This window comes from Miscanthus floridulus, chromosome 7, assembly GCF_019320115.1.
Source record: "Miscanthus floridulus cultivar M001 chromosome 7, ASM1932011v1, whole genome shotgun sequence".
NCBI classification, from domain to species: domain Eukaryota; kingdom Viridiplantae; phylum Streptophyta; class Magnoliopsida; order Poales; family Poaceae; genus Miscanthus; species Miscanthus floridulus.
This window is the reverse complement of record NC_089586.1, coordinates 39,688,264-39,760,352: the sequence shown is the minus strand read 5'-3', so window position 1 is coordinate 39,760,352 and position 72,089 is coordinate 39,688,264. Positions and strand designations below refer to the sequence as shown.

Genomic DNA, 72,089 nt, shown 5'->3' with positions numbered 1-72,089 from the left:
TCTGCATAAGTACTTGGGTACCACATTGATTCATAGCTCTGCTTATCACCCCCAGACCGTAGGTCAAACTGAACGTGTGAATCAGATCCTGGAAGATATGTTGAGAGCATGTGTGATTTCTTCCAAGGGTTCATGGGAGGACTGGTTACCTTTGGTTGAATTCTCCTACAATAATAGTTATCAAGAGAGTATTAAGATGGCTCCATTTGAAGCTTTATATGGTCGCAAGTGTAGGACCCCTCTAAATTGGATTGAGCCTGGTGAAAGAAGATATTATGGAATTGACTTTGTCAAAGAAGCTGAAGAACGAGTTCAAATCATTCAGCAACATATAGAAGCCGCTCAATCAAGACAAAAGAGTTATGCAGATAAGAGGAGAAGTCCTATTATATTCCAAGTCGGAGATTATGTGTATCTGAAGGTATCCCCAATGAGGAGAGTGCAAAGATTTGGAGTGAAATGAAAACTTGCTCCTAGGTATGTTGGACCATACAAGATCACTGCACAAAAAGGGCTGGTAGCCTACCAACTCCAGTTACCTCTAGAAATGAAAGCAATATTCAGTGTTTTTCATGTCTCCCAACTCAAGAAATGTCTTCGTGTGCCCGAAGAAGCTATTGAACCTACTAGTATCAAGGTTCAGTCGGATTTGACATATGAAGAGAGACCTATTAAAGTGCTTGAAGAAATAGAAAGAGTGACCCATAGCAAAGTCACCAAGTTCTACAAAGTGGTTTGGAATAATCATAGTGAGCAAGATGCTACGTGGGAGCGTGAGGACTATCTTCGTGAGGTTTATCCGAGTTTCTACATGGAATGGTAGGTCGTGCAATCTCGGGGTGAGATTTCTTTTAGGGGGGAAGGGCTGTAACACCCTCGGTGTTAAGCATGCATTTAACCTTGACATTGCATGATCATAAGCATCCATGAGCATGCATGTGCATGAGCATCTCAATTGCTATACCTTTGTTAGCTTATATTTCATGTGTGTTGCTTAATTACCTTACTTAAGTTAGGGTTTTCATGGAATCAAAGTATGGAATGTGTGTGGAACCTTGTGAATGCTTTAAACATGTTTAGAATAGCATAAGGAACAACTTTAGTATTCATGGCTAAGTCTAGTTTAGTCTCTAAGTCATTGATATGGTGTATGTCATCATTTTAAAGTACTATGTTTGACCTAGTTTGAACTATGTCATAGAGTCTTTGCATGGCAGTGAATCCTTAAACAAAGTTGTAGTTTTTGAGTAGAGCAACAACTTTTATGTTTGGGTCTTGAGCTAATTCAGTGCATAGCTTAGTCATTTCGAGCTCACAAAAATCAACAATTCACTGATTTCCAACACTTAGAATTTTTCTAAGTCGTATTCGGTTTACAGTTTCGTTGGCTCAACTTTGGGCCGATTTTACTCGGTATTGGTTGCGAATTGGAACTTGATCCTTTAATAGAAGTTGAAGATGGTATGTAGGGCTTCAACTTTCGTTAAGATAGTTTTCGTTTTTGAGCCACGGTTTAGGAGTTTGAACAATGTCAAGTTGCGCTGTCAGTCGGACTATCGAGCACTGATGACCTTACTGAACTGTGCTACAGTGACCGACTGGCTTTAGACAGTGAGCGCCGCGTGGAGGCCGCGCGTCACCATCGGCGTGCCCGGTCAGGCCACGTCAGGCCGCAGCTCACCAACTCAAGCACGCGCTCGCCCGTGACCTCTCTGCGCCCTCAGTTCCACTGCCTGTTTCTCCTTCGCCTTTCTGCAACGCCGCAGCAGCTCCACAGTAGCTCCGCCGATGCCATTGCCGGCCTTGGCTTGCGTCGTGTCGCTCCTCTGTGACCACAGCAGCCCCATCATTCTCCCACCGTCCCACCGCAACCGCCCTGCTAGCTAGAAGCGCTTGGTAAGGCCTCAGCGCCACGCACGGACTCACCGGAGTTCCACCGCCGAGCTCCGTCGCCGTGGCCGCACCACCTCTGTCCGTTGTTTGCCGCGATAGTGGTTGAGATAGCTTCGCCATAGTCGGTATAGTCTTGGCCGAGCCGTAGATCGAGCTTCCATGGCCAGCTCCGGCATCTCACCGTCGAGCCGCGCCGTCGCCCCGCCATGAATGCGGCCATCGTGCTTAGCTGCGTTAATCAGTCCAATTAGCTAGCTTGTTGTGTTCGCAAGGTCTTGGTGATCGTCGTAGTACCGGTGACGTCGCCGGAAAAGCTCGCCGCCGGCGAAGTCCGGCCAAGCGGCGTCGCGCATTCGCCGCGGATGCTCTGCTTCGTTGCTCTGTTTTCGGGTTGCTACAGTGACAGTTCATAAAGATAGCTCATTTGTTTTCTGATTGAATGCAACTTTGGAAAATCATAGGTGGAGTTCTAGAGGTCCAATTTTTGTGAACCAAATTGTGATATGTTCCTAATGAAGTGTAGTTTTTTTATAAAAATATGAAATATACAGTTTATTGTATTTTTCTTGGTGATTAAAATGTATTTGAATAAATGCTTTTTGAATGTTAATAAACTTGTAAATTAGATATCTTGTGCTAGAAAAGTGATAAAATTGTGATTCCAAGTTTGTTGGTCTTATGTTGATATGCTCTAGCTAGGAAAAAAATTTATAATCTGTTGTTTGACACTTTTCTATAGGGTTTATTATTTTCACTAAAATCGACCTTACTAGCTTGTCATTTTTGTAAAGAATATTTTACTTGGTAAAATGGCATGAAACTTTTACAGTAGTCTTGTGGTAGCACTTGGAGGTCACTGTAATTTTCTGAGAATTTATTATGCACATTTGGTATAGGTTTATTATTTAACCTAATTATCTAAATAAATTAATAAATACAGTTAAATAAATAGTTTGGGCTTTGCCATTATGTTTTCTTGAGTGTATTTGATGCCCCTGAACTGTTGGTGTACTTGGTGGTGTCAAATTTTGAATGCTTACATGTAGTAGAAATATTGTTGTTTTATAATTTGATTTAACATGTTTTCGGACAGATTCTGTTGCTTGTTATGTTGCATAGTCAAAATCATGTTTTCTGTAGAAATGATTAATAACAAAGTTGTAGGTAACTTCTTCATCTATCTTGTGTTAAAATTTCAGGTCTATAGGCCAAAGGGTTTAGGAGTTCTACCTGTTTAAAGTTAGTTTTCCGAATTGCTTGTTCTCTGGAATTTCTAGATAGCACTGCATAGATTGCCTATTTTGTCTAGGATAGATTGTGATTCAGCTTTTGGTTATTAAATAAGAGTTGTAGACAATTTTATAAGCTTTCCAGAAAGTCTAAGATCACAGCATTTGGATAAGTATAACTTCAGTTATGATATAAACTTGTAACTGTCATGTGTAACTTAGATATTGCTTTGTGTGAAATTTGTAAATAACTAGAGAAGAGATATGCACCTACTAGGCAAATAAGGAGTTAGCATTGTTATCATTTTGCTACTTAACATCATTGTTGCAGCATGTACATTCTTTATCACATCCTCCGTGATCCATCTTATGCATTCATGGTACTTACTTATGCATATGCATGCAATAGGTGCAACCGAAGGGATCACGCTTGTGGAGCTCGACGCCGAGCCGCAGGAGGAGAATCAGGAAGTTCAGCACCTAGAGGTTCCTGGAGAAGGAGAGCCTGAAGCCGATCACCTTCCTGAGTGCCCGGATCACCAGCCTTTAGCCCTGGATAACGAGCCGGCTCGGCTCGTTTGGGCTCGGCTCGTTCTGGCTCGTTAAGATAACGAGCTAGCTCGGCTCGGCTCGTTATCCTAACGAGCCAGAAAGCCAGCTCGGCTCGGCTCGTTAAAAGCTCGAGCTGGCTCGTTAAGCTCGCGAGCCAGGTATAAAAAATACACAAAATATAATATTTGCATTTATCTAAAGTTTGAGAATAATAATAATACAAAAGAAATGCATCTAGACCAGTTACCAGTCAATTTATAGGGTCTAGACCAGTTACCAGTCAATTGTAAAGTGCAAGACATGAAGTAATACAAAAACTAATACAAGTTTTGATACTTTTTTTCCTGGAAGCTTGGCTCGTTTAGCTCGCGAGCTGGCTCGAGTTGGCTCGTTATAGCTAACGAGCTAAAATCTTGGCTCGGCTTGGCTCGTTATCATAACGAGCCGAGCCGAGCCGAGTCGAGCCAGCCACGAGCCGAGCGAGCTAACGAGCTTCGAGTTTTTCGTCCAGCCTTACCAGCCTTCGACGTTTGTGAAAGGCAAGCCCCGGAGCATTATAAGTCTCCCTATTTTATTAATGTCACTTAAAGTTATTTGTATTGCTGCATTACGTGACAGGAGTTGTTTGTAAACACTTGCTGCATACTACCATTCCTTGACCAGATATATCTACCACCGATCCTATTTAAGTCCAGGAACGTTTATCATGCTTAGCTCTGCTTAGACCGGTAGAAGTCGGGTGATTCCCTGTCACCTGCGAGCTATAGGTGATAACTTAATCACGGTTGGCTATATTGTGCTATCGTGGAACATAACCTGGTATTGTTGAATAAATGGAGACCGGGTGGAATCTTATATGTGGTATTGTAGTGACTCCACCTGTGTCGTTTAAGGACCGGACGTTGGAGGTCATCTTGTCATGTTGAACGTAGCCTCTCACATAGTTGGTTGGATAAGTCGTTCCAACCGCGAAGCCGAGTAGCTCATCTCAGGCCGGGACCATGAGCAGTTCAAGTGCGCACTCTGGATGGTAGTATGGATGTGCGGAGAGCCATTGGCGTAAGCCCAAAGGCGGGTTAGAGTCCCAATCACCCTTCGGGGTATGCCTGGGTGTGTGTTAGGAATATTTCCCCAGCTGGGTAGGAATTGATTCGAATCGCCGTCTCTCCCGGATAGTGAGAACTTGACTTGAGTTCCTTTCATCGTAGTAAATTATGAAAATGATGGTTATGAGATTATGCAAGAACTCAACTGGATATGGTTACTATTGTGATGACTTAATGGTACCAACATGTTTGGCATAGGATAGTTGCTAATCTAGTATAAGATAGGATTAATAACTGGTGATTCACAATTAAAGAGATGTTGGATAACTTATGCTTTTTCTGCAAATAATGTCTACTAGCTCTACTTATAAAGCCTTGCATACTCCTTGGTGTCTTAGTATATTAGTTGGACAGGTAAGTCTCGCTGAGTACATTCTCGTACTTAGGGTTTTATTCCCATTGTTGCAGATAACGTTATGTTTCATGGCTACTACAAGAACTGTCTTGCTCCTGCTGTGGATGAGGACTAGGACCATGGGCAATGGTCATTCTGTATTTCATCTCACCTTTGTGCTTTTGGTTGGAGATGACTATGACACTGGCTTTGTATTAAACTACGTGTGACGTTGATGTTAAACTACTTTGCTTCCGCTACTTTCAAACTTGGTTTGTAATAATTATTCAAACTCTGATGTATGAGACCTATTTGTGAACTGTGATGTAACATGTGACTGGTTGTGTTGAATCTCTACGATCTTGGTTTGTATGTTGGTTGTTTGAGATCCTTCGCGATTTCGTTGGACTACCGGGTTTATATGGGCTCAAGTATGACGGTTTGATCGCTTCGGTGATTGCTATTGTACTTGTGCTCTTATAAATTGGACGGTTCTGTGACAATAGGCTAGATGCTCGCTTGTTACATACTTACTGCTTTACTCTTACTCGCATTATATCTATGATGTGATGCTGGTGAGGGAGAGACGTATGTGCATAGGGCACGGGTGCCGAAGGAATTGGTAAAAACTAGATAAAGAACATGGGGAGATCTTGGCGTGTGTTTTGGGTGTGTGGTGAGGGTTGAGTCGATCGGACAGGATCTTATGATGAGTCCTTGGGGGCAAGTCTTGCCGAAGGGATGCGACCTGGGCATCCCTTGCGAGAGTTACCTGTGGTGGGTATATGTGAAAGGTGGACCGGGGTGTTGGTTGTCCCTGGTGAGGTGCTGTCATGGCACGGGGAGTTGGTGATCCCCTTTTGAGAAGATATCGTATCTGGTCCCCCTAAGGACTGGTATGTCTTGAGAACCGGAACCACGGGACCATCATGCACACCACTCGCTCCCGATGGGTGGGGGATGATTACCCGACTGACTAGGGCGGTACCACTACTACTAGGTTGGAAGGTGATAGTGTAGGGAGGTACGGGCATGGAAACCCACACCCTCCTAAGACAATGTAGTGACCTTGGGGGCCTGGTACTACATTTCACAGTCTCAGCGTTTCGGTGGACTCTGGGGTGGCCCAGGGCTGAGTGGTAGGGTGGTACTGTACCAGTTGGGAGGCAGTCAAAATCAGCCTAGATGAGCCGGATCGTCGAGGATGGCGATCTTGTGGATTACCAGGTGTACACGCTCTGCAGAGTTGATCAAACTATATGTATAGCCACGTCCGCAGATATGGGCATCCCCATGACCTACGCTTCACTCGATTAGAGAGAGGAGTCCTTTTCTACCTTTCCCCCAGGTTTTGTGTTGATTCCAGCTTTGGCCGTTGAGGCGAGATCTGAGCGGGAGTCGATCTCGTCGCCTAGAGAGAGAGAGATGAGATGAGTTGTGTGTGATGGGTGGGGAGAATGTGTGAATATGATGGGTTAAGTAAAGAAAACCTGATGAACATATTATTATTAAAACATTAACTACTTGCATAGGAAACCCACAGCCTAAATAGGTCTCTTTCTACTTCCCCCAATGCATTCCACTCTCCACAAAGCAATCCAAGCATGGGGTGGGCGATGCATGGCCAGTACCAAGTGCACTGATAGATTTTTGGCAGGTTCCGAGCCCGAGTATGACTACGAGGGCGATGACTGGGAGGACTAGAGGGTCTGTCTGCGCTCGAGCTGGTTCCCAGAGATCATTTTCCGCTGCTAATCCTCATCTGAGGCTGTTCAGGATGCTATGTGTGAGTGTGTTCCGCCCTGCATGGCGAAGAGAATAATTTATGTAAAACTTTATATTGTACTCTGATAATCATGTATGGCTTGCTGTATCACTGAGATTTGGGTAAATTGACGGATCATTTCGTCATTTTACACTTCGTTTCTGTGGATTTCCCTTCGTGGAAATCAAGGACGTTTCAATTGGTAAAGCCAAAAGACATAACAAGATACTCATACAACCCATAGCTGGTGGAGAAAGCAGTCTTAGGCACATCCTCTGGTCTAATTTTTATCTGATGATAACTAGATCTCAAATCAATTTTGGAGAATACCTTTGCCTTAGACAACTGATCAAATAGAATATCAATGCGAGGCAATGGGTACTTATTCTTGATTGTCACAGCATTGAGTGGACGATAATCCACACACATGCGCAATGACTTGTCCTTCTTCTTCACAAATATAGCAGGACAACTCCAGGGAGAAGCACTAGGCCGGATAAGACCTTTCTCTAATAGATCTTGTAACTGAACTTTAAGCTCTGCTAACTCATTGGGTGGCATCCTATAAGGCCTTCTAGAAATAGGTGCAGTGCCTGGCACTAACTCGATCTTGAATTCTATATCTCGATCCGGCGGTAAACCAGGTAGATCATCAGGAAATTCACACACTACTAGAACATCCTCTATTCTCGGGGTCTGGAGGGCATTAGCAGTGTTGTGGAGTTCTAGGTCTCTGGGAAGTGGCACTAGGAAAGCCTCATTGCTGATAGGATCTCTCAACATAACGACCCTAGTGGAAGTATCAATGAGCACTCCATGACCGCTCATCCACTTCATCCCCAAGATTATATCTATACCTAGTCTTGGCAACACTACCAGCTTAGATGTAAACACTCGTCCCTCTATTTCGATACTGACATCTTGCACTATCTGATTCGTAGAAATATTACTTCTAGCTGCACTAATGCAATAACTACCCGTGGATAGTGTAACTACCTTCTGATTGTATTTTGATGCAAAAACTGGACTCATAAATGAATGCGAAGCATCGGAATCAAATAGTACAACTACCGGATGTTGATTCACAAGAAACTTACCCACAGTAACCACCTCTCTGGAGGGTATCTCTATCACATTGGTGTAGTTAACATGTCCTTGATGAGCACCAGAATTCCCTTGCTTCTGATTGTTCTTCTGAGGATATGGACAATTCTTGGACCAATGACCTATCCTGCCACAATTCTAGCAGGGCCTATTAGCTAGCGGAACAAAAGAATTCCCTAGTCCTGTGGTGCCCTTTGGAAGAGGTATAGTAAATGCATTCTTGAAACTAGTCTTTGCCTAATTCTTCTTCTGTGGTGGCCGGAACCTAACAGCTATAGCCGGTGGGTAAAACTGAGTCTTTGTCACTGGAGCTTTAGCCTGAGAGGCACTTGCTTCAAGGACCCTCTTGCGATTTTTGGAAGCAGCATAGACATTATTGTTATTCTCTTGAGTAAGAGCATTACTTACGAACTCATTAAAAGTGACACTCTTGTTGTTCCCCATGGACTTCATCAGTTTGGGACTAAGCCCTCTCTTAAAGCTAGCAATCCTCTTTGATTCTGAATCAACGAATTCTAGAGCATACCTTGCCAGATGATTGAAGGCATGAAGATATTCAGTGAGTGTTTTGGTGCCTTGCACCAGCTTCATAAACTCATTGTGCTTTATGGCCATCAACCTGGGAGGAATATAATGACTCTTGAAAGCCTCCTAGAATTGATTCCAAGTGATCTGGGCATTTTCTAGTAGGGTGGACCTATAATGTCGCCACCATATACCTACTGGACCTTGTAGCTGATGCGAAGCATACTCTGCCTTTGTCTGCTTTGTCAACCTAAGCAAACAAAACTTATGCTCAAGCGTGTTTAGCCACTCTTCTGCCTGAAGCGGCTCTTCAGCTTCTTTGAAGACTGGCGGCTTGGTATCTTGGAATTCTTTGAAATCACCAAACTGATTGGGTTCTGGTCTCTGTCGTTGATTTTGGCCCTGTGCTTGATGCTGGGCCAGGGTACACATGGCATCACTCAATGCATGCTGACCTTCCACGAGCATGGCCAACAGATCAGAGGGTGTGGGTGGTGGTGGCGGTGGAAGATCATCATCACCCTACCCCTAGCACGGCCTGAACGCAGATTGCGCGACATCTGCAGAAGTGCATTTGTGAGTAATGACAGACGATGTCAGATACATTACAGATGAATTGTAGAATTATGCCAAACTAAACTTATTGGAGAGATTAATTCCATGCAATAAATAGAGGCACAATAATTCATCCTCATAACATCGCCAATAACTTTACTCCGTACATTCTCGCGATGCATACGCTTACATGCCAAATTTTGCCAACATCAAAGTTGGACTTTTATTTAAAGCTCACATACATATGGAGCCAGCATGCAAGTTCCAGAGATTACATCCAAGTCTCTAGCTGAAATTAAGTTATGTGTTCTTTCAAAAGAAAACAAAAGATAGGCTCATCTAGCTTAGTGCTATAGCTAAACTACACATCTTCATTAGTGTCAGCATCGATCACTCCTTCACCGTCTTCATCCTCGATAGGGTCGAGTTCCTCCTCTTCTTCATCTTCTTCAGCTTCTGGTACTACAACGACATTGGCATCTAATTCCATGCCATCATCATCAGTGAAGATCACCTATGGTCCTCCCACCACAGGGTACATAGGAATAGGATGAGGAATTGGATTGAGCTAATTGTTGAGGCGGTGAACATCAATCTACAGTTCTTCAATTTGGCAGAGGAGTTCATTCTCTTAGATTTCCGCTCGAATTCCTATCATGATCCTAGCATTGTCCCTGGTTTGAGTCAGATGGAGTGCGTCATCTCGCTCATGAGTTAACTACATGATCCGTTCTTGGTTAACATCACTTTCCCTAATAGCACTTACGAACTGCTGCCTACGGTTTTCCAAAGCGCTCATAAGACCACCGATATCATTTTGGGCTATCCTGAGCTCCTTACCATTCTTGCACGCACACGTCTTCCACGTGAGCTATTCCTTCAATGCCTGCCAAAGGGCTATCAAGGCACCAACATAAGTGCCCTGGCAATCCTAAAATAGCTTTAGAACAACCATCATAGCACTCATGGTAGGTCCTGAGCTCTGTGCCCTTTCTGCCTCAGTCATGGCCAAGGGATCATCCTCAAAATTCAGCCACTCTACCTCAGACAGAACTACTCGAGGAATGGACTCAGCTGGTCCGACGATCAACTCGTCACCAAACTCCTGACAAATATCAAGTAGAACTTCCAAAGCTACCATCTATGCCCCTTCCCAAGGGGTTTGTCCATCAGCTTTGATGCTCCAGCCAAGCCACTGGGTTCTGTTTGTGTGAGGCGGAACAACCACCTCAATGTCATACCACAGCATCCCACCTTTAGCCTCCCCTTGTTTCCAAGTATAACGAGGCGGCTCCGCATATCCCGTAGAATGTAGCACTCGCCATAGCAGGGTTGGAGTGCCAAACACATGCAGGATTGTGTCGCTCCTGGGCGGTAGTGCTGGTGCGGCCATCTGTAGTAACATTGCAACTTGGGTGTGAGAGGATTATCTTATAGGATTAGAAATCTATAACGGAATAATTAAAGATAAGGGAGGGAGCGATGTAAAAATGTAATGGCATGAGTGAACATGATGCATGCACGTTCCGTACGTCCTCACGAATCTTAAGAAAAATTTAAAATTCTAGCGACATAGACGGTGGCATACATACGTTCTCTCATATACGTATCTAGTCGAGCTACACATTGCGTTGTTAGTATACCTGTAGACAAATTCATTGCAGCCCATCCCAACAAAAGAGAAATAAGCACACAATGGAAGCAGTAAATTAAGATACTCTCCATATATACATCCCTGGATATATATACTTCGGTATCCAAAGCTACTCGATAGATACACCCACAATTAAGTACCTTCATATGTACATGTGTGCAACATGTAAACATTCCGGTAACCACAACTAACTCTCCCCTAGACCGACAGTTGGACGGTCATGCTCTCACAACTCACTTTACCTAGGCGTAAGGCAATTGATCCATACATTACCACCCAAGTGGATGGCATCCATACAATAGCACGCCGTATGGATGATGAAATAAAATGAAAGCAATTACCACCCCCAAAAGTCATTACTTAAATAAGCCACCTGAAAGTCCTTATTTGGGCATGGAGGATATGACCACTGGCACACTTAGATAAAATTTCAGATTAGAACCCACCTATATATAAGTGGCTATAAGTTGTTAAAACTGATTTTCGCAAACAAAAACCTTTGTTTTAAATACACATATGACATGTTTAATGTTGAATCTAGCTCTGATGCCAGCTGTAACAGAACCGACCAATTTATAAGAGCACAAGTATGAAAGCAATCACCGGAGTGATCAACCCGTCATACTTGAACCCATATAAATCCGGTAATCAACTGAAACCACGAAGGATTTCAAAGCAACTTGCATACACCAAGATCACAGTAATTCAACATAACAAGCCACATGTTACATCCATTTCACAAGTAGTTCACAAGTACCTCATACATCAGAGTTCACATAGTTATTACAAAATGAGTTCACAAATAGCGGAAGCAAAGTAGTTTGAGACCATCACACACACTTAGTTCAAATACAAGCCAGTTCCATAGTGATATCCAGCAAAAGCAGTAAGGTAAGATAACATAGATGATCATGCCCATGATCTAGTCTTCATCCCCCATAGGGTGGAGACAATACTTGCAGTAGCCATTATAGAGCATGTCATCTGCAACAAGGGGGAAATAAACCCTGAGTACGAGAAGGTACTCAGCTAGACTTACCCGTCGTAAACTAGAAATAAATGACACCAAGGAGTATGCAAGGCTTTATCGGTGGATCTTGCTTGACAACCATTTTGCATAAAAGCTTTAGTGACATGAGAGCATAATTTAATTTATGAGTAAGTAGCAAGTTATCAATATTAACCTGTCAACTAGATTAGCACCTATACTAGAGCAAGCAATTGATTTAACTCCAAACATTAGTAACCATATCCGGTATAATGTTGTATCATCATCATCGATTTACCATCAAGTTCCATTAAGTGCATCTACGTTGCCGCTGCTCAGTCAAGTTCTCACTATCCGGGAGAGACGGCGATTCGAATAGATTCCTATCCAGCTGGAGGGGTATTCCTAACACAAACCCAATCAACCTGATCAGTGGTTTCCTCAGGTCACCTTTGGTACAACTCAGGAATCACGGGTCCACGCAGTGCCGCACTCTCAGGGAGTCCACTCTGCCAGGTGGTCAATCTCACCTTTTGGACTTACGCCAATGGCTCCCTGCACATCCTTACTACCACCAGAGTGCGCACTTTCACTTCTCGGCTTCTGGCCTGAGTTGAGCTACTCGGCTTCGCGGTCGGAACGAGTTATCCGGCCAACTAAGTGATAGGCATGCGTTCAACATGACATGAGGACATACAGCGAATCGGTCCTTAACCAACACAGACGGGGATAGATCCACACCCAAGACCTCCTTGCCTTGTTGCTTCTTTATCGACATCCTGCCCGGTCACAATTCATTATTAACACATGGTTATTTTCCACGATAGCAAATATAGCCAACCGTGACCAGACATCATCCTAACTTGCAGGTGATAGGAAATCACCTGACTTTTACCAGTCTAAGCAAGCCTAAGCTTTGATTCGTTCATGGACCTAAATAGGATTTAGGGTACGTTTACAGGACAAGGAATAGATATATATGCAACAAGTGTTTGCATCCAGTTCCTATCACTTAATGCATCACAAATAAAGATACTCAAAGTAACCATTTTCAAAACATAGGAGACTTAGAATGCTCCGGGGCTTGCCTTTCAGAAAAGATAAAGGTTGGTGATCGGGACACTTAAGAACTTCTTCGTTGGCTCCTTCTTCGGGGACCTACACCTCCTGCTCCTGAGCTTGCTGTGGCTCCTCCGAAAGGACTTGCTCGAATTCTAGAAGCATGACTCCCTCTGAAACACCTATTACATGCATATGCATAGTATAAGAATCATGCATGCACAAGAGATGAAAGATGATGATGAAATGTACAACCATGTATAGATGGACGCATGAACAACATGATGATATAAGCTTAACATCTATTTTACCGAGTAGGTGCATATCTCTATTAGAAAACAAGAACTGCACACTCACCAAGCTCTAACAACCTAAGATAAAGTTGTTCATCTTCAGTAAGAGGTCTAGCACCTGCAACTAACAATTTATCTTAATTAGCCTAGCATCTAAATCATCACGTCAACTCATATAAAGCAAACAATTCATTCACTGCACTCAACAGTTTTTAGGCTGCAAACAGTAGCTAAAAGTTTGATCCATAACTGGAGTTCTACAGATCCAAATACCATGATTTAAGACTTTCTGGAAAGCTTATACAATTGTCTACAACTTTAGTTTAATCACCAAAGTCTAATTCAAACTCCAACTAGGTCACATAGACTGATCTTGCAAAACTGTCTGTGGATTCCAGAGAGCAGGCAGTTGGGAGTGCTGTCTTCCAACTGACATAACTCTCAAACTACTAGGCCAAATGCCACCAAATTTTAACAGGAGATAGATATATAAGTTATCTACAACTTCTGTATTCACCACTTTCCCAGCAACCCAAATTATCATGGTGAACTTTATAAAGTTCCCAGAACTGTCCAGAAAGACACAATGCAAGAAAAATAATTATTAACTTACGTTGTAAACATACAAATGGACAAAACCAACTTTACTAACTCATCGTACATATTGAAAGAACACCAGAAAACATAGTGTCCATTCCAAAATAAATTATTTTCATGCCTTTAATAATTTATTTAGAGACTTAGGTTAAATAATAAACATATGTCCAAAGTGTACAGAAAATTCCACAAAAATTACAGTAGCTTATACATGTCTCCAATAGGCTACTACATAAATTTCACATCATTTGAACAAGTATCACATCCTACACAAAAATGACAAGGCATAAAGGCTTAAAATGATATAAATAGGAAACCCTAGTGAAAAGTGTCAAGCAATAGATTTTATATTTTTCTTAGGTTCATCATAACACCATAACACTGTACAAAAAGTTTCATGCTCACTGAATACATATTTTTACCATGAAAAATAGCAAAAGAAACTCCTAATTATAAAAGGAAATTTAATAACCCAAAAACTATCCATGCAATGACTCTCAAATTTTTACCAGAGCTTATACTCATCAAGAATAGCTCACCATACAAATTTCATAATTTTTGTAGCACTGCAACTCTAGATATGAGTTAAACAAGTTTGCATTTATTTAAAAATACATTTTAAGTTCTAATTTAATTCTCCCAGAAACTTCACTACAAGTGCTCATGTTATATTTTTCCTAAATACTACACTTCACCAAGATCCTAACAAAATTGGAACCACCCAATTTGGATCTACCAAACAGGAGATATAAGTTTTACAAAACATCATCAAAATCTGAAATATTGAACTAGCTTTCTGGATCTAGGCCACTGACATTCGGGACCCACGAAACTGAAGGTCCCACACGTCAGCAACCGAAAAATAGGGCACGGCGGAAATCGGCGCGGGATCGACTCCATCTCGCTGACGGCGACTTCTCCGGTGGACACGAGGGCACCAGCATGTTCCACGCGACGAGCCGTACCTAGCTATGCCCTTCCTGCAACCACTACCAAGCTCTAGCTACAACGGCGTCGACAATGGCAGACTGCGGCAAGGTTCCGACGGCGCTCCAGCGAAGTCTGGCTATGTAGGCGCGGCTAAGCTCGGTATGAGCTTATTGACTTCGTGGGGAAGCTAATGAAAAGAAGAACAGGGAGGGAGAGGGCTCCGATGGTGGTCGGCCATGGTGAGCACCACTCCAGCGAGCTTCGATCAAGGCGGTGAAGCAGCTTACCGCGCTCCAAGCTAGCAATTGCTGGTGCGGTGGTGATGCGGGGTCACGGTGATGCACAATGGAGCGGCTGTGGTGGCAATTGAATGACAAGGCGTGAGCTTGAGCCGTCAATGGCGATGGCGACTCACTCGGCGGCAATGGTGGAGGCACGGCGCTCGGCTCTGAGTGAACTGGCGAGGCGAGGAGGCGCGGGCGAAGCAAATAAGTGAGTTGTCGGGCGTGTGGCATCATCATGGCAGCCACAGCCTAACCAGCGGGGGCAGCACCGGCGTACTGCCGCCACTTGGCCACCGTGGCCTGACGGTGTCGGCCAGCTAGCCCACCTGAACCCGTCCATCAGAGAACGCCAAGACCGACTGACGACGAGTTTTCCAAGCTTCCAAATTCAAAAACGGTGGCGAGTTAGAAGAACTTCCTTGAATAAAAGTTGTAGAGCTACGATAGGGCTACAACATTGATTTAGAAACTATCAGCTAATTCGCAAAGGATCACGAGTTAAATCACTCCAAAGTCAGCCACAGCAAACTAGAAACGCAGTAAATACTTGGAAAATTTCCTAAGTGTAGAATCAACCCCCAAATCTGACTTGTGGGCCATGTTTGGGACTGTTCCACACATTTTCATGACTTGACCTGTAAACAAAATTTGTTCCATATAAAATTTGATACAACTTTACTTTAGGTTGCTCAGACATGCAAACATTCTAAGGCACTGTTCTAGTTCAGTCAAACACAAGCATTCAAGAGGAGCATCTAGTCAAACTAAACCCTAAAAGCATAATTAGGCAAAGTCATTAACATGAACAATGTTCCTAATGACATTCTAAGTGTAGCTAAGGTATTTTTGTTACCCACATTCATCACTTGCACTCAATCACACATGATCATAAAGCATGCATACAAGGAAACTTAAAAGAATCATAGCATGTTTCACATGTTTCATAGCAATGTTTCAGATAGAAATGTTTAAGCATGAACGAATGATGCTTATGAATGAGATGATGATGCACATGCTCATGTGATGCAAGTGTTTTAGTGCAACCATAACACTGAGGTGTTACATCCCACATGTACCTGACATTCTGTAGTGACATCAACAGTATTGCGGGCGCCCACCATTATCCCATCCCCATTGGCGTGGGCAACAAGGCTTAGAAACGTCCGTACTCACTCTCCCTCTCACTTGTAAAGCCATCCCCTTCTTCTATAAAAGGGGATGTGCTCCCTCCAAACATAGGCAGTTAACCCAAGTTGACCTCTTCAAGTTTAGGTTCATTAGATCGATAGCTGGAAACCCCTCAAGCACATGCTAGGACAATTCGTTCGTAGCATAGCTCCTGTCGATCTCGACCCTTCCAACTGGACCGATCAGACACCCCGTCTCTCTCCCTCTCATTTGTAACCCCACTATAGACTTCGAGCACCTAGGCTCAGAAATAAAGTCACCGACTGACCCACACTAGATGTAGGGCATGTTGCCTGAACCAGTATAAATCTCGTGTTATTGAGTGCTAGGCCACCTCCAATCATAATGTACAACAAAACTACAAATATTTACTAGTTGGTCACTTTCTGTACCAACAGTTGGTGCCATCCGTGGGGAAGACACTGTACATTCAACACTTTTTTGGTAATCGGATGGCCCATTTCTCCGCCACCCCCACCGTGGCGGGCTCAGGCGATACGATTCGCTTCGGCTCGATGGAATTTCCCGCACTCTCGCCCACCGCGATGCGGGTTCCACCCATCTTTGAGCCTTCCCAGGCCTTTCGCTTCGGAAGCCTGGACTTCGCCACCGACTGACTCGGCGTACTCCACCTCCGTGAGGAGACTCACGACCCGGCACCCATCGGAGGGACGTCCTCCATCGACTCCAGGACGCGCAACATCGACGGCATGGCATCTGCGCTTCTATCCGAGCAAACTCTCTGCTCAAACCCTGCTGTAAGTAATACCCGTACTGTTACTTACTCTTCATTCACTATTCCCAATCGAGCACCTAGAGAGACTGTGTCATCCACACCGTAAACACCGCACGATCAGTTCCCCTACGACCTCGCATCCTCTGCAAACACGTATGCTCGGGGACTCTGAAGGGTGCTGGCGCCTTTCCCCCTCACATCCAAATTTGTGGGAATGGCAGGCTGTGCTCCTACCACTTCTCATGAACCCTTGGGTGGTGAGGGCATGAGCGACGATTCCAGCGTCGGCGACGTGGCACCACGCCACCGTCCGTCCTAGGAGTGCGCCATGGTGGATGCTCCAGGACAGTCGCCGGTGGTTGTGGAATTTGCACAGACTCACACCCCTCCAGACCCGTGTGTAGAGACCCTCACGTCTACGCAAGCGCTGTCGCAGAACTGACCAATTTATAAGAGTACAAGTACAATGGCAGCCCGCAAGCGGTCGCACTATCATACTTGAAACCATATAAACCCGGTAGTCCATCGAGTACCACGATGGGTCTCGATAAACGATTTACAACAACCAAGATCGTACAGGATTCAACATACATGCCACATGTTACATAAAGTTCACAGATACATTTCATCATCAGAGTACGAATAAAAGTTATTACAAACTGAGTTTGATAGAATAAAGCGGAAGCAAATAAGTTTGAAAATAATGTTTCCAACATAGTTTGATATAGTGCCAAGTTGGATCACGGTCCACAAAAGCAAGGATAGGAATTAATAAAGAAGCCTACCCAAGGCTTACTCCTCATCCATAGCAGGATAGAAGCAACTCTTGCAATAACCATGATACACAGTGCCATCTGCAACAATGGGAAAATAAACCCTAAGTACAAGAAGGTACTCAGCAAGACTTACCCATCATGAACCAGAAATAAAATGACTCCAAGGATTATGCAAGGCTGTATAAGTGGGCATAACTTGACAACATTTTTGCGTAAAAGCAATTGAATCATGGTACAGTTACAAATTCTTTACCAGGTTAATTATAACTATCCATTTCTAGGTTAGCAACTATCCTGTGCCAAACATGTGGTATATCATTTAGAAGCATACAATAGTAACCATAGCAGGTATTGTAATTCCATATTCATCCGAACCATCATGTTTCATAACACAGTTACTATGATGTTGGAGCTAGTCAAGTTTCTCACTATCCGGGAGAGACGGCGATTCGAATTGATTTCAACCAGTTGGGAATTTATTCCTAACACAAACCCAGGTCTACCAGCCACGATAGCCTTAGGTCACCTTTGGTACAACTCAGGTACACATTTCGTGGGTCTGTACCGCGTCACACAATCTAGAACACCAGATGCCAGGATGCTCAGGCCAAGCCTACCCTTGGGCTCAGTCTGACCGTTCCCCCGGAAGGAGCGCACAATAGAACAGTTCCCGGCCTGAGTTGAATTACTTGGCTTCGTGGTCGGAACAAGTTATCCGGCCAGCTAAGTGAGAGGCATGCGTTCAATCTTGTCAGAAGTTCCAACAATGGTACGGTCCTTAACTGACACAGACAGGGATAGATCCACACCCAAGACCTCCATGTCTTGTTGCTTCTCTATCGACCTCCCGTCCAGTCTTTATTTACTTTTACCACATGGTTCTGTTCCACGATGGCAGATATAGCCAACCGTGCTCCGGTATCCCCATATATCTCGTAGGTGATAGGACATCACCTGACTTCTACTGGTCTAAGCATGGCTAAGCATATATTCAATCCTGGACCTATACCGGTTAAAGGGTTAATATCTGGACAAGGAATTTACATGCATCAAGTGGTTCCATTCAACTCTTATAACCTAATGCATCAATCATAAGTACGTAAGTAAACATTTGTAAATTACTGGGAGACTTATAATGCTCCAGGGCTTGCCTCGCAGAAAGGAAGTAGGGCGATGGTCAGGACACTCTAGAAGCTCTTCAGGGTTCTGCTCCACGCCTTCAGGAGCTGCGGCTTGTGGATCCTCCTGCTGATTCCCTTCCTCTACTTCCTCGAATTCTAGCAACGTGATCTCTTCCTCCGATCCTAGATGCATGAGTATGGCATAAGTATTATGAATGCATATATGTTAACAAGTGCATCATGTTTATTGAGTAGGTGCATATCTCTTCTCGATTATTTAATTAACTATTTCCACAATGCATCGATTATGCCACAAAATAGTAGCTACTTGTTTCACTAATAACTGGAGTTCTACTAATCCAAACATAGTGATCCTAGACTTTCTAGAAAGCTTATCGAATTCTCTACAACTTTGTTATTAACTATTTTTACAGTACCCATCATTTTCAACATGCAACTCATCAAACTACAGAATCTATTCGGAAAATAATCAATATGCAATACAAAGTAACAATACTTCTACTTCATGTAATCATTCAAAATTTGACAACATAAAATCTACCAACAGTTTAAGCATACCAAATACATTTAAGATAATATAATGGTGAAGCCCAAACTATTTATTTAAATGCCTTTATTATTTTATTTAGATATCTAGGTTAAATAATAAACACATATCAGATGTACTTCATAAATTCTCAAACATTTACAGTGCCTTACTAATCCTATCAAAGGACTACTATGAAAATTTCATGTCATTTTACCAAGTAGAACATCCTATACAAAAATGACAAGGAAGCAAGGCTTGAAATAGCATAAATGGAAAACCTTATTAAAAAGTGTCAAGAAACAGATTTCCTATTTTTCTTAGCATCCATATACTACTAGGATTACCTCCAAAAATTTTCATGAATTTTGGATTCATAAATAATTTATAAAAATTTACACAAGGATTAACTATTCATAAAAGAAAACTCTATAACTATAAATATACACATGCACTGGTCCTAAAATTTTTACCAGAGTTCATATATGCTAAGACTAGCTTACCACAAAAATTTCATAATTTTTGGAGCAAAAGAACTCTAGATATAAAATAAACAAATTTGAATGCATTCAAAAGCACATTTCAAATCCCTATTTAAATCTCCAAACATTTCTACTGTAAATGTTAAAAACATATTTTTCCTAAATACTACACTTCCTAAGGAGCACTACCAAATTTATTTCACAATTTTTGAAGCTACCAAACTGAAGATACAAAATCCACAAAAGAATTCAAAAACTGGATCAAATGAACTATCACACACTCTAACTGTCGCTGACCGGTGGGACCCGCTGGTCAGGGGACCCCATGAGTCAGTGACTCGAAACAGGGCAGCGATGCTGTGAGACGGTGGCATGGCCAAAGCTCGCCGATGGCGAGTTCGCCAGTGGTGAGGTCTTCATAGCACGACCTACTCGACCAGGTGCAACTAATGAACCACTTGGCCGGCCCTATCGTCGACGCCAGTGACGACGGCGGCGACCATGGCGGATTGGTGCGGCAGGACAACGGTGGTACGCTGGTGGTGACCTCGGTGGCTTGATCTAAAGCTTGGACGAGCACCAGTGTCCTACGGCGAACCTATCGCGCAAGGTTTCACGGTCTACGGTGGAGGGAGGTGCCCCAGCCACGGTGACAGGGCTAACGGCGGAGCTCTGGCGAGCTCGCACGCATTGTGGTGGCTTACCAAGCGCTATCAGCAGGCATGGGAGGAGGCAGTGGGTCACTGGGGAGCTAGTAGTGCTACTGCGGTGACGATTGGGCGGCTCATCGTGAGCTTGCGCATGGCTATGGCGACGGCGGTGCTGCGGGAGCTCGGTGGATCTGCTGTGGGCAAAGAAGGAGCGGGGAAACTGAAAATGGGGCGCGGGATGGCTCGGGCAGGCACTGGCGGGGTTAAGGCCATGTTCAGGCACGTCGTGGCCTACGCGATCAGGGCGTTGGTGACGCACGGCCACCGCGACCTCCACGAAGCGCTCGGTTGCTACCGGTGTCGGCCACTAAACATTTTGATTCAGTCGATTCAGTCAAGGAATGCCAAGCCTGATGACGTGTTTTGACGTTCATCTAACTGCTAATCCATAGCTCTATTGCGTAAACCATCTAAATGGAACTTGTCGACTGATGTACCATCTACAACTTTCGTTCAAGAATCTAGCTCTAATTCACAACCGAGACAGGGTAAAATCATGCTCAAGGTTAGCTTGTCAGGTTGTTAGTGATCCAGGACTTAGAAAAATTCGTTAAGTGTTGAAAGCTTGATTTTGCTGATTTTTGTGGGACCCATTCAAGCATGTTAGAAGCTAAATCAGTCCATGACCTAAAAATAAAAGTTGTTCCTTATGTCAAACACTACAACTTTGCTTTAGTGATCTCCTCCATGCAAGGTCTCTAACACCTAGTTCACTTTAGTCAAACATGTCACTTTTAAATGATGATACACATCAAAGCATGGCTTAATGACCTTTTTACCCCTAACCATGAATATCAAAGTTGTTCATAATGATACTCTAAACATGTTTAGGCAATTTGCAAGGTTATCCAATCATTTCATGTAGTAGTCACTCATTGAGCTAGTTAGTGTAATCACAAGAAAGCTTAAGTGTTGGTTCACGAAATGTAACCCTGAACAAGGTTCTATTTGCTACCCTAGGTGTGGCTACATGTTTGTGTGACTCACATTAACCAAGTACATGTTTCCACTCATGATCATATGCATATACACAGGGAGACATGAAATAACGAGAAAGGTTGCATATGCTAATGAAACATGCGATAACAAGCAAATATTGCAGATGTTTCAATCAAATGTTTCCATTGTAAATGTTTGTTTATGAATGCGTGATGATCATGCTCATGTTATGCAAGTCAAGTTATGCAAGGCTAACACCTGAGGTGTTATAGCCCCTCCCCCTTATAAAAATCTCATCCCGAGATTTGCAAGACCTACCATTCTTGGAAAAAGGCGGGATAAACTTCTCGTAAATAATCTTCTCTTTCCCACGTAGCATCTTGTTCACTATGATTGTTCCACACCACCTTATAGAACTTAATAATCTTACTCCTTGTCACTCTCTCCATCTCCTCTAATACTTGAATTGGCTTTTCTTCATAGGTCAAATCCGATTGAAGCTGCACGTTGGTGGGTGCAATAGCTTCTTCAGGTACTCGAAGACATTTCTTTAACTGAGAAACATGGAACACATCAAAGATTGCACTCATCTCTGGTGGAAGTTGTAACTTATACGCAACATTTCCTTTTCGTTCCAAAATTTTGTATGGCCCTACATATCTTGGTGAAAGCTTCTTTTTTCATCCCAATCTTTTCACACCTTTCATGGGTGATACTCTCAAGTATACATAGTCACCCAATTCAAAAGTCAGTGGTCTTCTTCTTTTATCGGCATAACTCTTTTGTCTTGATTGAGCTGCCTTCATATGTTGTTGGATGATACGTACTTGCTCTTTGGTTTCATTAACAAAATCAATACCAAAGTATCTCCTTTCACCTGGCTCAATCCAATTCAAGGGAGTTCTACATTTTCTGCCATACAAGGCTTCAAATGGAGCCATCTTGATACTAGCTTGATAACTGTTGCTATAGGAGAATTCAGCTAAAGGTAACCATTTCTCCCATGAACCTTTTAAAGATATAACACAAGCTCTAAGTAAATCTTCTAGGATTTGGTTCACTCGCTCTGTCTGTCCTGAAGTTTGCGGATGATATGCCGAGCTTCTGATTAGCTTGGTTCCCAAAGCCTGGTGTAAGTGCTCCCAGAAATGAGCTATGAATTGTGGTCCTCGATCTGAGATTATAGTCCTGGGTACTCCATGCAATCTCACGATCTAGGAAACATATAACTCAGAGTATTTCCCCACGTGATATGTCATGTGAACTGGTACAAAATGTGCTGACTTGGTGAGACGGTCAATAATTACCCATATTGAATCATGACCTTGTGGTGTCATTGGAAGGCCTGTGATAAAGTCCATGCTGATTTCCTCCCATTTCCATCCTGGAATAGGCAATGGCTGAAGTAATCCAGTAGTTTTCATATGAACGGCTTTCACTCTACTGTAGTTATCACACCTAGCAACATAGGCTGTGATCTCTTTCTTCATCTTAGTCCACCAAAAACGAGTTCTTAAATCTTGATACATTTTACTACTACCCGGATGGATGGACAATTTGGACGAGTGAGCTTCATCTAAAATTTGATTCCTTAGCTCACGGTCTTTTGGTACCACTAGTTGGTCCTTAAACCATAATACACCTCTTTCGTCCAATCTAAAATGTTTGGTTTCCTGCTCTTGCATTTTTCTCTTGATGTGACTTATTCCTACATCTGTCTGCTATAGCTCTATGATTTTGCCCTCAAGTGAACAACTGATTGTGATATTGTGTAGTATAGCAGGATGTAACAAGTTGAATCCATCTTCCAACAATGCTTCCACAGTGTTGCAATGGGACTTCCGACTGAGTGCATTGGCTACTACATTAGCTTTACTCGGATGGTAATGCACTTCTAAATTGTAGTCCTTAATCAATTCTAACCATCTTCGTTGTCTCATGTTCAGCTCTGGCTGGGTAAAGATATACTTGAGACTTTTGTGGTCAGTATAGATATGACATACATTGCCCAACAAGTAATGTCCCCATATCTTTAATGCATGGACAACGGCTGCAAGTTCCAAATCATGTGTAGGGTAGTTGACTTCATGTTTTCTCAATTGCCAAGAAGCATATGCAATTACTCTTCCTTCTTGCATAAGCACACATCCTAAACCTATTCCCGATGCATCACAAAATACATCAAAAGGTTTTTCAATGTCTGGTTATGTTAGCACAGGTGCTGTAGTCAACAAAGTTCTGAGGGTGTGAAAAGCTGTTTCACATTCTGGTGTCCATTTGTACTTCTCATCTTTCTAAAGTAGTCTGGTCATAGGCTTAGCTATCTTTGAGAAATCTAGAATAAACCGATGATAGTATCCTGCTAACCCGAGAAAACTCCGAACTTCATGAACCGAAGTTGGGGCTTTCCAATCCATGACCTCTTGTACTTTTGATGGGTCTATAGAGATTCCATCTTTTGATAAAATGTGACCTAAGAAAGGTACTTTGCTCAACCAAAATTCACATTTGCTAAACTTGGCATATAGCTGATGCTCCCTCAATCTGGATAGGACAACCCTCAGATGTTCTTCATGATCTGACTCATTTTCTGAATAAATCAATATATCATCGATAAACACGACCATGAACTTGTCAAGTTCGGGCATGAATACCGAGTTCATCAGGTACATGAAGTAGGCTGGAGCATTTGTTAGTCCAAAAGACATAACCAAATACTCATATAAGTCATACCTAGTAGAGAAAGCAGTTTTAGGTATATCCTCTGGTCTGATCTTTATCTGATGGTAACCTGATCTCAAGTCAATTTTGAAGAATACCTTTGCCTTCACTAGCTGATCGAACAAGATGTTGATGCGGGGCAACGGATATTTGTTCTTGATGGTCACAGCATTGAGTGGTCTATAATCTACACACATCCTTAGTGACTTGTCCTTCTTTTTCACAAACAAGGCTGGACATCCCCACGGAGATGAGCTAGGTTGGATAAGACCCTTGTCTAATAGATCTTGCAATTGAACCTTAAGTTCCGCTAACTCATTGGGTGGCATTCTATAGGGCCTTCTGGATATGGGTGCCATACCTAGCACTAATTCAATCTTAAATTCCACGTCCCTATCCGGTGGTAGACTGGGTAATTCTTCTGGAAATACATCCGGAAACTCACAAACCACGGGGATATCACATATTGTGGTGGTTTGGATAGCACAGGCTAAATGTTGGGGTTTGAAATCGCGGGAGAGTGGTACTAGAAAAGCATTCCCTCCCGTGGGTTCTCTCAACATAATAGTACGGGTGCTAGTGTCAATAAGAACACCATGATCCTTCATCTAATTCATGCCTAAGATTACACTTATCGATAACCCCGGCAATATTATCAAATCTGTGCTGTACTCCCTCCCTTGTATAGAGATGAGTACATTTTTTACTATCTTTTTTGTAGTAACAGTTCCCCCTGCTGAACTTATGTTAAAACCCCCTTTGCTTACTTCAATTATTTCTTGATCATGTCTAGATGCAAATGCTTGACTCATAAATGAATGAGAAGCTCCCGAATCAAATAAAACAATAGCGGGATGCTTGTTGACGAGAAACATACCAGCCATGACAACTTCTCCGGCGGGCACTTCCTCCACAGCAGTATAATGCACTTGTCCCTGACGTGCCCTGGCATTCGCCTGTCTCTGATTGTTCTGATTCTGGTTGCTATTCTTCTTGGGGTGGGGGCACTCCTTGGACAAATGACCCAGTTGGTTGCAGTTGAAACATGGTTGATTACTTCTGAATCCGGTGGAGCTGTCCTGATTGCCATTTCCTTTTGGTAAGGCAATAGTGAACGCCTTACGGAATGGTTTCTGTGGCCTATTATTCTGAGCTTTCGGTGGTGGAGGCCTAAACTTGGGTGCAGGTGGACGGAATTGTGGCCTAGCTGTGATAGGTGCTTTTGACTGGAAAGATCCGGATGCACCAGCCTCATATGCCCTCTTGTGACCCTTGGCAACTACATACATATTGTTGTGATTTTCTTGGGTCAAGGCATCACTAATAAACTCATTGTATGTGGCACACCTAGAATTTGCCATGGTCTTCATAAGTTTAGTACCCAGACCTCGCTTGAAACTCTCTATCTTTTTCTCTTCAGTATCCACAAAACTTGGAGCATATCTAGACAAGTTGTTGAATGCGTGCATATATTCTGTGAGTGACTTTGTTCCTTGAGTGAGCCTCATAAATTCGGCTGCTTTCATGCGCATCAGGCCCGGGGGAATATGGTGTCCCCTAAAAGCTAGCTTGAACTGTTCCTAGGTAACTCGTGCATTAGCAGGCAAAGACGATAGGAAATGTGTCCACCAAATCCCTGCTGGTCCTTGCAATTGATGAGAAGCATACTCAGCTTTCAGATGTTCTATGACCCTTAGCAGACGGAATTTCTGCTCAATGGTATTCAGCCACTCATCGGCCTGCAGTGGTTCCTCAGCCACCTTGAAGATTGGAGGCTTCGTATCCAAAAACTCCTTGAATGTACTGTGTTGATTTGGCTCGGCCCCTGGTTGATGTGGGTGGCCACGAGCAGTGTTTTGTGCGATAAGGCACAAAGCTTCCTCCATTGTCCTCTAGCTTCCTAGGAACTGGGTAAAGAACTCCTGAGCAGATGGCGGTGGTGGGGGTGGCAAGTCATCATGGTTGCCATCCTGGCTACCACCAGCTCTAGCATGGGTGCGCGTCATCTGCGATATTGCAACAATAAGCGATTATTGGTTGATGTCAAGAGATTGCAAATGAATTAGGTACTCATGCCAAATTGAAATTACTAGAGAAAATTCTCAAAATCACAATAAAAACAGAGGCATAACAATTCATTCTCGCAACATGACATCCCCAATTTGACCACTCATCGCGCTCATAACGCATGCAATTTAAATCATGATTACCGACAAAGGACTGGAATTGCATTGATGTTCAACCAAACGTGTGATTAATCAACATTACATGATAGTCATGTTACTAATGCCAAATCCGAACTATAGGTCCATTACATGAATAAAGGTGATACATTAGACCTTCCACTAAGTGCTAAGCGATCTAATCCTCATCATGATCACTATCGAGGTTAGACGTAGGATCATCTCCTTCCTCAGACTCCACTTCTTCTTTAGGCTCTACTTCTTCTTCTTCCTTGTCCCCTTCTAGATCCATCTCTACGGCTCCAGGTGGGACGTAAGGGTGGAGCTGGTTGTTCAGTAGATGAACCTCTTCATGTAGATTATCGTTGTATTCTTCCACATTGGCCAGCTGCTGCCCCAGCTCAAACTGTCGAGCTCTCAGGACATCTTCCCTGGTCTAGGCCGCATTCCTTTGGTGAGTTAACTGAGTCATCTCTTCAGTGAGCCTCTCAATCTCGGCGTCGTGCTCCCTCTGAAGCTGACGTTAGTCCTCGCGGGCATGACCAAGAGCACCAGACACACGTCTGAGGCTACCTTCTACTCCATCTAACACTCTCATCACTATGAATATGGTGCTCATGGAAGGGTTATCGCTGTTCTGCCCTTCTGCTGCACCAATCTCCAAAGATCTTCCTCTTGCCTGCTGCCATGAGTCAGTGGAGGGGTTACCCCTCGGAAAGACTCCAGCCAAAGCGGCTGCTAGCTCCTGAGGAAAATGATCCATGATATCCCTTAGGATCTCAAAGGCTGCCCTGCCAGCTGCTTCTTCAGCAGTCCTACCAGTTGACTCATAACACCAACCTGTCCACTCAGAATCGTCACCTAGGGGACGAACAATGGCCTCCACAGTAACTAAGAGACCTTCTCCCAACTGCTCATTCGCCTAGAAGTAGCGGGGTTCCATTCCATCAGGATAGCCTACATAGCTGAGCACTCTCCACAAGAGTGTAGGCATCCCAAACTCTCCAAGGAATGTGTGACGTTGATGGGTACGTGGAGCAAGCTGACGGCTAGGAGCTCTGCCTCTGGTGGACTTACGAGCAGTCTGCTTGGTGCTTGCCATCTGCACCATTAACATGCACCACTTGGCGAGACAATGCCATAATGGATAAGAGTTACATAACCGAGTAAGAATTTTATAAGGGGAGGAACAATGTAATTATGTGAATGGTAATTATCATGATGCATGCTCGTTCCGTACGTCTTCACAAACTTAGGAAAAATTTGTTTCTAACGGTAGACACGGTGGCATACATACGTCTCTCATAAATAGCGTAACTAGTCGAGCTACACGTTTCGTTGTTAGTGTACCTGCATAAAATTTCATCTCAGCCCTAAACCCATAATGAAATATGTAAAATGTAATTGTAAATACTTCCATATATGTATATCCATACATATACCTCCGTATCAATCTACCCGACAATAATTTAAACCCATAATTAAATACGTACCATATACGCATGCAGGCATGCATACATAGCCGTACCAAAGCTAACTCTCCCCGACCGCACGCTCACATCTTGCGGTCATACCCTCATCATCTTACCTTGGTGTAGAGGCATTTGATCCATACATTACCACTCAACTGAATGGTATCCATACAATAGCACGCCGTATGGACGATGAAGTAAAAACCCCCATGTTAGTACTTAAATAGCCACCAAATAGTCCTTAATTTGGGCATAAGCAAAGTGATCATTGGCACACTTTAGATTTCAAATACCTATTATATAACTATTAGTTGCTAGAGGAGGGTTTTTGGAAAACAAAACTTTTTGTTTTAAATACACTTGTGACAAATAATGTTGAATCTTGCTCTGATGCCAGCTGTCGTAGAACCGACCAATTTATAAGAGTACAAGTACAATGGCAACCCGCAAGCGGTCGCACTGTCATACTTGAACCCATATAAACCCGGTAGTCCGTCGAGTACCACGACGGGTCTCGATAAATGATTTACAACAACCAAGATCATACAGGATTCAACATACATGCCACATGTTACATAAAGTTCACAGATACATTTCATCATCAGAGTACGAATAAAAGTTATTACAAACTGAGTTTGATAGAATAAAGTGGAAGCAAATAAGTTTGAAAATAAAGTTTCCAACATAGTTTGATACAGTGCCAAGTCGGATCACGGTCCACAAAAGCAAGGATAGGAATTAATAAAGAAGCCTGCCCAAGGCTTACTCCTCATCCACAGCGGGATAGAAGCAACTCTTGCAATAACCATGATACACAGTGCCATCTGCAACAATGGGAAAATAAACCCTGAGTATGAGAAGGTACTCAGCTAGACTTACCCGTCATGAACTAGAAATAAAATGACTCCAAGGATTATGCAAGGCAGTATAAGTGGGCGTAACTTGACAACATTTTTGCATAAAAGCAATTGAATCATGGTACAGTTACAAATTCTTTACCAGGTTAATTATAACTATCCATTTCTAGGTTAGCAACTATCCTGTGCCAAACATGTGGTATATCATTTAGAAGCATACAATAGTAACCATAGCATGTATTGTAATTCCATATTCATCCGAACCATCATGTTTCATAACACAGTTACTACGATGTTGGAGCTAGTCAAGTTTCTCACTATCCGGGAGAGACGGTGATTCGAATTGATTTCAACCAGCTAGGAATTTATTCCTAACACAAACCCAGGTCTACCAGCCACGATAGCCTTAGGTCACCTTTGGTACAACTCAGGTACACATTTCGTGGGTCTGTACCGCGTCGCACAATCTAGAACACTAGATGCCAGGATGCTCAGGCCAAGCCTGCCCTTGGGCTCAGTCTGACCGTTCCCCCAGAAGGAGCGCACAATAGAATGGTTCTCGGCCTGAGTTGAATTACTCGGCTTTGTGGTCGGAACGAGTTATCTGGCCAGCTAAGTCAGAGGCATGTGTTCAATCTTGTCAGAAGTTCCAACAATGGTACGGTCCTTAACCGACACAGACGGGGATAGATCCACACCCAAGACCTCCATGTCTTGTTGCTTCTCTATCGACCTCCCGTCCAGTCTTGATTTACTTTTACCACATGGTTATGTTCCACGATGGCAGATATAGCCAACCGTGCTCCAGTATCCCCCTATATCTTGCAGGTGATAGGACATCACCCGACTTCTACCGGTCTAAGCATGGCTAAGCATATATTCGATCCTAGACCTATACCGGTTAAAGGGTTAATATCTGGACAAGGAATTTACATGCATCAAGTGGTTCCATTCAACTCTTATAACCTAATGCATCAATCATAAGTATGTAAGTAAACATTTGTAAATTACTGGGAGACTTATAATGCTCTAGGGCTTGCCTCACAGAAAGGAAGTAGGGCGGTGGTCAGGACACTCCAGAAGCTCTTCAGGGTTCTGCTCCACGCCTTTGGGAGCTGCGGCTTGCGGATCCTCCTGCTGATTCCCTTCCTCTGCTTCTTCGAATTCTAGCAACGTGATCTCTTCCTCCGATCCTAGATGCATGAGTATGGCATAAGTATTATGAATGCATATATGTTAACAAGTGCATCATGTTTATTGAGTAGGTGCATATCTCTTCTCGATTATTTAATTAACTATTTCCACAATGCATCGATTATGCCACAAAATAGTAGCTACTTTTTCACTCATAACTAGAGTTCTACTAATCCAAACATAGTGATCCTAGACTTTCTGGAAAGCTTATCGAATTCTCTACAACTTTGTTATTAACTATTTTTACAGTACCCATCATTTTCAACATGCAACTCATCAAACTATAGAATCTATCCGGAAACTAATCAATATGCAATACAAAGTAACAATACTTCTACTTCATGTAATCATTCAAAATTTGACAACATAAAATCTACCAACAGTTTAAGCATACCAAATACATTTAAGATAATATAATGGTAAAGCCCAAACTATTTATTTAAATGCCTTTATTATTTTATTTAGATATCTAGGTTAAATAATAAACACATATCAGATGTACTTCATAAATTCTCAAAAATTTATAGTGCCTTACTAATGCTATCAAAGGACTACTAAGAAAATTTCATGTCATTTTACCAAGTAGAACATCCTATACAAAAATGACAAGGAAGCAAGGCTTGAAATAGCATAAATGGAAAACCTTATTAAAAAGTATCAAACAACAGATTTCCTATTTTTCTTAGCATCCATATACTACTAGGATTACCTCCAAAAATTTTCATGAATTTTGGATTCAAAAATAATTTATAAAAATTTACACAAGGATTAACTATTCATAAAAGAAAAATCTATAACTAGAAATCTATATATGCACTGGTCCTCAAATTTTTACCAGAGTTCATATATGCTAAGACTAACTTACCACAACAATTTCATAATTTTTGGAGCAAAAGAACTCTAGATATAAAATAAACAAATTTGAATGCATTCAAAAGCACATTTCAAATCCCTATTTAAATCTCCAAAAATTTCTGCTGTAAATGTTAAAAACATATTTTTCCTAAATACTACACTTCCTAAGGAGCACTACCAAATTTATTTCACAATTTTTGAAGCTACCAAACTGAAGATACAAAATCCACAAAAGAATTCAAAAACTAGATCAAATGAACTATCACACACTCTAACTGTCGCTGACCGATGGGACCCGCTGGTCAGGGGACCCCACGAGTCAGTGACTCGAAATAGGGCAGTGGCGCTATGAGATGGTGGCGCAGCCAAAGCTCGCCGACGGCGAGTTCGCCGGCGGTGAGGTCTTCACGGCACGACCTACTCGACCAGGCGCAACTAATGAACCACTTGGCCGGCCCTATCGTCGACGCCAGTGACGACGGCGGTGGCCATGGTGGATTGGCGCGGTGGGACAACGGCGGTACGCCGGTGGTGACCTCGGTGGCTCGATCTAAAGCTTGGACGAGCACCAGTGTCCTACGGCGAACCTATCGCGCAAGGTTTCACGGTCTACGGTGGAGGGAGGTGCCCCAGCCACGGTGACGGGGCTAACGGCGGAGCTCCGGCGAGCTCGCACGCATTGCGGTGGCTTACCAAGCGCTATCAGTGGGCACGGGAGGAGGCAGTGGGTCGCTGGGGAGCTAGTAGTGCTGCTGCGGTGACGATTGGGCGGCTCGTCGTGAGCTTGCGCACGGCTATGGCGACGGTGGTGCTGCGGGAGCTCGGTGGCTCTGCTGTGGGCGAAGAAGGAGCGGGGAAACTGAAAATGGGGCGCGGGATGGCTCGGGCAGGCTCTGGCGGGGTTAAGGCCACGTTCAGGCGCGTCGTGGCCTGCGCGATCAGGGCGTTGGCGACGCGCGGCCACCGCGACCTCCACGTGGCGCTCGGTTCCTACCGGTGTCGGCCACTGAACATTTTGATTCAGTCGATTCAGTCAAGGAATGCCGAGCCTGACGACGTGTTTTGACGTTCATCTAACTGCTAATCCATAGCTCTATTGCGTAAACCATCTAAATGGAACTTGTAGACCGATGTACCATCTACAACTTTCATTCAAGAATCTAGCTCTAATTCACAACCAAGATAGAGTAAAATCATGCTCAAGGTCAGCTTGTCAGGCTGTCAGTGATCCAGGACTTAGAAAAATTCGTTAAGTGTTGAAAGCTTGATTTTGCTGATTTTTGTGGGACCCATTCAAGCATGTTAGAAGCTAAATCAGTCCATGACCTAAAAATAAAAGTTATTCCTTATGTCAAACACTACAACTTTGCTTTAGTGATCTCCTCCATGCAAGGTCTCTAACACCTAGTTCACTTTAGTCAAACATGTCACTTTTAAATGATGATACACATCAAAGCATGGCTTAATGACCTTTTTACCCCTAACCATGAATATGAAAGTTGTTCATAATGATACTCTAAACATGTTTAGGCAATTTGCAAGGTTATCCAATCATTTCATGTAGTAGTCACTCATTGAGCTAGTTAGTGTAATCACAAGAAAGCTTAAGTGTTGGTTCACGAAATGTAACCCTGAACAAGGTTCTATTTGCTACCCTAGGTGTGGCTACATGTTTGTGTGACTCACATTAACCAAGTACATGTGTCCACTCATGATCATATGCATATACATAGGGAGACATGAAATAACAAGAAAGGTTGCATATGTTAATGAAACATGCGATAACAAGCAAATGTTGCAGATGTTTCAATCAAATGTTTCCATTGTAAATGCTTGTTTATGAATGCGTGATGATCATGCTCATGTTATGCAAGTCAAGTTATGCAAGGCTAACACCCAAGGTGTTACAAGCGCACGCCGAGGAATTACGACAACGGTGGTAGAACCAGCTGCTGCCTGCGCCGGCTCGGTCGGCCCAGCACGTCACGCCCCACGCACATGGCCTGGCGGGTGGCGCCCAGGGTCACGCCCATCAGGTCCAACGCGACATCGTGAATGAGGGAAACGATGTCCCACAATTCACCCGGGTTGGCCAGAATATCGCTACGGCAGCAATGCTTTTACGCGGTGTTCCCGAGCCCATCGACCCTTAGGAGCGGGCAGTCCACTAGAACCTTCGGGTTTTAGTAGAAGCCGCCGCCTTCCAATAGGCGGAAAGCTCTATGTCATGACTCCGATGTGTGCCCTCTCTCCCCACCAGGGGAACAGGGACGCATCAGATGAATCATTATGTTCACTCACCGCTACAGCCGCCAGGACCGGCTCGGAGTGCGGTAGTCACGCCATGGTCCGACCGAGCGCCTGCTTTGCACCTACCATCAGTACACGGGTGGCCCGATCCGTACCAGGACACCCGTAGCGCCATTGGTGACCAACATCGGTCCCAACGTAATAATGCTATCCATAATATGATGGCAGGTGCCGTGAATCCCAGCCAAACCATCGAGGGACCGATGAAATGCGCCCCAGGCGTAGTCACTGGCTGGACGACCAGAGCCCCAGCCCTAAGGGCCCAGGGTCTCGGGCCTTCAGCCAGCGCATCTGGAAGGCACCATTCCCGTAGCATTTCTGGCCACCCACCAACATCACCAAATACACTGGGAGACAAACCCAGGCATTTGGCTCGAAGACTTCCGGCTCGCCTGTCGGGCTAGAGGAGTGGATGATGACTTCTACATCATTCAATATCTTCCCATTTGCGTGGGGGAACATGTTCGGGTGTGGCTCGAATTCCTTCCACATGACAGCATCCGTGACTGGGCGGACCTCAAGAGGGTCTTCATCGGCAATTTCCAGGGGACGTACGTCCAACCGGGGAACTCCTAGGACCTCAAAGCTATCAGCAAGAGCCCAGCGAGTCCCTGCGGGATTACATCCATAGGTTCTCCCAACAATGCAACTCCCTCTGTGACGTCATTAATGTAGACATCATCAGCGCGTTCCTCTCTGGGATAAACTATGAGTCCCTTATCCACAAGCTTGGCTGCTTGAAACCCCGTACCACCCGCGACCTGCTTGACGTAGCCACCAACCACGCCTCTGGTGAGGAGACGGTCAGAGCGGTCTTGAGCGGAGGTCAGGACAAGGTCAAAGCCAAATGCATGGACCTAGACGAGGGCCCCTCCACGCAGAGGGGCAAGAAAAACAAAAAGGATCAATGTCGGTCGGATAGTGCCCCACTAGTCATCGTGACCGATCACATAGTCAAGCAGCCCCATCAGGGACTGCCTGATCACTTCAACAAACTCATGGACGGTCCATGCCCCAACCACACCTACCCTGTCAAACACCTCTACAAGGAGTGTGAGCTCCTCAAACGTTTCCTTTGATAGGCCGGTGGGCCAAAGGAGGGAGACGGCAAAGAGGCAGCACCCAAGAAGGGAGGTACGACAGGCAAAGACATGGATGACTTCCTCGACGCTGACAAATGTATCATGATCTTTAGCGGATCTGATGCCATCTAGACCAAGCAACAGCATAAGGTTCGCTATCGAGAGGCATGCGCCACTGAGTCGGCCATCCCCTCCTTCCTTAACTGGTCGAAGTCTCTGATCACCTATGATCAGAGGGACCATCCCTCCCATGTCACAAGACCAGGATGCTATCCGCTCGTCGTCGACCCCATCGTCCATAAGAAGCGTCTTATGAGGGTGCGGATGGATGGCGGCAGCGGCCTCAACATCCTGTACATCGACACCCTCGATGCCATGCACATCCCCTGATCAGAACTCCGCCTAGTGAGCTCCCCTTCCATGGGATAATCCTAGGAGCGTAGGCATACCCGCTTGGGTAGATCGATCTGCTCGTCATGTTCGGCAGCCAAGCCAACTTCCGCTCGGAGGTTCTCACCTTCGAGGTGGAGGACTTTCTAGGGTCCCACCACGCCATCTTGGGGCAGCCATGCTACACGAGATTCATGGCAATCCCCAACTATACCTACCTCAAGCTAAAGATGCCGGGACCAAACGGCGTCATCACTGTGAGCAGCACATTCTTGCATGCCTTCACATGCGACCGCGAACACTACAAGCTCGCCACTGTAGTTGTTAACTCGTCCGAACTCCCATGGCTCAGGGAGTCATCGGTCCTGGCAGCCCCGGACTGTAACCAACCAACTTCCTCATTGGCCTTCCGCTCGCTCGAAGAAACCAAGGTGGTGGAAATCGATCCCACCAACCCAACCAAGATAGTTTGGATCAGGACCCAGCTTCTGGCCAATAGGAAAGCGAGCTCGTCGACTTCCTACACGACAATCATGATGTCTTCGCATGGCAGCCGTCTGACATGTCAGGGATACCCCAGGAGGTCACCGAGCATGCACTATGCCTTACCCTGGGCTCTAAACCTGCCAAACAATGCCTGCATCGCTTTGATGACGAAAGGCGCAGGGCCATAGGCAAGGAAATCGCCAAACTCCTAGTAGCCGAGTTCATCAGGGAGGTCTTCCATTCCGACTGGCTTGCCAAACTCGTCCTAGTCAGAAAAAAAGACTGGGATGTGGAGAATGTGTGTCGATTATACTAGACTTAACAAAGCGTGCCCGAAGGATCATTTCCCATTACCATGCATAGACCAGATAATTGACTCCACCTTAGGTTGTGAAATCCTCTCCTTTCTGGATGCCTACTCAGGCTATCACCAGATCACGATAAAAGAGTCCGATCAGCTCATAACCTCGTTCATCACCCCATATGGTTCATGCTGCTATGTGACCATGCCTTTTGGCCTGAAGAACACTGGTGCCACCTACCAAAGGTGCATGCAGCAATGCTTTGCCGACCAAATCGACCCGCTCGACTAGCCCGATCAGGCCGAGCGGCCAAAACCAATGATCATCGTCTATGTTGATGACATAGTGGTCAAAATGGCTCAAGCTTGTGACCTAATCACAAACTTGGCCGCGACATTTGCAAACCTCTGAAGGTTCAACATCAAGTTGAATCTTGAAAAGTGTGTTTTCGGGTTCCAAAGGGGAAACTGCTTGGATACATCGTATCCGAGCGTGGCATCGAAGCCAACCCCGAAAAGATCACGACCATCTCCAACATGGGCCCCATACGCAAAGTCAAGGGCATGCAGAGACTCACTGGTTGCCTGGCTGCCTTAAGCTGCTTCATCTCCTAGCTCAGCAAATGGGGGATGCCGCTTTACAAGCTCCTCAAAAGGACGGACGCCTTTGTCTGGACTGAGGAAGCCCAGCAGGCTCTTGAAAGCCTCAAAACATCCCTAACATCGGCCCTAATCCTCATCGCTCCTAAGCGGGGAGAACCCCTCCTCCTCTATGTCGTGGTAAGTAACCATGTGGTGAGTGCCACCCTGGTCATAGAGAGGGAGGAACCGAGACACCAGCTCAAAGTGCAGCAACCCGTATACTTCGTCAGAGAAGTGCTTACTGACCCCAAGGTCCAGTACCCCTAGGTGTAGAAACTCCTATACACCATACTAATGGTGACCAGGAAGCTCCTACACTACTTCACTGACCACAAAGTCATGGTCATCACTTCATACCCACTTGGAGACATCATCCACAACCGCGACGCCACGGGACGAATCTCCATGTGGGCTCTTGAACTCATGAGCCACGACATCAGATATACCCCCCGCACTGCTATTAAGTCTCAGGCTCTCACAGATTTTGTCACTGAATAGACGGAGGTCCAGCTACCAATCCTAGACGTCACCCACGAATACTGGACAATGTACTTCTGTAACACCCTGGGTGTTTAAATACTAAAACTACCATGTCATCATATGCATTGTAAGGCATTTGGTTATATTAAAAACTTTGTATGCATTCACTAAAATAAGTTTACATTTATGTTATAAGCATTGCTTGGTATTGTTTGAATCAAGTTCGAAATCTTTGTATTGATTTGAAATTCCGAAAACCCTGATTTTCAATATTTAAACCCTACTCTAAAAATCCATTTCAAAATCTAAGCATATTTTGGGGTTGAGCCCAAAAGCAAAAGTGTAGAGCTTGACAAGTTATACAAAGTTTGTTTTTGGAGTTTTTCAAGTTGTTTAGTAAAATTTGAAGTTATTTAAAAAGGTGAAATTCCTTAAATATCCCTGCTTTGAATTCAAAAGTTCATTTCAAAATGTAGGCCAAATTTGGGTATGGTTTAAAAAGCAAAGTTGTAGAACTTTTGATTTTGAACAACTTTTGTTTTTGGAGATTTTTGAGTTATTATGAAAATTTGGGAGTAATTTGTGAAATTTGGCGAATGGCAATTCTGTAATTTTGATGAACAGTGTTCACCGCTTGTGCTACACCGCCGACGAGCTTCGGTTAGCTTCCAGTCATGCGCGTGGCTGTCTAGGCGTCGCGTTGGCACGGTGAAGGCTTCCACGTGGCTTCTTTGCGCTTCCTTGGTCGCGTTATAAGCCAGCCACCGTCGCCGTTCTTCGCTTTCTCTTCTCCTCTGTTTTTCCAGTCACCGCTGCCGCTGCTCAGTTGAGCCCTTGCCATCGAACCAGTGTCTGTGCCGTCGCGGCATAGTGCTAGATAGCTTTGCCTCTTCCTTGCGCACCTAGCTAGCAAGCTCTGGTCGATTGATTTCGCCGTGAGTTCGCCGTTCGTCGCTTTCTTCCTCACGGCCAGCAACCTCACCCGAGATTCCGTTTCACCGCGGCCAGCCTACTCCGGTGAGCCGTTGGCCTTGATCGGTGTACCTACGGCTTTGTCTCGATGCTGTGGTGCTTAATCCTGTGTTGCTTACTCGTTTTGATCACTGTAGTCGCTGGTACACCATCGCCGACGACGTTTTGCTCCGCCGTGCTTGCGCTGATCGTCGAACCACCTTGCTGTTGCTCCTTAGGCTCGGTAATTGACTCCAAACCGTTCGGGGTAAGCTACTGATGCTTCCCAGACCTTTTGTTTAACTACTATCGGCCTGTTGTCGCCGGCATAGCGCCGCCGTGCATTCGCGTCTGCCATGGCCGGCGTTGTGCTCGGTCCAGTCGCTGTTGGGTCTTGATTTTGCCACCAATCGACGCGCCTAGTCTTGGTGATCGTTTTGGTACTTTGGCCGTCGCCGTTGGACTCATCGTCGACGAGTTTACGTCGGTCAGCGCCATCGCCGTCGTGGTCAAACGCGCGAGGTTAGGGATGACAGGTGGGACCCGTTGTCAGTGACTCAACGTTCAAATGGAATTTTTCTATTTTCAGATTTGAATGAATAGTGATGTAATTTATTATTTTTGTGTAGATTTATTTATAGCTCCAAAAATTATGAAAATTTTTGTGTGACTTCCCTATGATGTATATTATTTAAGAAAAATATAAAATAATGTTTTTCAATACTTTTTGAATATGATGAAAATTACTCAATTAATTAATAAATGGATTTCCATGATTTTTCTAGGCTTATTTAATTGTCCAAAAATTATGAAATTTGTTTTGCCACTTACTTATCATGTAATGAACATTTACAAAAATTTTGAGCTCAATTAGAATAAGTTGATTTATTTCATAATTTTGAATTAAATAATTAATTCATAAAAGCAAATAGTAACCTTTAATGATTTAGGTTTTGTTTAAAATTTTGATTGAGTGATGACCTTGGGTCATTTGTTGATAATGATCCTTGGTAATTGATGTATATGTTGTGAAAAAGATTTAGTTTGTTTGACTTGTAACTGTACTGCGAAGGAAAGTTGTATTCAAATTGCTAATTTTTGCATCCATCATCGAGCATCATGTTTCGTATTCAGCATCATGTTAAACATGTCATTGTTACTACGTGTAGTGAACGAAGGTGAACACATAGTAGTTAATCAAGTTGCGGAGGAGGTTAGTCCGTCTGTTGAGGTTGGATCGAATACTTGTGAAACATCGCGGGAACCAGACTTTTCCGTCAATGAAGGCAAGCCCCGGATGCATACAACCCTACCTTATATTTTACAAATTGATTTTGCTTTTGCTTCTTTTTACTGCATTAAGTGATTAGGAGTCAAGTACAAGCCAAATTGGTACATTACCAACCTTGTTATTCCATATTTACCATATTACCAGTTTTAAATTCGTATATGCCTAGTTTTGCTTAGCTATGCTTAGAACGATGAAAGTCGGGTGATTACCTGCCACCTGCAAGTTTTTAATGGAACCTTGGTTACTTGTTATCATGTGATATGGGAATGTGGAGTAATAAATCTAGACCGAGCGGACTCGGTGTGTGTGAGCCACAAGACATGGAGGTCTTGTGAGCGGGTTCTTTCCGCCTATGTCGGTTAAGGCACGTCCATTGTTGAATTGCATGAGGTGAGAATTTGTAGTACTAACCACATACTCTGGTAAGCCTTTACTTGGCTATTCTAATATGAGAATGGCTACTCGCGCACTAGGAGTGGAGAGATGGCGGGAATAGCATGTACCCACGTGGCAATGGGCTGGATTGGTGGAGTACTGTATTCTCGGGTGGTGCAGACCTGTTCTTGTTTTAGAGGATCTGAGTGCAGGTTGGTATATGTAGGTCGGGGATCTACATATGTCATGTGGTCTAGAATTTCCAGCTAGGTTTTAATCGGTTTGAATCATCGTTGCTCCTCGGTTATGGAGACTCAACTTACTGTTCATCATCGTAGTATTAATAACTAGAACTTGAGAAAGGTCTGCGAAAGAGATTGATATGAAGTTCATGTTCTCATTACGGATCATGGCAGATTCATATGTGGTACTTATAAGGTTTTACCTTTGAAGTAAAGAATTTTGTTAAAGAGCTTTTACACAAAAGAACTTTGATTATTGTTAAAGCCATACCTTGAATCCCATGAGCCGGCATTCCTGAGTTCTATCAGTTTTATTTTGGTTAAGTCTTGTAGAGTACTTTTGTACTCAGGGTTCGTTGACCCCTTGTTGCAGGTGAGCCTCATGAGCAGATCTGCTTTGGATCGTGCTACATGATAGTTGTTCCTTGTGATGACAATGAGAAGTAAATGTGTGGCCCATGGGTAGGGCAGTTTCATTGTGTGTTTTGTATTATATTATAATGCTACTCCACTATTTCGTTTTGTAATAAACATCGAACCTAGTTGCGAGGTTTGAAACTACTGTTTTGTAAATTATGTTATTGTAAGACTTTCGCTATTTTTACTCTGGTATTGATATTTGAATAAATGTTGTAATACTACAATGACTCTGTAACGTGATCCTACTCGGAAATCGTGGATGATTTGGGGTTCCCCGAGGACACCCGACAGTCTTCTTAAGTTAACGAAAACATATGCATAAATGTCAAAGGTCGTTAGACAGTGATAGGTGCATGTGGGCCCTATAATTTAGGAGGTTCTACCACAACTTCGATGGGTCCATAATGGCGCTCGGCTCGGGAGCTGGAGTGGTTCTGATCTCCCTGGATGGGAGTAGGCTCCGTTACGCCATCCGCCTCCATTTCTCAACTTCAAACAATGCCACGGAATATGAGGCCCTTATCAATGGACTCCGCATCGCCATTGAGCTCGGTGCTACATGACTCTACGTCCATGGCGACTCGGAACTAGTCATTGATCAGGTCTTGAAGGAGTCCTCCTGCAAAAGCCCCCTCATGACGGCATACTGCCAAGAGGTGCACAAGCTCAAGGACAAATTCTAGGGGATCAAACTACATCACGTCCCTCGAAGGGACAACGATGTCGCCAATTTCCTCACAAAACTGGCCGCCAGGCGGGATCCGTCCCCAAGCAGGGTCTTCATCAACGACATCCACGAGCCGTCCGCTCGCATCTTGGAAGGTCTGACCCGGACGCCCTTCGACGCCCAACCAGTGCTCGGGGGCTCTGACCCCGATGCCCAACTAGCACCTAGGGGCTCTGATCCCTGTACCTCTATGCCACCCATGAGCATTGCTGTATTGACGCCCAGGCAAACCGATTGGCGAGTACCGCTACTTGCCTACATCCTCGAAGAGGTTCTCCCGCCCAAAAGGATGGAGGCCTGATGAATCACTCGATGCGCCAAGACCTTCGTCGCACTCAGTGGCGAGCTCTACAGATGGAGCCCATCAAGGGTACTCATGAAGTGTATCCTCACTAGCCAAGGGAGGGGTCTCCTCCTCGAGGTTCATGCCGGCATTTGCGGACATCACGCGGCCCCAAGATCGCTGGTCAAAAAAGCCTTCCGCCAAAGTTTTTACTGGCCCACCGCACTACGAGATGCAGAGGAAGTCGTTTGCAGGTGTGAGGGATGCCAGTTCTATGCCCGACAAACCCACTTGCCGGCACAAGAGCTCCAAACCATCCCTATCACCTGTCCATTTGTGGTCTGGGGCCTAGACATGGTAGGACCCCTCAAAAAGGCCCCGGGCGGTTTCACTCGCCTACTCATAGTGGTTGACAAATTCACCAAGTGGATAGAGGCCAAACCCATCACCAACATCCGGTCAGAGGAGGCAGTCAAATTCTTCCTTGACATCATCTACCGATTCGGCGTTCCCAACTGTATCATCATTGACCATGGGACTAACTTCACCAGAAAAAAGTTCCTAAATTTCAGCGACGGATACGGTATTAGGATCGACTGGGCCTTGGTCAGACATCCATGAACTAACAGTCAGGTCGAACGCGCCAATGGCATGGTCCTCCAAGGACTTAAGTCACGCATCTTCGATCGACTCAACAAATATGTCGGGTGATGGGTTGTGGAGGTCCTAGCAATCCTCTGGAGCTTGAGAACGGCCCCAAACCGATCTACGGGATTCACACCCTTCTTCCTGGCCTATGGAGCCGAGGCAGTGTTGCCCTCTGACCTTGACCATGGCGCACCAAGAGTGAAGGCTTTCGACCATGATCGAGCCGCGGAGGCCCAACAAGATGCGGTTGACCTACTCGAAGAAGCCCGTGAAGCAACCGTCATCCACTCCGCTTGCTACCAACAAACCCTCCGCAGGTACCACAAAAGGAAGATTAGAGGAAGGATTCTCAAAGTCGGTGACCTCGTACTCTAGAGGACCCAATCAACAAAGGAAAAACACAAGCTCTCTCCACCATGGGAAGGACCCTATACGATAACCGAAGTAGTCCGACCAGGCACCTACCGATTGGAGGACAACAACGGCAACCTTCTCAACAACACTTGGAACATTGAACAGCTACATCGTTTTCCCCCTAAATTTGGTTTAAACCACTTTTTTGTTAGAACACGCTCCCGTAAGAGCACTCCTGCCCGAAACACTTTCAGCCCGGGTCGTTCGGGGGGCTCCATGTATAATATTTTAATATTACCTCTCTTTTTACTATCGCACAACAAAGCAGTTGTGTCCCCAAATAGAAACATATTCCATTCCTTGTGTTTTCCTTATGAAACTCTATTCTTACTCCCAACCAAATGCACCCCACCTTTTCCTACGGTTACAAATAGCTGAACCTCGTGGGCCACGCCGTGGGCTCACAAGGTCGCAGCCTATGGAACAAACGGGCAGGTACGAGAAAGAAAGGATAAAAAACAAAAGTTTTGCTAAGATAAACATAGGGAACGAATATCGTGGTTCTGTCACAAGGACATCATGGATGTATTCATTAATATAGAAAACTGTTCACATGAGGGCTAACCCACGATTGACAAGCGCAGGTACCGGTCGGACGTTTCTGATTGGAGCTCTCCAAACCCCGTCTCTTAGGTCATCAAGGTGAGCATGTGTTCATTAATACAAAACTGTTCACACAAGGGCTAACCCACGATTGACAAGCGCAGGTACCAGTCAGACATTTCTGACTAGAGCTCTTCGAACCCCGTCTCTTAGGTCATCAAGGTGAGCATGTGTTCATTAATACAAAATTGTTCACACAAGGGCTGACCCACGATTGACAAGCATAGGTACCGGTCGGACGTTTCTGACTAGAGCTCTTCGAACCCTATCACTCCAGTCATGCAGGCACCACCACACGAAATCTCCACCGAGAGACCAACCGGCCCCCTGAGTCGATTGAATCGCTCAGTATCCACACCTGAGATACAGGTAGGAAGCGAAGGGGCACCCCATGTGGGCCATGCTGACTCCATCTTGAATGACAAGCACGGGTCCTGGTCGAATGTTCCTGACTGAAGCTCTACGAACCCCATCTCTCAGGTCATCAAGGTATCGGTCGAATGTTTCTGACTGGAGCTCTTCGAACCCCGTCACTCCAGTCGTCAAGGTAAAACACTATCAAAGCCCCTCTATTTCATTACAAATCATTTCATACATCCATACGTGCATTTCATACCATACGCCTGAACCCCCTGGACGGTTAGGGCATAAACTGCCCAGGGGCTCAGGAACTAAGCATCGCACATGCAGCAAAATGCATCAGAACGTTCTGTGATTGTGTCATGAAGCGGCGGTTGCATCATTCGATATGAGCAACCAAAACAGAGCTAGGGAGAAAACCACAGATGAGCCCTGTGCGGCCCTCGCCCGGTTTGACAGACTAGGTCATCTCAACCTTCTCGTTCGATCCTGAACCTCTCGCTAAGCCCACAGAATCTCCATCAAGGGGAGGCCGAAAGGCCACCCAGGTTGGTCTCCAAAATGACCTAGGCATCTATCGGGTTGTAGGTAAAGGAGTAGTGGAATGTCACAAGAGGGCTATGTCGACCCCATCACGAACGACGGACCTGGATTCCACTCGATCACACTCGTTAACAACTCACCGAGCTAGTCTTTCAAGCCCGAGCGATCGGGACAGGAGACAAAACTCAGCCCCTCTGGTTGTGAGGAACCAAGGATGGGGTAAACACACATAAACTCACATCAACCCCTACAAAGGCCCAATAGGGCTTGGGGCTCAAGAAAAATGCCAAGGACGGCGATCTTGAACTCGCCAGATCCACGACTACGACTCGCCCGGTCCTCGGCGCGCACCGACACTAGGACCCACGAGCATCGCCTCGTCTGATCTTTAACTAAACTAACAATGTCTTCGTAATGGCTTCAGATGACTTCACTGTGCTCCAAATAAACCCTGGGACCGCAACCCTGAACTCACATCGATAGGATCGGCAACATCCGACTACGGCTCTTAGGACCGTGACTCCTAAACTCACATCGATAGGATTAGCAACATCCGGCTACGGCTCTTGGGACCGCAACTCCTAAACTCACGTTGATAGGATCGGCGACATCCGGCTATGGCTCCTGGGACTGCGACTCCTAAACTCGCGTAATGGCTTCACTAACTAAAACTAAACTCTCTTGATCCACGGCGCGCCCCGACGCCTAGGTCTACTTGTGATTTCACCTTGATCCTATCCACGGCGTGCACCGATGCCATGGTCTGTTCACAACTCCGACTCACCAGATCCCATGGCACGCAACAACACCATGGTTAAACAAAATTCTGTCTCAAACTAAAAAAACATGCATACACGCCTGCTGAGACAACACCCCCAGCCAGTTTGGCCCGAACCGCCTAGGGCTCGGGGGCTACACCCGTGGGTGCGCTCGCGCGCACCCGCCGACAAAACAAAAAAAACATCCCCCATTGACAAACTCAGAAACATCCCCTAGCCGGTTCAGCTCGAACCGCCCGGGGGCTCGGGGGCTACACCCACGGGTGCACTCGCGCGCACCCGCCGGCAAGACAAAAATCCCCTGGATGATTCTGCCCGAATCGCTCGGGGGCTTGGGGGATCCTGTCGGGTTCATAAACCCATGGTCCCTCAGGGACCGGCTTCCATGCTAGGGCTCGGCCTAGGAGAAGCATTTCTTTCTTCTGGACCGGCCTAAAAGTCTGAACTCAATAGACCGAAGCACTCGCTTCAGGCCCTGGCCGCCTTCGGCCCATCTTTCCGACCGGAGCACTAGCTCAGGCTTAGGCCAACTCCAAACGGCCTCTCCGATCAGAGCGCTAGCGTTCGGCCTCGGCTGCCTTCGCACGGTCTCCACTTGGAAAGCCTGACCTGAGGATTGCCTCTGACTCTGACCCCGTGTCTCCGGCCGGGGTTTATAGAAAAACCCTGCCCATCGCTAGTCTCCGACTAGCGCGCCAGAACCAACTGGGGCCATCCGACCAGGGACGCCCACTCGGAAGGAACTAGAAGGCGTACGAAGGAAGGCAAGATAGGGCTCACAAGTCAAACCATGGCACCAAGGACCATACCCTATGGAACAATACTTTACAACCGCCCTGCCACGAACAGTATTGTAGGCGCCAACAATTACCTCTACAATATTGTAGGCGCCGGTCAAAACACCCATACGGTAAGACCCCCCATGTGCCTCTAGCCATCAATAGTATTATGGGTGCCAGAATTCACCGTACCAGGTGAACATGGTAAAGTCATGCCTCTAGTCGGTGAGACAGCATTTTTGCAGGTACCGACGCCCTCTAGTCTTGAAGAAAGCAACTCAAACCTCCCACATGTACCTGACATTCTATAGTGACATCAACAGTATTGCGGGCGCCCACCATTATCCCATCCCCATCGGCGTGGGCAACAAGGCTTAGAAACATCCGTACTCACTCTCCCTCTCACGTGTAAAGCCATCCCCTTCTTCTATAAAAGGGGATGTGCTCCCTCCAAACACACGCAGTTAACCCAAGTCGACCTCTTCAAGTTTAGGTTCATTAGATCAATAGCTAGAAACCCCTCAAGCACATGCTAGGACACTTCGTTCGTAGCATAGCTCCTGTCGATCTCGACCCTTCCGACCAGACCGACCAGACACCCCGTCTCTCTCTCACTCGTTTGTAACCCCACTACAGACTTCGAGCACCTGGCCTTGGGAATAAAGTCACCGACTGACCCACACTGGACATAGGCCACGTTGCCTGAACCAGTATAAATCCCGTGTCATTGAGTGCTAGGCCACCTTCGATCACAACGTACAGTAAAACTACAAATATTTACTAGTTGGTCACTTTCTGTACTGACAGATTCCTACTTGGTTATTCCACTACAAGCAAAGCATATAGAGTTTAGAATTTGGATAGTGGTACTCTTGAGGAAGTTCATGATGTTGAATTTAATGAAACCAAGGGTTCACAAGTAGAGAATGAGAACTTGGAAGATGTTAGAGGCATTCAACTTTCAAATGCCATGAAGAACATGGATGTTGGTGAATTGAGGCGTAGGCAAGTGAATGATGATGAAGATGATCAAGTGCAAGTGCTCTCTAACTCAAATGTACAAGATGATATAACTCAAGCTAGTACAAGTGGTTCTCATGATAATGAACAAGATCAAGTGGCTAGTACATCATCTCAATCCAATGATCAAGCAAGTGTAAGCAATCAAGTTCCAATCCTCCAACCAACCAATATTGCAAGGGATCATCCATTGGACACTATTATTGGTGATATTTCAATAGGTGTGCAAACTAGATCAAGATTGGCTTCATTTTGTGAGCATTTCTCATTTGTGTCATCCATTGAACCAAAGAAGATAGATGAAGCATTGAAGGATGTTGATTGGGTGAATGCTATGCATGAAGAATTGAATAACTTCACAAGAAATCAAGTATGGGAATTAGTAGAGAGACCAAAGGGATACAATGTGATTGGAACCAAATGGGTCTTTAGAAACAAGCAAGATTGGTAGCACAAGGCTATACACAAGTTGAAGGTCTTGACTTTGGAGAAACATATGCCCCGGTTGCTAGATTGGAAGCAATAAGAATCTTGCTAGCCTATACTTGTGCCCACAACATCAAGCTCTATCAAATGGATGTTAAGAGTGCATTTCTCAATGGTTACATCAACGAAGAAGTATATGTTGAGCAACCTCCTGGTTTTGAAGATGACAAGAAGCCCAACCATGTGTACAAGTTGAAGAAGGCATTGTATGGCTTGAAGCAAGCACCTAGAGCATGGTATGAGAGATTAAGGGACTTCCTACTCTCTAAAGGGTTCATAATGGGCAAGGTTGCCACCACTCTCTTCATCAAGAAGATTGGAAAAGATTTGTTTGTGTTGCAAATCTATGTTGATGACATCATATTTGGATCAACCAATCAAGACTTTTGTGATGAGTTTGGAAAGATGATGGCTAATAAGTTTGAGATGTCCATGATTGGAGAGTTGAGTTACTTCCTTTGTCTTCAAATCAAGCAATTGAAGAACGGTACATTTGTGAGTCAAGGCAAGTATATCAAGGACATGATCAAGAAGTTTGGCATGAGTGATAGTAAAGCCATTAGCACACCAATGGGCACAAATGACAACTTGGATAGTGATGCAAGTGGCAATATGGTGGATCAAAAATTATATCGGTCTATGATTGGAAGCCTACTCTATGTGACCGCATCAAGGCCGGATGTCATGTTTAGTGTATGCATGTGTGCAAGATTTCAAGCCTCACCAAGAGAAAGTCATTTGAAGGCTACAAAGAGAATATTGAGGTACTTGAAGCATACACCAAATGTTGGTTTGTGGTATCCCAAAGGAGCAAAGTTTGAGCTAGTTGGTTACTCCGACTCGAATTATGCAGGATGCAAGGTTAAAAGGAAGAGCACCTTAGACACATGTCAATTATTAGGAAGATCACTTGTTTCATGGTCATCAAAGAAGCAAAATAGTGTTGCATTATCAACTGCCGAATCCGAATACATATCCGCCGGTAGTTGTTGTGCACAAATACTTTGGATGAAGGCCACTTTGAGTGATTTTGGAATCAAGTTCAAGAAAGGGCCATTGCTATGTGACAATGAGAGTGCAATCAAGTTGACAAACAATCTGGTTCAACATGCAAGAACAAAGCACATTGATGTCCGCCACCATTTCATAAGAGATCACCAACAAAAAGGGGACATTTGTATTGAGAGTGTAGGCACCGAAGATCAACTTGCCGATATATTCACCAAGCCATTGGATGAGAAAAGGTTTTGCAAGTTAAGGAATGAGTTGAACATATTGGATTTCTCAAATATGTGTTGATGCACCCCCCCACTCATATGACATGCCTCTTCTTCAAGCAATCCAAGGTAAAAGTTGATTGGCATGGCATACATCCTTGCTAAGGACTTGTTTAGTGCATCTAGACATCTTTCACATTTAATAGGCTCATTCATGAAAATCAAATGAATTTGATAATTGTATGGTACCACTATTGCTTCTATGCTTATTTTGATCTAGTGGTAGCATATGGCATGTTTGTGGGCTTGTAAACCTAGTGTTTGATCTAGAAAATGAGCTCTAAGTGCTTAACTCAACATGGTACAAGATAACCCTTATTTGGAGGTGTGAAGAAGCTTGTCCTTGGATCAAACCGAGTTAAATGTCTTTGGCAAGTATTCTAAATTGAACCAAATTTGGGAAAATGATCTTCACCCCATTGATTGACATTGATAATCTTAACCTATCTACTTTTTGAACCTTTGTGGTCATTGATGACAAAGGGGGAGAAAAACAAAGATATTAGTACATGGGGAGAAAAACAAAGATATTCGTGTACTAAGATAGTGAAAAGACAACAAAGGAGGAGAATTTGACATAGGGGGAGGAATATGACAAAGGAAAGGGATCAGGGGAGGAATATGACAAAGGAAAGGGATCAATTAAAATTTTGAGCACACAAGTAGGGGGAGCAAGCTCATGAACTTGTATGGTGCATTTTAATGTGCATTTCATATGTTTGCTTGCATGGCACAAGTTTTAAATTTCAATATTCATGCTTGTGTGGTGTATGCTAGTTATAGGTTTGAATGATGAAATGAAAATCTAGCATGCATAAGTTTATCTAGTGATTTCATTTCCAAGTGTTTCCAAGTGGTATCGAGCTAACCATGGTACTAAGGATGGTATAATGGTGCACTCCGATTGGTATCATGCTTCAAAGGTCCATCTTTTACACCTTAGCATCATTTGGTAGACATTATCTCCTATATTTCCTATCTAAGCATATGTGCAAGCTACAATCTAAACTCTTAGCACATATGTAGGGGGGAGCAATTGCTACCATATGGGGTTCATGAAACTTGTCCATATCCTTTTACACATGGTAAATATGCGTCGGCAAGCAACATGGATTCAATTGAATTTTAATTCATATCTTTGTGAAAGGGTTGTCATCAATTACCAAAAAGGGGGAGATTGAAAGCTCTAGTTTGGTTTTGGTGAATTGATGAAACCCTAAGTGCTAACCTAGTTTATCAAGTGATCATGACATAGGTAGCACATTCCAAGTGGTGAAGCAAATGAAGATCATGACATGATGATGGTGATGCCATGGTGATGATCAAGTGCTTGGACTTGAAAAGAAGAAAGAGAAAAACAAGAGGCTCAAGGCAAAGGTATAAATGGTAGGAGCTATTTTGTTTTGCTGATCAAGACACTTAGAGAGTGTGATCACATTTAGATTTGATAGCCATACTATTAAGAGGGGTGAAACTCGTATCGAAATGTGGTTATCAAAGTGCCACTAGATGCTTTAACTCATTGCATATGCATTTAGGATCTAGTGGAGTGCTAACACCCTTGAAAATATTTGTGAAAATATGCTAACACATGTGCACAAGGTGATACACTTGGTGGTTGACACATTTGAGCAAGGGATAGGAAGTTCACCGTCGGAGTGCGAATAGTCCGACGGTGCCACCGACGCCGTAGACAGAAAAGACAGAGGTCACTGTAAGTGACCAGACGTTGGTCTCTGTACGACCGGCGCATCCGGTCAGTAGCAGCTGAAGAAGCATAGCATCGATCATCGACCGGACGCTGGCACTAAAATGACCGAACGCTGGCTGGCTGTGTCCAGTCACACTGATATGGTCATGCACAGAGGAATCACCGAGTGACCGCACACTGGGTGTGTCCGGTCGAGCATGACCGGACGCGTCTGGTCATGAAAAGTCATCTCTGGATGCTTACTGGAAACGACCGGACGCTGGGGTTCAGCGTTCGGTCACTTTAAGCTGCTGTGTCCGGTCATCACTTGACCATTGAGATCGGGTGATCAACATTTGAAGAGAGAGGACATGTGGCACACATCCCGTGACCAGACGCTGAGGTCCAGCATCCGGTCAATATGACCAGAGCGTCCGGTCACCCCGAGTTGTGCCCAGTGAAGGGGTATAACGGCTCTATTTCGTGGGGGGATTCTATTTAAGCCCCATAGCCGGCTCAAGCTCACTCTCTTGGCCATTTGCATTGACATAGCAACCTTGTGAGCTTAGCCAAAGCCCTCCCACTCATCTCCATCATTAATTCATCATCTTTGTGAGATTAGGAGATAATCCATGTGCATTGCTTGAGTGTTTGCATCTAGAGGCACTTGGTGTTCATGTTTCGCTGTGGGATTCGCTTGTTACTCTTGGTGGTTGCCACCACCTAGATGGCTTGGAGCAGCGAGGATCGTCGAGCGGAGGGTGGTGATTGTCTCTGGCTCCGATCGTGGTGATTGTGAGGGGTTCTTGATCTTTCCCTGGCGGAGAGCCAAAAGGTACTCTAGTGGATTGCTCATGGCTTGTGTGATCCTCATCTTGTGTTGGTTGTATGGCACCCTATCAAGGGTTTGGTGTGTGATGCCAATTAGCGCATGAACCTCCAAGTGAGTGAATCGCCACAACGAGGAGTAGCTTGCCGGCAAGCAAGTGAACCTCGGTAAAAAATCATTGTGTTCATCATTTGATTCCGAGGTGATTGGTCTTCATTGTTATTCATTCTTGTGATTGATTGGCTCCTTTTCTCGACATGGCGGTATAACCTTCTTGCTCACTCTCTTTATATTACCGCAAACTAGTTGCCAAGCTATTTAGTGTAGCTAGTTGTGAGAGCTTGTTAGTTTGGTTAGTGTGGCTCTTTAGTTAGCCTTTGAGAGCACATTAACTTAGTGTAGTGACATAGCTATTGTGTGGATAGAAACTATATCAACTAGAATTATGGTAGGTGGCTTGCATTTTTAGTAGGCTAGCGCAATACTTGCTTCACCTCATAATTGTCTAACTGGTTTGCTAAGTGTTGTTGTAGAAATTTTTATTAGGCTATTCACCCCCCCCCCTCTAGCCATTAGGACCTTTCAGACGTGCCCTGCCTGACAGAATAGCTCCTGATCAGACGGGACGTGGTCTAGGTATGGCCCACCACTACCGCACGCTGGGCACAAGAACCAAAGCACCACCGCACACAGGCGGCTCTCCGCATCCCCAGGCAGGACTTGGAAAAACCCAAAACAGGATCTCCGTTGAGAAAAACCATCGGGCTTCCTAAGCCGATCGAACGGCTCAGGAAAACACACCGAGGGATAGGTAAGGAGCAAAGGGATGCCCCATATAGGCCATGCCGACTCCATCACAAATGACGAGCATGGGTCCCGGTCAGACATTTCCGACTGGAGCTCTTCAGACCCTGTCACTCGAGTCATCAAGGTAACACTACCAACCCCCTTCTATTTCTTTATAATCATTTCATACATCCATACGCACATTCATTCCATAAGCCCGTGCCCCCGGACAATTCAGACCCTGAACCGCTTAGGGGCTCGGGAACTAAGCATCGCACGTGCAGCAAAATGCATCACAATGCTCCATGTTGCATCATGAAGCGGCAGTTGCCTCATTCAACATGAGCAACAACAGAGCCAGGGGAGAAAAAGGCAGATGAGCCCCGTGCGACCCTCGCCCAGTCTGGCAGATAGGGTCATCTCAACCTTCTCGTTCGATCCTAAGCCTCTGCCAAGCCCATAGAATCTCCATCGAGGGGAGGCCATTAGGACACCTGGGTCGGTCTCTGGAATGACCCAGGCATCTGTCGAGTTGTAGGTAAAGAGTAGTGGAATGTCACAAGAGGGCTATGTCGACGCCATCACGAACGATGGACCCGGATTCCACCCGATCATACCCGTTAGCGAACTCACCGAGTGCGTCACTCGAGCCCGAGCGCTTGGGACAAGCGACAAAACCTAGCCCCTCCGGTTGTGAGGAACCGAGGATGGGGTAACGTACACAACTCAAACTGACCCCTACTAAAGCCCAACGGGGCTTGGGGGCTCAAGACACAAAACGCCTAGGTCTGTGACCCCAAACTCACCCCATCTAGCTATGCTTCAACTACACTCCAAAACTACCTGGGTCTATGACCCTGAACTCATCCCATCCGGCTATGCTTCGACTGCACACCAAAAACGCCTGGGTCTGTGACCCCAAACTCGCCCCATCAGGATCCATAACTCTGACTCACCTGATCCCACAACGCGCACCGACGCCAAGATCAGTGAGCTCCATCTCAACCGATCCCTAAACTAACTAACTAACTACCTCAGCTGCACAGACTGCACCGAGGCTAGGATCCACGACTCCGAATCATTTGATCCCACAGCGCGCACCGACGCCAGGACCCGTGAGCTCTGTCTCGTCCAATCTCTTGACTAACTGCCTCACCTGATCCCACAGCACGGCATCGATGCCAGGATCCATGAGCTCCATCTCACCCGATCCCTAAAAAAACTAAACGCCATAGCTGCACAACAACACCTTGGTGGACAACTCCCTCTTGACTAAAAAGCACACACACACGCCCACTGACAAACGCCCCTAGACGATTCTGCTCGAATCACCCAGGGGCTCGGGGGCTACACCCATTGACAAAACAAAAACCTCCCCCGCTGGCAACATGAAAACCCCCCAGACGGTTCTGCCTGAACCGCCTGGGGGCTCGGGGGCTACACCTGCAGGTGCGTTCGCGTGCACCCACCGTCGAGGGAAAAATCCCCCAGACGATTCTACCCAAATCACCCGGGGGCTCAGGGGCTCCTGTCGGGTTCATAAACCTGGGGTCCCTCGCAGACTGAATTCCCAACAAAGGCTCAGCCCAAGCAGGCAAACATGCAACTCATGGGCCAGCCCAAGTATCTGGACGATAGGCCAGAAGGGCAATCCAATCACTGACCAGAAGGTCTGGCCAAGAAGGAACGGCGCCCGCCTTCTGACTTCGACCCACCTCTCTGACCAGAGCGCTCGCTTCGGTCTCCAGCATGCCTCTAGATAGTCTCTCCGACCGAAAGGCCTGGCAAAGCACTACCTCCGACTCTGACCCTACGTCTCCGACCAGGGTATGCAAAGACCCTGCTCACTGCTCTTCTCTGACTAACGCAATCAGAGCCGACTAGGACCAACCGACCGGGGACGCCCGCTCGAAAAGGACCAGGGAATAAACGGAGAAAGTAAGGCAGGGCGCATAAAGTCAAACCACGATACTAGGGATTGTACTCTGTATGACTATAGAAAATAGTACTCTGCAACCTCCCTGACACACAGTGCTGTAGGCGCCGACATTTTCCCTATAGTATTGTGGGCGCCATTAACTCCCATACGATAAGGCTCCCCCGCATGCCTCTAGACATCGACAGTGTTGTGGGCACCGACATTTACCGTGTCGAGTGAACGTGGTGAAACTCCTCACATGCCTCTAGACATCAACAGTGTGGCAGGTGCCGACGTCTGCCATGCCCGAACAAGACAACGTAACCTCCCATGTGCATCCGACATCCAACAGTGTTGTGGGCGCCTACCATCATCCTGTACCTACCGGCGTGGGCAACAAGACTTAGAAGCATATGTACTCTCTCCCTCTCATTTGTAAGGCCATCCCCTTCATCTATAAAAGGGGATGTGCTCTCTCCCAATAGAAAAAGGTTAATCCAGGTCGATTCAAGTGCCTCCAGATTCATTAGATCGATCAAGTTCACTAGCTCACAACCACAGAACTGCCAGGTTCAGATCTCAAGCACACACTTGAACACTTAGCTCATAGCGGAGCTCCTGTCGCTCTCGGCCCTTCCGACCGCAGCCGACTAGACCTCTTGTACCCCTCATCTTTCTCCTTCTTGTTTATAACCCCACTGCAAACTTCGAGCACCTGGGCTCAGGAATAAAGTCACCGACCGACTCAAACTAGACGTAGGGCACCTTGCCTGAACCAGTATAAACCCTATGTCATTGAGTGCTAGGCCACCTCCGATCACAACATACGGCAAAACTACAAATATTTACTTGTTGGTCACTTTCTGCACCGACACATAACTTTGTTGAGCTAGGTAATGTTTTTGCTCACGGACATTACTTGTGCCATCATGGAACTCTTGTAATTTTAACCAAATTTCATGTGGCATATTTAAAGTGAACACTTGGTTAAACACATCCATGCTAAAAGATTCAAACGAGCAACTTTTAGCTCTAGCATTAGAATGAATTTCTTTTTCATCACTCTTTGTGGATTTATCTAGATTCTTAATGGGTTTCATCCCATCACGAGTGACTCTCCAAACACCCAAATCTACCGCCTCAAGGTGACTAGCTATTCTAGCTTTATACTAGGGGAAGTTAGTGCCATCGAAGTGCGGAGGCCTAAAGGTATCCATCCCAACCACTCTAAATAGCGTCGGCTCAATGGCAGAGAAGCCAAAGGTCCAAATTGAGCCAACCAACTTTGATACCACTTGAAAGGGACCGTGACGCCTAAGAGGGGGTGAATTAGGCAACGTAAAAATCTACTCTAAACAATGGCCTCTAATTCCACCTTAGCAAAACCTATGCAAGAAAATAATCTATCTAAATGTGCAACAATAGTTTTGCTAATGTGTTGCTATCTCTACCGCAAAAGAGTCTTGTAACCTAGGTTCCAACCCTATCAACTAGCCTATCAACTAAGCTAGGAAAGTAAAGCACACAACCTAGGTAACAAAGTAAATGCGGAAGGTAAAGATGAGGTAGAGATGCAAACTCCCGTCAATGACTCTAGTATTTTTACTGAGGTGTCAAGAAGCGCTCAAGCTTCCCCCTCGTCCTCGTTGGAGCCCCTCGTAAGGAATCCCTCGCAGCAGCCAAGCTTCCAGTCGAGTAACTCCATGGATAGCCTCGGGCCTTCCCCACGCATAAGTGGGTCTCCGATGTGCCTTCTAGCAAACCTCTCCTAGACCGCTCCCCATCGTCTTCACTATCAAGCTTCCGGCCGAACCACCGCGGGCCTTGTTCCCTTCGGTACATCGTGGCGCCCACACCACAAATGCGGTTGGTGCGATCTCACAAGACTACAAGCCCCTCCGATGTACAACAATGATGCGCGCAAGCACCGAGTGATAAGAGATGTGCAAACCTCACTAAACACTAGCCCTAAACCTAGAGCAAGCGCATAAGCGGTGGTCTAATCAACCTAAGCACTTCGCAAAGCACCTACGCTAATCACCTAATGAATCACTAAGTACTATGCAAGTGGAGATCACTAAAGTGGTGTAACAACACCCTTGATATGTTTCCTCAACTCTCCATATCTCAAATGGCTGGTTGGGGGGTCTATTTATAAGTTCCATGAAGAAAGTAGCCGTTGGGGATAAAACTCAGTTTTATGCCATTGACTGTACGCGCAGGTCGACCTGATCGGCCACATCCAGTCGTCCTGACCGTTGAAGCAGACCGTTGGCGCTCACTGTTGATCAGACTCTCTGGCGAGTCCGGTCGCTTACCATCTAACGCGTTCGGTCGATGTTTCGCCACTATGGAACCTCTTTAGACTCGATTGGACGCCACTGCCTGGCACATCTGGTTGTCCATAGCTGCTGCGTCTGGTCCTCACTGAGTTGTTGCCGCGACGATAAGCAGTGAAGTCCGTGCGTCCAGTCACTGCCTCGCTCAACGTCCGGTCACTGCCTCGCTCAACGTCCGGTCGCTGCTGCTGACGCCTGTTGTTGCCGAGCAACTGATCGGACGCGTCTAGTCCTCATAAGAGCCACGCCCCGGTCACCTCTGCTGAGCTCGTTTGTTCATGATCTTGTGTCCGACTTGGTTCCTATCTTTATGCTTGGACTTTTCTTGGTTTCTTGGGTCTTGCTTGAGGTGTTGATCATCGGATCATTACGTCGCCTTCATCCAAGTCATGTCTTGCATCCTATTGAACTACAAAACAATTACTTGCAAATTCATTAGTTCAATTTGGTTGTGTTGGTTATCAAACACCAAAATTCAAAGTAAATGGGGCTAGGGTCTATTTTCCTTACGGCTTCCATGTTTACATTTCAAGAGTACAATGTGTACAACAAACATATTCTTCCTTGAATGAAAAAATTAGAATGTTGAAAACTCACCCATATTACCTTGGCCCATTATGGGGATATGGCTTTTTCCTTTGTCATGGGTGGTAGAAAGATAGAATAGCTTGACCTGAGCACTAGTTTTCTCATTCAGCATGAAGAAACGAAGTCCATTGCATGATGTTTGCATGCACCGGATTGGTCCAAGGTGTCGCCCTAGGGACATCGGACTGTAGAGTTAAAACCCTAAATGCAGGCGTCCAGAAGGCACCATACTGGTCCGATGGTGGTCCGCTGGAAGTGTTCACCAGAGGAGTGTTGCACTCACCTGATTGGTCCAATGTGAACAGAGAAGGAGGCCAGAGAGGTTCCAAAGACAAAAGGAGGGCACTACATTGATTCGTTGATCAGTACCAGACCATGTGCCATGAAAAATACCCAATGGTTGGCAAATAGCTAGTTCCAATGTTTAGCCGTGGGATAGGCACTGGATTAGTCCGGTAACCCCACCAGACCAATCCAGTGACTGCACAGAAAGATGCAGCAGGGTCCAACGGCTATATTCTTGATTTGGGGCTATATATACTCTCTCAGATGGCCAAATGGAGGTGTGTGGAGCTCAAGGAAGTGTAGTGTGAGTTGAGGCTCATCTCTAGTTGCTCTAGCCACCAAAGTGCTTAAGTTTTTAATTTGATGATTAGCATAGGTGCTTTGCGAAGTGCCTAGGCGCTTGCTGTAGATTTAGGCCAGTGTTTAGTGGGGTTTGTATACCTCTTACCACTCGGTGCTTGCATGCACCATTGTTGTACTCGGAGGGGCATATAGTCTTGCGAGACCACACCAAACACGTTTGTGAGGCCAACAACGTTTTGGCTGGTAGCTCGATAGTGAAGATGGCAGGGAGCGATCCATGGGGCCATCTGGAAAACCCACTTGCAAGTGAGGAATGCCTGAGGCTATCCATAGAGTTACCTAACTAGGAGTTTGGCCCTTGCGAGGAAGCGAGGAGCTTCGTGATACCTCGAGTAAAATGTCGGAGTCATCAACAGGAGTTTACATCTCTATCCTTTAGCTTTCACATTTATATTATATAATTAGGCTGTGTGCTTTACTTTTCTAGCTTCGTTTCATGGGCTAGTGATATGTTTGGAATTTAGATTGCATAATTCTTTTGCGGTAGAGATAGCAACATACCTAGCAAAACATTGTTGCATATCTAGATAGATTACTTTATTACATAGGTTTTGAATATGTGGGGAAAAATTCTCAAACGACGCAGGAGAGCTGCGTTGTCATTTTATTAAGATGGAAAGAACAAGAGTACAAAGGGCTAGGGAAAGAAACCCAGCCAAAAAAACACACAAACACTCAAAGAGACCCAGGACCCCAGCACCTAAGATGCTCGAGATAGTGACCAAGATAGAAAAAAAACTAAGTTTAGATGCTCCTGGCATGCACCAAAGAGTGCACTCATCCTTAATGGCCTGCAGTAACCCTTGTACATTAGGCAAGGAATTTTCATAAGTAGATTTTAAGTTGCCCAATTCACCCTTCTCCTCCCCCTCTCCTCTTAGACGTCATGGTCCCTTCAATGCTCTCAATGGGTTTTATGAAATGGGCATAATGTATTCAATTTTTTCTTTCAATATTTGGTTGCTGATTTTGTACTGTCCCCATCACTATGAGTTGTGCTGATTCACGTTCCAGTGAAAACAGCAGTAATATATCTTCAGTTCAAATAGGAGCCGTGAAAACAAAGCACTATCCAAAGTAAGATTCAATGTAAACTGGAGAGGAAGAACTTGAAGATCCAGCCATGATGGTTTACACAATGATAAACTAAACTACCAAAAAAATGTTGAATATTTTAAAGCATTAGCTCTACGAGATACTTCGAATCAGCAGTGATAAATTTGTCTCTATTGACAAAGGCAACTTGCTGCAAGTACAATCTGAAAGCTCGGTATAAAAAGTTCTTTACAATGAGCAAATGTATGCCACGTTTTAGTGTGATCGTAGCCTGCAGGGATCCAAGTCTCCCCTCTTTCCAAGCTGATGGCCCATTCATCTTATCTGCCCCTTTATATAGGAGCGAGTCTTTCCATGGCTCTATACAATTTAATTGACTTAACTCACTGGATGCATATAATTGCATAAAGAGCCAACCATACGTTTCTCTAAAACTCATAAGCTTGTTTTGGTGTATTTACAGTTTGAAGGTAAATTCACTGATGAGTTTGCCCACCATAATATAACGAACATGAAATTGAAGCTGAGGATCATGGTGTCACTAGTAGTAAGAAGTTGAAGCATGCAGTTGCCAGTGAGAAAATCCAAGGTGCCATTTCTGGAACAAATAACCCAGATTCACAGAAAAGTGATTTAGAGAACATCCAATGTGAGAACTTGATAGTATTCCAGAATATAAACGGTGCCGGTGACTGCATAGGGGACCGCAAAAATGGCTCCAATTCCTTGCCGTCGAGATAAGGAAATACAATCACTGAAACCAGATATCGAACAGATAACTGAAACTCCTGTCAGTTCGAATTGAGCAATGGTTCATCCATTCTCAATAAACACAGTGCTCCACAGGATAGCCCCACTTATGGAGATAATGATCTAAATCACATCAATTGACCTGGCATTGACAATTTTGAGGATGTCGACACATTATTCAAGTATTCAGAACTTCTAGCTTATTGGCTAAGATATTAATTTGTTTAAACAGGTGATAACTCTATTTCTTTTTATGTTATTTATTTTCTTTTTTTGTCACAAATGAGGTTTGATTCCACATATGGTGAGCAGCAGCTGGAGAACGCAGATGGTTATATTGGATTCCTTCTTCAGATGATGTTTACTTTTCTTATGTTGCTCTGCAGCAAGGGTTTGACTCGTCTTATTCATACTATGGTATTCTGGATGATCTCTTAACATTCCAGTGTGTAGATGATAAATCACTACCCTCGGTTTATCCATCATGTGCTTTATGTGATAATCAATTCAGTGATACCTACTTGTTCACTGAGCAAAAGAATGTGAATGCATATGGCGAACAGGCAAGTTAATTGTTCCCATTTTTCAGTCTGTATTAGTTGACTCAGTATTTATCTTATGCCTTCTTTAATTTTCTCTCTCTTTTGTCCACTATAGATATACCAAGAGGACGTGATGGGGTCATTGCCCACTAACCAGATATGCAGCGTTCATATGATAATTTACTAGGGTTTTTAATCATTGAAACAACACCAAATGATTGCATTCAGTTGCTCAGAGCTTTTTATCAATTTGATTTTGGTTTATCGCCTAAACCCCCTTGAATGGACATATAGTTCATTTGATATTCTATTACAACCAACTGTAATGTGAAAACAGAAATGAAAAGGTAGTCAATCAAGTACAATCATGCTACTATGTTGCTATGGCTGTTATATGTTTTTTTCTATTTTTGATCTCTGCAACTCCTTGGTACAATTTACCCCTCCTTGTATAGTTTTTATTAGGTTTACCACTGGAGGATGGTTAGCTCTTAAGAATGTTTTGGGTTTACCACTATGCAATTTAATCTCATGTTCATTGATTTAACGTCATGGTAGTTGCAGGTTGGAAATCAGTAGTATTCATCTGAAAACTCAATTCAAAGTATTAATTAAATACAAGAAATTTCAGTAGCATCGAATTCCTATCCACCTAGGCCACAACGGATTGATCAAGGGCTGGCGCGGTCTTTCTAGTTATCTAATAAAGTTGACTCAAAACTATTTGACACCAACAACCCGGGCATTCGGCTGGTAGGGTCTCGGCTCGTTTCCGCTTGTTTCAGTTTGTTTCAGCTTATTCTCTCTCACAGAATACTATTCAACCATCCAAAATCATCCAAAACCAGTCAAAACCTGACCAGCCGAACACCCCGAACATCAATATACTTACCCTAAAGCTGTGCAAACTTGAACACCAAAATGCCATCAACTATATTTAGGCCTCGCTTGATAGGGCAAGATCCAAAAACAAAAAACAAAAAAAAAACATGTGAATTTCTTGAAGTTGGTATTTCTAGCTCCATTAATAATTTACCGAAGTTTAATAGAGAACGGGGAAACATCCATCACAAGTACTTGCGGCGGAGAAAACATGACCCGCTACAGCACCTTACACATACTACAATCAATTAAAAATTGAATTGCAGAACCTAGGAAGTTCCAAAAAGATTTATCATCAGATATCACACTTGAACAACACATTCCCTGTTCCACCAATTGGCTCATTATTATGCAAATTAACTGTCCACAACTTGGGTTCTTTGATGCTTCTGTCGTCAAACTCTTAATTTTGCTAAGCATATGTCCACATTCCAAGCAATTCATGCATACAACTCAACAACATAGGGCAGTCCAAGTGTCGGTATACTTCCGTTGAAACTTCAGATTTCAAGAATCAAATAAGATAGAAGTAAAGATCTCACACCATATATCTTCTCAGCCTCATGCACAAATTTCAAATGCACCAGATATAACATAGTACACCATGGGCGGAGATCTCTCTTGGATTTTTGAATCACAGCAGATAAAGAGCTCTAACTATGCAACTATGGGCAAGAAATAAGCCCGTTTGTTTGGTTTCTTACATCAATTTTCCTACTTCAGTGCCAGATACATTTTGAGGCGGCCACATACAAACCCAAAAGAAACATGCTCATCAGTATATGGGATAGAGGCAAGAACTTATGCCAAACCAGTCTTTTGTCAAATTCTAGCCAATAAAAGTCAAGATATGCTTGGAAGGATGGATGGAGGAAGGCCCGCCTTACCCAGGGTTTTTTTTTTTTTGTCTTCCATTGACAACCTAGCATTAGCAGCTACCTAGGAGCTTTCCTAAGCAAGAAGATAAACATGTACAATCTAACTAGGAATTGTCATGCTGAATACAATTCTTGAGTTACAGTCAACTTGACGAACTTCTGAACCTGCATAACCAGCATAAAGTATTTGTGCTGAATAACAGAAACAGTTCAATAGAGCAAGCAGGACTAGATTATCACAGTCCTGGAACACAAATAACTCCAAGAAAATTTTACGTTAATAATGGAATACTAGCAAAAAGATGTGACAATACAAACAGGAAATAGTTGTGTATTTGCCACTGCTTGAACCTAATGCAGGCTTCTACTCCCTTTGTTCAGAATTAGATGGCGTATTTTCCCTGGGCAAAAAAAAAACAATGTAGCTAAATTGACTAAAGTGCCCTTGGTTATTCCTAATTACCAACAGCCAAACAGGGGGTATGCACTAGTTGCATGCACACATGCATGCGTACTGCCTGGTAGCAACAAATTGCTTTCTAGTAGTATTAAATCAATGTTGTGAGCAGGAAGTAAATAGGGGTGTTTTGGTACAAAGCATTTACACCTACGCACTATATTTGCACAACCAAGGAAGAAGCACATCCAGTAAAATCAAACAGATAGAGTATTATACTCCTAGATAGGCCTGGGCAAAAAAATCAAAGATCGAAGACCGAACCCAAACAGACAGAAAATCCAGTCCTGGATTCCTTTGGTTGCCCTATGCTGAAAACCGGGCACTTTTTTTCCCTCCAACAAAAACCGGACATTATATCAGGTACTCAGTTTCTTTGTTCAGATAACCGATATGACCGAATAGGCAATGGCCCACTAGAATCAGCCCAGTGCCCCCAGACGGCTAGACCACCACCCTGCCTCACATATAAGCGCACGCTCCTTTACTGGAACTCTGGAAAACTCCGACTCCAAGTCCACCTAACCCTAGCCGCCGCCACACCGACTAACTGAGCAGGAGGCAACAGCAGAGCAAAGCGCAGGCGCAGTTGCCGCCCACCAGTCACTGCCACAGATCCACGGGTGCCAGGCCCTCAACACTCCGTCTGGGTGTTGCACATTTGCGCTCCATATGCAGGCATCGACCACGAGCGGCAAGTCCGGGTGCTGTGCTGCCAGATCCTGAAGGAAGGAGTGAGGGAGGAAAACTGGAAGAAGACTGGAAGAAGAAAAGAAGGTATGTGGAAGCTCCATGTAAACTATTTGTGCAATAGAATATTTTGCAGGGAAGTCTAAGTAACACTATTGAGTCCAAGAAAAAACAGATCCTGAAAAGGCGATGATATGCCACAAATCCATGCTCAATCGATTGCAATTCCAAAACAGGAACCTTCACATAACAAAAGCATTTGAAGATTTGTGTAAAACAAAGCAGAGCTACTAGCTCAAAATCCCTGTGCAGATAGGCTCCATGAATCATTTTAATGCACAGATACTCAATGAATGAAGCATAGGTCATGGGGCATGGAGATTATCATATAAAACAAGCAATGCCAAAGAATCTGACAAACTACTTGGATAACCTTTTGTGCATGGATAAACTGTGGTGAGTAATCAGCATTTTTTTAGATGTACTTGGAGCGTGAGATGTGACAATTAACTTCTATTTAGTATAGACCCACTTCTTTCCTAACTAAAAATTCGACTAACCTAAAATGGACAACACGAGTGGTCCACAGGCCACAAGGGGATAAACCCCTCAATAAATAAATTGTCCGTAGAGAAAGGAAGAGGCTATTCAATATGACAAAATTAATTATTCATTCTCAGGAAAATTGCACAAAGTATTATAGCAAGTGCCAAGATATAATTGAAGATGAAACCTAATAAGCTTATATGACAGTTCAGGTACCAGATTGAATAGTTGATTTTTATATAAAATATCAAATACATTGTTTCTTCCTTTCGAAAGAAAAGGTGGTGCAAAAAAAAGGAGAAGCAACTTTGCAGACACTGATCACCTAATCAGTTCCTCTACAACACTTATACTTGTTAAGTTATATAACACTAACAACTAGCAATATGATACTACTCTCACGCAAATAGGAAGGACCTCTCTAACTCACTAACAAAAAGGACAAAAGGATCAAATCCCATATTAAGGGCACACAACAAAATCAGTATGTAATGACGCTAATTATGCCTTGTTAACAGGGGCATCTGGTTAAAACAAATAAACCAAGTGTCTTGATTCAAAGCAAAATTGGAATTTTTTTTGTCACAAACATTTGTTGAAAGTAATGGCTTGATAATGAAAACACATAAATATCCACTAAATGTCTCTTTAGATTGAGGAAATAATAAACAGTGACACTCCTGTTCCTTTAGCATAATAGACCATGACATTTCTTATTGTCTTCCTTTACCATAAGATGACACTCCTGTTCCTTTCCAAAAACATACCTGCCAATTTCTAATATGTATAGAAGCATAATCAATGGAAACTAATCTTTTCCTAAAAAGATCTAAAACATCTGAAATTCAGCGCCATAACATTTCATTTGTGCCATAGTTAGATGTGGGTCATATTCAAGCTGCAAGGTAGAACTGCAAGGTAGCAATCCAGGATGGAAGCCATAATTGAATGCCTGGGTGATGGATAAAGGCAGCTGGGTAGGATTCCAGTGCCACGTGCTAGAGGAAGCTAACAAGGCTCTAAGACAACTGGTGGCATAAGGTGAGAAACAAAACAATAAAGTAATTTTAAACTTATTATCGTGACTCATTGCAGGACAAACAGTTCAAAGTAAAGATCTGAATGTGACCACAGAAATCGGAGTGGCCTTGTTTAGGACAGCAAATATCAACTTTTCCACCTTGTTTCATACCAAGCTCACCAAGTGTGTCCAGATAGGACATGGTCTTGTGGATCATTGCCACCAAGTTACAAGTGAGGCCTGGCCAAGTATATGCCACTCAACCTTGATCAGTTGGTTTGCTTCTTCCTCATGCCATCAAGACAAGACTAACAAAGAGGCCATGTGGCTGAACCCTGGGAAGACTTAAGAACAACAGGAAATCTAAAACCTTGTCCTATTTCATCCAGCAACCATGAAGGTAGTCAACCATGGCTTTATTAAAATACAAACTGCATTTCATGAAATGTTTAGAGCAAAGAAGTGAGAAATACTTTACTACCATATTGTCTACAATTTCTATTTAGAAATTTCCAAGGCTGGGAGCAAAAGTAACTCAGAAAATATGGAAGCATAAATACAGGTCATGAAATCAAGGTTCATATCAGGGTTTCTTTTCCTTGTACTGATTTTGAAAATAACCATCAGGTTGACCTCATAGCTGGCAATATGCTCTCCAGTATATTCATATGAGATGCTATGGCCTTATGATTGGTCAGTTTAACTATGCAAGGGTAAGTGAACAGATGCCAGCTATAACTTCTTTTACAAAACATTGGATTATACTGTAAATATTTCCAGCATGCATGCTGGTATAAAATAAGGTTAGGTTTAACTTTTGGTATAAAAAAACGGATTTTCCCAATGTAAGAGAGCAAAGATGTGAATGATTGCACTTTCCATAACAACAAGTCAAATCCCAACCAAATTGGGGTAGGCTAGAGCTGAAACCCAACATAAGCCACCAACTAAAACAAAAGAGAGAGAAAACGAATATATGTGGTTTAGGACTTCAGGTTAAGGGTGCTTAGTTGCACCAGCTTTGAGTTTTGACATTTCCAGAATAATGATTAAACAGATCTAGAGTTCAGGGTTTAAACTAAACCAGTGCCAAAGTTGAGGGCCAAAAGTAGCCATTCACCTAAATAACACATACTGACTGCTCTTGAAGTTCTTGGAAATAATATGTAATTTACATGAAAACAATATCATTTGATTAAAAATCAATAAAATTGAACAAAAGAACTCTACTGAAAGGAATAGTAAAATGCAGATTAATGTCCATGCAATAAACCACAGTTATTCACAAAGCAATCAACAACACAGTTGGCTGGGTACAGTAGCAAAAAAAGGGAACACAGTATTCTGATGAAGTTACCTATATTTCAAGATGAATTGGCCGCACCCGACCCATCTGTAGAACTATCACTGTCTGAGTCTGCCAGAAAAAAAAGAATGTTAAATGATTTGGATATGATACAATAGGAAATTTTCTCAACGGTCCATATACTAATTGAAAGTACCAAAGAAGTTAATATTAAACAAAGGGCAAAAGCAAATATGAAAGGACAAAATATTACCACTAGAAGATGACCCTGAATCACTGCTAGAGCTGCTTGAACTGCTTGAACTAATTGCATTTTGTCCATTATTATTAGCTTGATCTGGCGCAGAAGATGTCAATTGCTCGCCCACTGTCAAATCTTTGGTACACACAAAAAAAATTACCATCTTGCTTACAATGTGGTTTTAAAATGATTATACAAAATATAGCAAACCTATCTTACTTTGCTTCGGAGATTTTTTACAAACATTAGGCTCTTGAGTCTGCAATGAAATGCGATTGTAACATTCAGCACCAATGATAGCTTTGCATACAATTATACTACTGCATATACTTAATAATGATTGAATGCTCATACTGGTATTTGTTGCACAGAATCCCGTGCACGCAACTCTGCATCTTGTCTCGCAAGCAATGCACGCTCTGCCCTTCGCTTTTGCTTGCTCAGGTTCTTCTTGTAGTTAGCCACAAACCTATCAAGTTCCCAAAGTGTATCAGCATCCATGCTATCAATTTCAACCTCAATCTCATCATCATGCTGCATAACTGACAAATTCTTGTTCTTAATGAGCTGCACAACTGCGTCAAGCTTCTCTGGTGGCAAGTTTTGGAGGTTATCACTAAGTTTACGCTTCTCATCCATTGTCATGTTTCTCTTATTCGGATCCTTTGCGCTTGGTTTCTTCATTGATGGTGTGCGGGCACTGTAAGTGGGAGTATGGCTTATGGGCCGTGAATTGGAGTCCAACGGCACAAGGTGTTTTACAGAATTTGACCTCTCAAGGAAACGCAAGTCAATAGGGGGTGGTGGAAACTTCTTTGGCAGTGGAGGACATGATGCAAGATAATCAACCTCGGCTTCGATCTCTGGCCACTGTGCCTCAAAGATTCCTAACAACTGCTCAGCCATGAAATGAACATCCTGCCCCTTGGGGTTATATGTCATGGCATTCTGAAAAGTGAGACGCACATCCTCAGCAAACTCCTTTGGGTTCCGGTACTGCCCATGGCTGAGTCGTCCTCTTATCGTCCCAAGATCCATCGGGTGCTGGATTATTGCAAAATAGTCATGCAAACCAAGTGCAACTGGATCAACAGGCTTGTTGAACACCCATGCAAATTTGTGCTTCATTAGCCGACTCAAGAGAGATGAAGATTTCTTGAATGCGTGAGAGTATAGCCTCCGCTCAGCATCAAAGTCTGCACCACGAGATTCTAAGGTCCGGCGCTTCTTCTTGTGGTGCTTTGATTTCTTGCGTCCATGAGGATCTGCAGGTGGGAACTTATCCTTGGCAAGCAAAAATTCTGAGTTTCGGTACAACTGATTTGCCTTAGGTGTCCGCTTGTCCTTCTCATAGGCTTCTGTGTGAACCACCGACACAGTTAGTGGTGCCCGCTGCAGCAGCGAGCGGGCAGGGGCAAACATATCCCGGGCAGGTAAGGGCGTCACCGGACCTGTTGGCGAAAACTGTGATCGCAGGGACCCAGCATCCACCACCTGTGATGGCAGCAGCACCATAGCCTGGGGCAAGGCCATTGAATCCTCTTGCGTCAAGGCGTCAGCAGCCGCCTTCAACCGCTTGGAGAGCACACGCACCTGGTCAAGCTCTGACGCAAGCTGCCGCCACAGCTCACTCCTGGCCCTGCGCTTCTGCGCCTTCTCAGCAGCGACAACCGCCCAGCCGTTGCCATGGCCATTGGGAACAGCACTCGCGTCCCGGTTAAGCCCCGGGGAAATGTCACCTGAGGCGGGGGTGTGTTCCCCTGTCGACGCCAGTGCAGGAGGCGGAGCAGGAACAGGAGAAGAGGAAATGTCACCCGAGGCGGGAGTGTGTTCCACAGGCAACGCCGGTGCGGGAGGCAGAGCAGGAACAGGGGAAGAGGAAATCGGCGCCGCCAGGGCGGGGAGTGGAGGGGGAGCGGAACCCGGCGTCGCCGGATCGGGGAACGGAGGCTGAGTGGAACTCTGAGCCGCCGGATCGGGCCACGCAGCGGCCCCAGCCTCCGAGCAGCGAATGGACCGACGAACCGAGGATAGGGTTTCCGAGAGGGGATTCGGATTGGGGGCAGGTTCCGGTGGAGGGGATTTAGGATTTTTGCGAGGGTGCTTGCGGGAGTACACCTTGATCTCCGACGCCCACCTCGACCTGGGTGGGGCGGAGGGGGTGGCCGAGGCGGCGACCGGCGCGGGGCCCGATGCCGCCTCCTGCCCGCCGTCGGCATTGGCGGGCGGGGTCGAAGCCATGCATAAACCCTGACTCCGGACCCCAAAGGGGCCGGATTGGGTGGGATTCGGCAGCAGGCGGCGAGGGTTTCGCGAAGAACCCTAGCAAAGTTTCATATTTTTTGCAGTGGCGCGGCCGTGCGGTCGGCTCGGGGAGGAAAGTGCCGCAGTAGGGAAGGCGGACGTGTTATCCTGGCCGTTGGAAACTTGGAATCCAATGGGTATCCGCATGTGTCCCGTGGCCGCGGCCACCGGCCAGAATAGAAATTTGGAGACCCGTTCCGAAAACAAAGCTTGCTCGAACACCCTCCCGTAATTGGGTTTTATAATAATGCCATAATATAGTAACGAGGAGTGACACATTAAAATGGCTTTTTTTTTAGATTTATAAATGTTTTTATATATTTTCTAAATTTTATGCACCTGACTAATTGACGGAAATACGGCTTTGATCTATGGCCGAGCTCAACCGAGCCACTCATCTCTTACAAGGATCCTCTAGTTAACTAGGTAATTTACCTTGCACGTGGTTGCGTTGGCCTGCAGAAAAAACCATTAGATTTATAGTACTGTTTTATGTTTGCACACACAGTAATAACACTACAAAACAAATCATTTTTTAAAATACTAATGAATACAGAGGAGAACCCTTCAGCAAAAGATTCTTATAGAAGAGTAGAAGAGTACGAAAATAGATTACTATAATGCCATTACAAGGAGGAGTGACCACAGTTATCAATTCCGTCTGGTATCGAACGGAATGACCGGAATACCTTGTACCAGCAAGCAAATCGCGCGCACAAGGAGGTGCATCCCGCACCGGCAACGATCTCGGGTGATTTTGACCATCTCGGTGATTCTTGTCATCTCGGCTAAGTCGTTAATATCGGTACTATTGATGTGTCAAGTGTTGTTGAAGCCTTGAAATCACTGCAGAGGTCGAGGTCCTATTCGTCGCGCTCCACCATGGTCCTTCAGGAAGCACGGTTGCCACCGAATGGTGTTATAGCACCGAGAGGAGCAGCTCGTTCTTCTCTTGCCTTTTCTCTCCCAAATCATTTGCCTCTCTAGATTTGCTCAGGAACTCGAGAGCACACCATGGAGCTTTGGGCGTTTGCCTTGCATTGCTTGCTTGTTGGAAGTGGAACACGAGGTAGGTGTTGAGGATTTAACCTCGACAAACACAAGTCCCCAACGCTTCGTCCTAAAACTAATGATTTCATTGTTAACGCTTTTAGAAGTATCTCCGCTTAGAGAAGCAAAGAAGAGAAAACGAAGATAGAAGTATGACTTCGCGCAAACACGAAGACAAAAAGCAAGAGACAAAGTCACTGATTCATTTCGTTGTCAGTCGAAGGACGAAACTGTTTAACACACTTCGCTGCCAATCGAAGTCAAAAGCAAGCAAGGGAAGAGCAACTTGTCTTCAAGACACAAAGCCTTGCCGCCAACAGCTTCTCTTTTGGAAATCATTTGAGATGTGTAAAACATTGAATCGAAGATATAATGACCAGTTTGCTCTTGAATGAAGAGGGGTTGTATTCATTGTATAGAAATGACGAAGGTTAGGACCTTTATAAACATCCCATGTACTGTTCATGGACATGAAATGAATACTCAATTGAGTTTACCATATTCTCTGATGCTCGAGTAAGTAATCTTGCCCAACATCTGGCGCCCATCGTGGGGCTTGCTGTTGGGGATTTGACCTTAGACAAACGCAAGTCCCCACGCTTCCTCCTAAAATTAACGATTTCATTGTTAATGCTTTTAGAAGTATCTTCAGCTAGACAAGCAAATAAGAGAAAGTGAAGACAGAAGAATGACTTCGCTCGAACACAAAGACAAAAAGTAAGAGACGAAGTCACCCGGTTCATTTCGTTGTCAGTCGAAGGACAAAGCCGTTTAACAGATTTCGCTGCCAAGCGAAGTCAAAAAAGCAAGGGAGAGCAAGTTGTCCTCAAGACGCGAAGCCTTGTTGCCAATAGCTTCTCTTCTGGGAATCATTTGAGATGTGTAAGACAGACTCCTCTTTTCTAGCTTGATAGCAAAGAATCCCTTTGAAGAGTACAAATCAGCTAGCACTTCACTTTTCTTTACTCGATCATGTTTTCTAAAGCACCCACTGATAGCGATGTTGGCACTTACTTGGCCCATGCGAGTCGATTTTCAAGATGTCAACTTTGACTATCTTTCTTTTCTTACTTTACTTATCCCTTAAATTACTTTACCTAGTAACTTTGAAATAGGCATATCTTATCTACCTTCCATATACCCTATCATTTCTACTAGTTGTTTTCTTGCATATATCCAACCTGAAATACCATTGCTTCTTGTAGGTTTTTACTTCTACTTTCTTGACTATAATTACCTATACTTGTCATCCCGTCTTTCTATTCCTTTTGAAAGTCAACTTGTGACCGACCCAGCCTTCGAAGCTATGAAAAGACCTATTATGTATAGAGTTTGACATGCCAACTACTATACCTATAGTAAGTACTTCTAGCTATTCCTACTTGTTTTTTTCCTACTTGACTAGTGCTGACTTACTTCTTTGCCTATGAGAATTCTTATTATTCTCCAAACTGTGGTATCTAAAATGACTCACTTTCCTAAGCCAAAGAAAGCTTACTACAGCACGGTCTTACGTCTAGGAATGGAACATTCCATCTCTTCTTGTCCACCAGTATAGAAAGGTTTGGACGGCTCGCATTTTTTCTTTTTTCTTTTACTTTTCTCGGCATGCTTTCTTCTTCTTTTCTTACCACTATGGAGTGCTCACCGGGTGAGGACTCTACCCGATCAACGCTAGTGAGGAGAGTGGAATCACTCGTTGGCCTTTTGATAACATCAAAAGCAGATTTCATTGAGAAGATGCCATGGTTATCGGGGATCCTAAGTAGTTTATCTTTCTCACCAGCAAAGCATGGAATATGGATTGTCAGCCAGTTCGAATTCGGACACTAGGCCTCCCAACTCACTATAAGGCAAGAACCAACCACTATAAGTCAACTCCAATAAAGAAGCTTGGTGGAAAGAAGGAAAGAGAGAAAAAGCTACGTGCCTTAGAGTGCAGATGTCTCTGTCCCTAGGAACATGATGCTTAGGTGCTAGGTGAAACACAAGCAAGAGATCAAGAAGAAATCATACGGATTGCAACCTATAGATGAAGAATATGCTTCATTGTTCCCACCATATATATCAGGTGTTTAATAGTAAAGTAGTGAGCTATATTTCTACTATGGTGAAATGCATGTATATGCGTTCTTTATTTGGTATTCAAGCCCATCTGTGACTTTTTACAGTTGATCCTTATCCGCCGGCTGAGTTATTGATCAAAACTCACCAGGCTTCTCTTAGGTTTAGGGATTCATGTGTGATACATTGGGTAGAATTGTAAGTGCAATCAAGCCCTAATTGTGGGTTTTGGTGATAATGACTACACAATTAGAGAACTAACGAGATTTATCGAGATGACAAGCAGGAGAATCATAAGAGAGGACGTTGCACATAACGGAGGAGCCCCCAATTACAAAAGGCAACATATCAGGTGCAAACCAACCAACCTGTGTAAACTTGGAAACTACCAATCAGGACCACTAGATGCTGATCCAATGAATGGGGTGAGAGGTGGGATTTTTTACGCTTAAGCCCCCCATCCACCGGCCTTTTTTTTGCACTTAAGCCCCCTCACCCCATCCATTGGATTAGCATCTAGTGGTCCTGATTGGTAGTTTTCAAGTTTGCACAGATTGATTGGTTTGCATCTGATATGTTGCCATTACAAAAGGTGATGGCATCAAGCTCAAAAGGAAGTTTATTTCTTTTTTATTTTGAATTTGAGTATAGAAAAAACCGTACTATAAAGGAGGACACAATATTTAAGTCAACATTTGAAACCAAGTGCTCAATCTTACACAAAAGCATCCTCAAAGCTCAGCCAAGACAGCCAGCTCTTAACCTCCTTGCACCTTTGTTGTCTGGCCTAGTGTGGCAGTGCCACACCAGAGGCGCGGCTATGCTACAGCGTGGCACTGTCGCAGATAAGCCATGGCACTGCCATGACTTATCTGACCGTTGGGACCATGGGAGGTATTTATACCTCTTCCCTTCCCTCACAATGGTCTTCTTGCTCGCCTAGCTCATTCAGACCGACAGGAACAGACTTGTGCTCACTCTCTCTCTTCTCCATTGGTGACTTTGAGCTCCCAAGCTTTCCCCTTTGATTTTCCCATCAATCCTTGAGAGAAAAAGGTCCCAAACTCGATTAGAGAGTAGATCTAGTGATTCCCCAACTCTAAAGAGCACTTGGTTCGCGTTTTGGTAGGCAGTTGTGTTTGTTACTCTTAGAACTTGGCTCCTAGCCCACTAGAGCATTGCCCGTGAAGCTTGCCAACTTGTGTGGCAGCCCCAAGAAATTTGTAACCATCTCTTGAAGCAAGTAAACTCACTCCTCATCTCAAGAGTTAAGTCTCTTGATTGGAGAACGATGAAGGGTTGTAAAGCCCTAAGTCTTTGTGGCTAACCTCAACAATATGGACTTGATAAGCCTTAGTGGCGCTGAACCACGAGATAAATCATCATGTCACTGTGTGCTTGATTTACTTCACTTGCATTTCATATTGTGTTGAGGTGATTTCTAGGGTTTGTGACCGATCTACTTGTGTGTGACATTACTACCACTTCTAGCTGTCAATCTATGATCTTCATACCTGGAGGAAGCTCAGTAATTTCTCTGATCTAAGTTTTCATATATAGTTTTTGAACTATGCTTCGAAGTTGTCTACAGGTGTGGTAGTACCGCTGTTCGAGCCCAACAGTGCTGCGGATCGAATTTGACAATTGTTCAAGTCTTGTTTTAACAGGCCTATTCACCCCCTCTAGTCTAACTAGAGATCCTACAAGTGGTTTCAAAGCAGGTTGCCTCATGTACGCTTCACCGCATGAGGTATGGAGCCCGAAGGAGGATCCAGTGGTGTGAAGCCCATGGATGTCGATCCAGAGGACATGGGCTTGCATGAGACTAACAGCAGCGAGCTCAACACATCTACAGCAAGCAACACCATGCTCCCACGACTAGAGGTGATCTGAGAAGGCTCAACATGAAGAAGAAAGAAAGAAAAGAAAGGCAGCAAGAAAAACAAAAAGAGAAGCAAGATAAAAG

At 44.5% G+C, this 72,089-nt stretch overlaps 1 protein-coding gene and 1 pseudogene across 4 annotated transcripts; one reads left to right on the top strand and one right to left on the bottom strand.

Moving 5' to 3' along the window:
* Positions 1 to 35,848: 35,848 nt before the first annotated feature.
* Positions 35,849 to 58,871, top strand: LOC136465396 (uncharacterized; annotated as a pseudogene).
* Positions 57,887 to 67,062, bottom strand: LOC136466904 (transcription factor GTE4-like). 4 transcript variants are annotated; one of them, XM_066465422.1, is made up of 5 exons: positions 65,060 to 67,062; positions 64,925 to 64,964; positions 64,718 to 64,840; positions 64,516 to 64,575; positions 57,887 to 57,990 (listed from the first exon to the last, which is right to left on the bottom strand). In XM_066465422.1, exons 1-4 carry the CDS (start codon positions 66,944 to 66,946, stop codon positions 64,523 to 64,525), a joined length of 2,103 nt encoding a protein of 700 aa, XP_066321519.1. In that variant the 5' UTR covers positions 66,947 to 67,062; the 3' UTR covers positions 57,887 to 57,990; positions 64,516 to 64,522. The 4 variants fall into 4 exon arrangements, with proteins under 4 accessions (XP_066321519.1, XP_066321516.1, XP_066321517.1 ...); XM_066465419.1 differs by lacking the exon at positions 57,887 to 57,990 and adding an exon at positions 59,699 to 60,609; XM_066465420.1 differs by lacking the exon at positions 57,887 to 57,990 and adding an exon at positions 60,619 to 63,589.
* Between the last annotated feature and the right edge of the window lie 5,027 nt (positions 67,063 to 72,089).

What these genes read in the sequence shown, in the direction of transcription:
- LOC136466904 (XM_066465422.1), bottom strand. Translation starts at nt 66,946, where the DNA reads ATGGCTTCGACCCCGCCCGCCAATGCCGACGGCGGGCAGGAGGCGGCA. An exon ending in ATTCTGTGCAACAAATACCA is followed by an intron (nt 64,965 to 65,059) that starts GTATGAGCATTC and finishes ATTTCATTGCAG; the next exon opens with ACTCAAGAGCCTAATGTTTG. An exon ending in TTCAGGGTCATCTTCTAGTG is followed by an intron (nt 64,576 to 64,717) that starts GTAATATTTTGT and finishes TTTTTCTGGCAG; the next exon opens with ACTCAGACAGTGATAGTTCT.